This window comes from Sinocyclocheilus anshuiensis, unplaced genomic scaffold, assembly GCF_001515605.1.
Source record: "Sinocyclocheilus anshuiensis isolate Anshui unplaced genomic scaffold, SAMN03320099.WGS_v1.1 scaffold641, whole genome shotgun sequence".
NCBI lineage: Eukaryota > Metazoa > Chordata > Actinopteri > Cypriniformes > Cyprinidae > Sinocyclocheilus > Sinocyclocheilus anshuiensis.
This window is the reverse complement of record NW_015536503.1, coordinates 141,136-199,821: the sequence shown is the minus strand read 5'-3', so window position 1 is coordinate 199,821 and position 58,686 is coordinate 141,136. Positions and strand designations below refer to the sequence as shown.

Sequence of the window (58,686 nt, the reverse complement as noted above, 5' to 3'; positions counted from 1 at the left end):
TCAGAAGCATATAGAAAGTTTGATGGGTAATGTTCTTGGTGAATTCTTTAATTCTATGTTTTAGTTTTCTGTTTTTAGGTGCTTTATTGGCATGGAAAATATTTTGTACATTCGTATTGCCAGAGCATTCCAGTATTGTTGCAAACAATCAAAACAGTGATGTCTTAGCTATCAACATTTAGCCTATAGATCAAGCAGAACTGAACCGTTTAGGGGTTTGAGATGGACACGTGTCTAGATATCTTTCAACCCGCAAACAAAGCACATCCCCATTAACAAACATAGTAAAACATTATATCGGACACTGACTACATCACGGTAGGAAACAGATACCTGACAGGGGGTCATAAATCAGGTCATAAATCACCAATCTGACACATAGTGTAGGATACTACTACTCACTTCTCTTGTCATCACTCTGGCTTTAATGATGAGACTTTCACTTTCAAACACACAGACAGGGCCTAACTACCAACATCGTCAGCCGGCGACTGCTACTTTAGTGGCCAAGGGTTCTATGTTCAGATGGGAAGTTAGCACTGTCGCACACACTCATTTGAGCTGTGTTATCCCCTCAGAGACAAACTTCCAGCCCTGGAACCAATTAGAGCAGGAGGAGCCCATCTACCAGTCCACCAGAGGCGCTTTCGGTGTGGAGACTGAGGCAGGTGCTACTGTCGCTCCTCTGGAGAAGTAATCAACAGTACCTCTGTTCTAAGGTGAGATGGGAAACTTTGGAGAGTGCTGGGTCACACTTGTCTGACAGACTGGTGTGTGAAAGAAATGTAAAGGGGTCTCAGAATTCTCCTTTGAGATATTTTCGCACTTGTACTATAAAAACATCCGACAGGTTTCAGAGGACATTTACATATTTGTCTTAAAGGCACAGTAGCAAAAATGGTTTTAAGAGACAGAGAGAAGATGTAAAATGGTCAGTTTTTAATTTACTAGTCTTTACTAATATTATAAATAGACTTATAGTGTTAGTAAATTTAACACTTTACAGTAAGGTTAAATTTTTTGACATTTGTTAATGCATTAGCATTCATGAGCTTACACTGAATATTTTTACAGCATTTATTAATCTAGTTTAATGCTAATTTATAAATATGGTATTGTTTGCATTTTAATTAATTAATTTGTGCCCATTGATAATACATACATGTCCATTTATACTTAACTTGAAATGTTTAAAATGTATTAGTAGTATAAATCAATTAATTAGTAATTAGTAAAATTAATATTAACCTAGATTCATAAATGATTTTGTTCATGGTTAGTTAATGATACATAATGCATTCACTAATGTTAAGAAATTGAACTTACTGTAAAGTTACCAAATTAAAAAATAAGTGATATGGCCAATTTAAAGAAGGATAACTGTATAAATATATAGACAGATATAAAAATATAAAATATGAATAAAATAAGAAATGAAATAGATACACTACCGAAGTTTATGGTCGAGATAACGTTTCTGAAAGAAGTCTCTTATGCTCACCAAGGCTGCATTTATTTCACCAAAAATACAGAAAAAAACACTAATATTGTGAAATATTATTGCAATTTAAAATAACTGTTTTCTATTTTAATATACTTTAAAATATAATTTATTCCTATGATGCAAAGCGGAATTTTCAGCAGCCATTACTCCAGTATTCAGTGTCACATGATCCTTCAGAATCATTCTAATATACTGATTTGGTGTTCATGAAACATTTCTTATTATTATCAGTGTTGAAAACAGTTATGCTACTTTAATATATTTGTGGAAATCATGATACATTTTTTCAGGTTTCTTTTATGAATAGAAATTTCAAAAGAACAGCACTTCAGTATTTGAAATCGAAATCTTTTGTAATATTATAAATGTCGTTACTGACACTTTTGATCAATACGTCCTTGCTGAATGAAAGTATTAATTTGTTTTTTAAGAAAATCTTACTGATGGCAAACTTTTGAACAGTAGTGTATAAATTGCCTTTTGAGAAGGATCAGGAAGAGATAGCGAGAGATCTGATAGACATCCAAAAACACTGCAAAAGATAAATCTTTATTTCTCCCAGATTATAACAGTAAAAAGTTGACCAGTGCAATTACAACTCCGCTGACCCCCACCCACCCACTGACCCTATAATAAAAACAGAGAAGTTTAACAGGTGGACGGCCATATCACACTTCAACTGAGGTACCAACCACTATCACAGAACAAGGTGCTAGGCATGTACTACAGATTTACCGTAAGGCAATTTATAACCATTATAACTTATTACTCCAAAACATAACATATATCTCTTCCCTCCACGAGGGGAAAACTATTAGTTTCACCTTAAATAGATAAACAAGATCACAAGTTCTCCTCTATACACAACGCTGTGTGTTATTGCAGGTGAATACTCACAGCCTAACAGTAGCTACTTTTACCTATGTCTAGTTGGTTTCGACTCAATAGGGATAAAAAAAAAAAAAGTGATGTCGCTGTATTTCTACACTGAAGTGACCCACAGGCACCTGACTATCAAGATCTACATTCTATGCAGTCAAGTTTCAGGTTCTTCATGAACGTTCTTCTTTATTATCTATTGCTTTATGCAGAAATTATTTCCCCGGCCTAAAATTTCAGTAGTAACAAAGTATTCTAAAATGGTGATGTCACTTCTTGGAAACAGAATTAGAAAATTCCAAATCATATTTAATTAAGTCTAAACTTTCTGGTCACTTTAGCGAAATTTCAGCAAAATTTTGTGGACAACAAAGGTCCATTGTCTATTGTACTTTAGCAATAGTCAAGGTGCTTTCAACATGGCGAATCCACATAACTCGATGCAAAATCTGCATTGCAAAATATTTTTTTGCCCTCATGATATTTCGCCCGCAAAAGTTCACAGAACAATGGTAAATGTGACCGTGCCTTAACACACTGTATGAATTTTTTTTTTTAGATTAACTGCAGTTAATGCATGTCTTGTTTGATCCTGCTGAGTCAAATTAAAATCAAAATAATCTTTTTCGCTACTTCAAGAAAAGCCAACCAATAGCTTCAGAGCAGTGCAAACATGACATATACTGTAGATATTTATGGACACAAACTTTTAGCAAAGTCCTATTCCCTGCATCTAAGTCCTAACTTCTGAAATGACAAGGCAAGGTAGTGGGCGTCAAAGACAACAGTCCTTCAACAGCTGTCGAAAATTAGATCCAGCTGAACAAGCCTCCTCTGATTGGGCAGAGAAACTCATTTGCAGCTGTCAGTCTCAGCATCAGCGTCTTCATGTGGAGAAAATGCCATCCAGCAGAGCTGCAGGAGGTAGCCAGCACAGTCCGTGTCTAAATGTAGATGGGACCAGCAAAAGAGTCTCTGAATATAAAATCTCCATTTCCTGGCTGTCCCTCCTTTGTCATACTAAGTATATCCTTGGGATCAAAGCTGGATATCTAGAGAAATGGAGAGAGGGGAGAGCAAGATTACAATTTAAATAATCTTATTATAAAGATCTGTCTGTTGACACCCATATTTTTGTGGCTCATGGAGGCATCAGAGGTTTTATTGAGAGTATTAAATTCATGCAGAATTTTAGAATACAAGTGTGTATTCTCTGTCATTGATGTATGATGATCTTTAAAGGGAAAACAGGATCACCCAGTGGAACAGATGTGTTGATTAGGCCCTTGTGGATGCTTTACTATAATCAGACAGCAGCTCTGTAGCCATGGGCAAGCCCGAGCACGATTGAGCCTTGCATTCACAAACAATCTCAACCTGTTTACACGCTGATCTATGTCACTGTACGGAGAGACAGCATCCTCACACTGAAAGATTTTGGATTGCTAATAATGCCTAACACAGAAGTCAGACTGACACAACACAGATCTTTCCCAAAACTTTCATAAACAAAATGAATATAATGTATTTTGGGAACCTCAGCTCAACATACTTTTCTCTTGCTTAAATACGAACTGATGTGACACACTTGTGTGGGTTCAATACAAGTTCAGAACAAGTAGGTACAATACAAGTTCATCTCAAGTGACAGCACATAATGTTGATTGCAACAAAAATAAATTTTCATCTTGTCTCTTCTTTTTATCTAAATTCTTGGATAGAGTGTAACACTTATGCAAGTGTCCAATCTGTAAATTGTGTCCAAACCATGATTTTAGTGTGAAAACTCACTTTCTAACCTTTCCTGTGTAAAGTCATCTAATTTTACAACTTTGCTGCCATGGCAACATAACCAGTAAAACTCTAAAATTAACCTAAAATGATGAGAACAGCTTTATAGCTCAAAGAATACAAACAATTTAAGAAGAATAATTTATGTAAGTGCTTTTATAAAATACTTCCATTGTAAGTGCATCACTGTAACCTTGATTTTTGCTTTATGAAAAAAAGAAGAAAAGGACAGTACACTGCCACAGTGCTCTCAAAACACGTTTAATGATTGACAAACCATTTTGGTCTTCGTCAGGTTGTCAAAAACATTCAAACTTGAAAGTCTTTAAATACTGTACATTAACCTGAATAGGTGTGGGCAACAAAAAGGTCAGCTGTTAACCAGTATAAACACATCGTAGTTTCCAAATACAAATAAACAAGAAATCAACCAATGATAGGCCAGGAGTGCAGACAGGTTTGTTGGTCTTGGAGAACACGCCTCTGAGGAACACACCACTGTTCATGCAGTTGAAATGTCACACACAGGTCTTCCCCCTAACTTGTCCTGGAAAATACTCAAAATGGAGCACTCCACCAAAAGAAAAAACTGAATAGTAATTGAGAATAGTATTGATTTAAGAAGGGTTCAACAAAAAAGGGTTTTTATGATTTTTTCGTGTTCTGCCAACATTTTCATTAAATGCCTGCTGAAGACATTATTAAATGCTTATTAAACCATTATGATGATATTAAATGTAATTATATATATATATACACACACACACACACACACACACATATAAATTATTTTCTACTTTACAAAAAGAATATTTGCAACAAGCCTCAAATTATACAGCTATAATGCTGCTTGCAGCTCCATTATGGATTGATGTGGTTTTCCACCCATTCTTACTGTTTCTTCTAAGACTATCGCAAGTCATTTTCAAAAGTTGGTCAAAACCTCATCTAGCCAATAATATCAGGAGAAGAGTAAGCTGCAAGGCATAAAAATGGATATCAACTAAATCAATGAATATAAAATATTAATTAGTCTCAAAACTCTCTCGCACTGGCCTCAGGTCAGCGAGCCACCATAATTGTTTAGTCCTGTGATAGTAATAGTAAAAAATAGTTTTTCAAAGTTAATCTGAAAGGCAGACAGAAGCAGCTGATTATGTCTACAGATGTGAAAGAAAGACAGATCTTCTAAACTAAACACAAGGTCTTAATCCAAACCAAACCCTGAGCGTATGAGAGCCGGGACAATGGTGAGTCACTTCATGCTGAGATATTTACACAAGATGAGCACAGCCCTCTGTGTGCAATAGAAATATCAACTTCCCCCACTGGGCCTGCCTCCACTCCACAACCCCTGAGAGATGATTGTTTTGGGAAATGAGGCAGAGGCGTTCTGATGGGAAGTGCTCCAAGTTGGTGACATTCAAATGAAAATATCAGTTTTCTGCAACTATAATCCTTACAGAGAGAAATAGCAAAATTAATATGTTTGAATTTCAGAAGACTATGGCTCTCAGTATCAAAGGTAAATTGACTGGTGATTTTAAAACAATGCTTGCTGCTACACTCCATTACATAATGAAAATTGAGTGTTGGCTTTGCATAGTGTCAAATTCTTAGCCTTTTATGCTTTTTAATTGGCTTAAAGGCTTGTGTTTAAAGTAGAAGTGCAGGCTCTAGTTCCTAACGTAGCTTACCGCCTCATTATTCTTATTAAATGCCTGTTGAAGACGTAATGAAGCATTTGCCATAACCCAACAATTGTCTGTAAGTTCATTATAGCCTTTAGGGTATTCAAAATATTCCCATTTTTTCTTAATTTCTTTCATTTAAAAAAAAAAAAAAAAAACCCTGGGTCTGCCAACGTAATACCAATGCCATCTGGAACCATGATTAGAAAACTCCAAAACGGACAAGCAATACAATCAGGAAAGCTACGGGAAATCACTATCTTCACTCACCACTGGTTGGGAAATTGTTTAATTATTATCAGATGGATTATCTCTTATGCGATTCTGTGAAAAATTAAATTTTATTCAGTGATGCTATTTAGTTTGCTGCCAACGATAGTCCAGAGCCTGCAGGTACTGTTGACTGTAAAGCTTAACATCAGCCCATGTAGGGCAAGTGTTTTTAATTTGGCGTAGCCAGCGGGATATTCGGTTACTGTTGTCTCTTACTATCAGAATTAATCTGACTCCTCAGAATCACATTCTGTCTCAATCTGTGACATTAATGACTAAGTCATAGTATTACACTATTATCAAAGTTGATGACCACTTGTATTAGATTCCTGTAGACTGTTATTACTGCCTATGAACCCCAATGCAATGTTTGTATTTCTGTTTTTGTTCATACAATAAAAGTCAGTGTTGTCCAAAACTACACTGGACCCCACTGACATAATTGTATGGTTAAAACAAAACAAAACAAAAAACTACACTAAAAGAAGATATTTAAAAAAATGTGCTAGTGTTCAACAAAGGAAAGAAACACATAGAGAGAACATCAAAGAAATTAAATCAAATTATTTGCGAGTAAAAAAAACCTGATTTAAAAAAACCAACTTTTAAAAAAAAATTGAATTACACATTGAAAAATGTTCTGCTGCTGATTTGCAAAAGAAGAAAAGGCCTAAGATTACCTGATTTGATGGTGCTAAATTCAAAAATATGAATAAAAATATTCCATAATATACATTTTTTCACAAAATAAGAATGTTTTTTTTAAATATATATATATATGTATCATAATTAATGCACTTACCAAAAATAAAAATAACAAACTTTCAAAGTCAAACGTCAAAAGTTTCGGTTTAAATAACAAAAAGATATGATAAATGACAATGTATAATTTAACTTACAATCTGGAAAGGAGTGGAAAAAGTGGAAATCAGGATTAGGAATAAAATGTTATCATCAGAATCATCTATACATGCGAAAATCGGCAGAGAATTAAAAAAAACAGTTCTAACCGAGTTTAGAGTAAGATAGGAATCTTGTCTTTGTGGCAATTTTGTGATTAAAGAATAATACAAGACTTCTTAAACTTACAAATGGTGGTCAGAAGCAAAAATGCTACTAAATGCATATATTTTGTCAGAAAGTGTGCCGTGCTAGAGAAAAACTGGCACTTTTTTTGAAACCAGAACCCCAAAATTAGTAAGAAACAAGTATTGTATTTCATACAGCAAATATGATGCAGGGCAGTGTTATTTTAATATATTTGCACCCCTAGTTTCATTCAAAATAAAAAAATAGAAGCTTTGTCCTTACATTGTAAGTACCAGAAATATCTTGGGGGACCTTTAAATATGATCTCGTTTCAAAATGGTTGAGAACCCCTGCTTTAATAGTTGTGGTTCAATGGGCTAATTTTCTGCTTCAAAACCAGAGGGATGTAAATTTCAGCTTAGATTTGAAAAAATGAATCTAGACTCCAGCTAAATTCAATATTACACAAATTGGGGTTTGGAGATAATCCTTTAGTGTGCCGGCAAATACAAAGTAATGACATTTGGACCTTTTTGAAACTCCTTTTTGAAAATAATCATTCAAAAAGAGTTGACTAGCTGGAAGAGAATCTTGACACAGTAGACAGTCTAAAGGTGGGCAGAGGGAGGCTTTAACTTCTAAATTATCTCCTGCCAACAGTATGCAGGTGCAGGACTTTAATTAGCAACACCTGCACAACACACACATGAAGATTGACCAGGCGGAAGTGGGCAGAGAAAATCACACTATTTCACTCACATATTAAATTACATTTTGGGCTTTTATGTTAGCGCTGTTGAGATTGCTATCCACTTTTAAAGCGATCATTGTCCTGTCATTTGTAGTACAAGTTCAAGGTGTTGATTAAAGCGCACATTAGCACAGCGATCGTGAAAGCAGCCATGAGAGAAGCTGTGATTCAAATGCTTTGATGTGAATTACATCTCAAGTATGCCAATATTCAATTAACCTTATCCTTCGAAATTCTCTTGGAGTCGAAAAGCCAGACGAACTTATTGCACTCGTGCATCCATCTGTCTTACGTCTGAGCTGCAAGAGCTCTATTTCTTCAGCATCTTCAAAGTGCGGGACGCATCATCATCATATTACACGCTAGATTCCACTCGCCTGCCTCCAGACGTTCTGCTCTCAGATGACAGGACAGGTGTGGAAGGGGAGGGGCGAGAATGAGAGAATGGAAAGCTCATTGGCTCGTTTCAGAGCTCAGTTTGCATTTCAAAATGACTGGCCAAAAAATAAAAAACTCTAGATTTGGACGTGCACTGTAATTTTTTCCGGCTTTTATGTTTCTTGTCTGTCAGATTGTGCAATCTGATCTGGGTAAAATGCTAAGACAGACATCAATGATATTTTTTCTCAGACTGTATGATATACACACTACAGTTCAAAAATTTGGGGTCAGTAATTTTTTTTAAAGCAATTAAATTTATTTTTATTAATCGAGGATGCATTAAATTCATCAAGAGAGGTTAAAAACATAATGTTACAAAATATTTCTATTAAATAAATGCTGTTCTTTTAAACTGTCTAAACAAGACATCCTAAATAATTATTAAAGGGATAGTTCTCTGAAAAATAACAATTCTGCTGAATGAATGAAAATTCAAAAAGTCATTTACTCACCCTCCACTTGTTTCAAACCTGTTTCTTTCTTCTGCTGAACACAAAAGAAGATATTTTGAAGAATGTTGTTAATCAAATGACGGTAGCCATTGATTTCCACAGTATTTTTTTTTACCATACAGTGGAAGTCAATGGTTACTGTCAACTGTTTGGTTGCCAACATTCTTCAAAATATCTTTTTTTTTACTTGAGGGTGAGTAAATGATGACAGAATTTTCATTTTTGGTTGAATTACCCCTGTAGCACAACTGTTTTTAACATTGATAAAATAATAAGAGATGTTATGACTACTGAAAATTCAGCTTTGCCTTCACAGGAATAAATTACATTTTAAAATTTATCAAATTTGGACAAAGGCAATTCGTTTGTCATTGGAGATCATAGTGAGAGTGCTGATAGTGTTATACAGTATGACAAAAAATGTTTTTACAATATTGAATGGGCAAAGGTGCAAAGGCATTGTTTGGCAGGGGTTTGAGTTGGATGCCAAGGGTCGCCGTGTCAAGGTCATGTCAGGCAACAGTGGGCGACAGATGCAACAGATGGCAGAGCAAATGCTACCTCATACTGAGCCAGATTAGCCATCAGAGACTCATGTGGCCAACACCATCGAGAGCATTTTGACGAGCTGCATCACTGTGTGGTATGGCGCCTGCAACGCGTCCTGCTGCAAGACACTTCAACGCATAGTGAGAGCAGCTGAGAAGATCGTTGGTGCCTCTCTCCCCTCCCTCCAGGACATTTACAACACCCGTCTCACCTGCAAAGCCCTCTACACAATTTCAATTCTCTGTATGTATGTGCTGTACATGTGGAAGAATTGACAATAAAGCAGACTTGACTTGACTTGACCTGCAGTTAGTAGAAGTTTCCCCTTCAGTCTCATCTGAAACAATTTCTGTGGTGTCTGAATAGTTCCTCTGCTTGAGCCAAGAATTTGCAGGCTTTTAAAAGGTCAGCTCTACACCATTCTTTTATTATCCATGTATGCTCAGCTGGTGAATTCTGTCTTTTAAGTGTATCCTGTGTCTATCAGACATCAGTCTACTTGAGAATCACCTTTGCTCACTGTGAACTAGGAATATCTACCAGATGTTGAGACATCTGCTACACAGGTTTTACACATTTCCTCCTACGTGAAGTACAGAGATCACATGCGAACAAACAAGATAATGCAGAAATGACATGAATTTAGTCAGACTCATTGTCCATTCACATTCATTAGTTTGGTTGATGTGCCTGAAGACTGGTTCACATATAACTTTGAATGCTTGAGCTCTTTAAAGCAGGATGGATTGGCTGACAATGTTTTTATCATTCAGTGAGGTTCAGTGAATAGTGAGGTTCATGAAATAACAATGGAAAATATTTTGCAGCATTTATTCTAGGTTAATACTAATTTATAAAAAAGTTTTGGTTACACTTATTTAAAGATGTCCTTGTTCAATTGTTATTACACAATTAAGTACTGAGTAATATTAATATCTTATTAAAGTGATCGTATTAGGATTACAGATTGATGTAGGGGTAGTTGCATGTAATTTTTCATAATTTGCTGCTATGACAGTAATAAGTGTGGAACAAGGACACTGTAAGAAAGTTTTGTTAATTGCTAATTCATGTTTTTTCTTAATACAAACAATTAATACAATGTTAATTTTTACAAATTACAAAAATATGTGTAGAATTTTTTTAGATGTATGCTTATATTATTAAAATTTTTAATTCATTGTACATGTGTTTATGCTTTTTGATGTATTTTTGGGGGGCAGTTATTTAAATTGTTTAATTAATACAGGATTAATAATTAAACAGGCTGAAACAAGTTAGAAAAACCTGTATGCTTATATATTATAACTGTAAGGTTTTGGACACGTTCATGCTAGTTATTCTTGCTTTGGTTAACGTTTATGTTTTTGGCAGGAGTACCACACAAATCACGATCAATTAGAAATCAATTAGTGTTATGCTACAGTGACTCTCTGCACATAAAATAAGCATCCTGGGTGTTTAGTTATCTGGGAGCTCTCCTTTATCCCTGTTGGTTGACTCACCAGGCTGTTGAGGTCTGGAAGGTCAAGAGCGTAGGGCTCTGTGCTTCGCCTCTCAAACTGTGCCGTGCATGGTGGTGGTGACTCAGGCCTGATCCCATGTTGTGTTCGCCCTCCTGAGCCGCGCTGTGCCATTGACTCCTGGCCTGTTTGAGCCACCGTCCTCCCAGCCCCCATTTCTCCAGGTAGACCCGGCACAACTCATAGTTTATAGCCGAGTAGTACAGGAAGTCCAAAGCCAGGAGGACCATGACGAAAAAGCCGTAAATCCACACACCGATGAGGGCGGTGTAGTTACTAAAGTGAAAGAAAGGATAATGATGGAAGTTAGTGACGCTGCTTATGCTCTACAAGGAATAAAAAAAAAGAAACGGGAATAATCATATCATTACAAGGAAGAATGGGCCTGATTTTCTCCCCATTTAATTCAACCGATGCAAAGAAAAGAGAGGTCAGTTCTCATGCAGTGGCAGTAAAGTGCTGTAATTGCTTTCCACTGGCCTTTCTGATTGCTTTGGCAGGATAGTGTGCAGGTTGGGCAGACGCTGTACAGCTACCCAGTGGTCTGGGATTCTACAGAGGGATCAATTTGATCTTGAGCAGTGAAATAACATTTTCATGCTTGACCAGAGTCAGTGCATGGTGATAGACTGGCTTTTATGCCACTGCTTCCTTGTTTACATCCCATCGCGGAGCTGAAGATTAATTGATTTGTTTTGGATTAGTACTATGATGCTTCTCACAGAGATGCTTGATTGAAACAACAGGGCTTGGTTTTTCAGACGTACACCTGAGGCTGTGACAGAGTGAGATATTGCAGTATGCGGAGATCTTTTGCGAAGGCTTATGTCAGAGGAATTCTTTCATCATCGGAACAGACAATTTGATCTGGATGCGCGGTTCACTTGGGAATAATGATTAGGAAATTGCACACACAGCAGGAATCAACAGAGATGTTTCGGAAACTGCTGATGCAGGCAGCAACAATACAATCATACATCACTTTTGTTTTTATCAAGATATTGTGCTGATATTTTCAAATCCTTTTTAATGCATTCATGTCACTTCCTACAGTCACAGATGTGCTAAAATATTCAAGATTAGGAGGTCATTGAAAAAATCAATTCATGTCACTTAATATTTACAAAATATTTTACAAAATGTATGTATTAGAACAAAAGTAATGTACATATTATATGAACAACTTATGAACACACACACGCACAAATTATTTTAATGATATAAGTGTTATAGAATTCTAAAAAAATATTTTATTGAAACCATAGTTTTTAACTTAATGAATTAAAAATTGAATTAACAATGAATATGCATTTGTCTTATTTCTAAGTTATCTCACCTTCTATTATATTAATATAATATTATATTTCTATTATATTCATGTTTTATATTCATATGCTATAATAATACAAAGTATTTCACTTTTTATTTTACTTTTACTTTTTTATTTTACTTCAATACAAAGTAAATACTTTTTTATTTACAAGTTTGAAAAATAATTTTTACAGTGCATATATCTCTCTCTATATATGTATATTAGAATTATATAATGGTTAAAGAATAATAAAAATGATTTTACTGAGACCATAGTTTTTAACTCGAATTAAAGATGAATCTGTTTTGTGAAAAATACTTATTTCTAAGTTATCTCTCCTTCTATATGATATTCATATGATTTATATTCATATTCTTAATACTAAAAGTAAATATTTTAATTAATATTTACTTAATAATATACTTAATAATTTCTTTGCGCTTTTTTCTTGTCTTTTTGGTCAATTACAATTATTGAATATTGGAAATGTTTTATAATATCACATATTTTTCTCACTCAGTATAAATGGGTCTTTATATATAAAAATAAATAGCTGCCTTTATATTTTAGGTAGTGGGTCATCATATTTGCAGGTCCTTGACATCAAAAAGTTTGGAAACCCCTGATTTAATGAAAAATGTCTTAAATGAACCTGCATTTAACCTGTTCTGTCAGATATTTCTGTGTCTTTTGCATGCAAGTGGTTTTGTATCTGCTGCATTATGCATTTTGAACCGAGTTTGCATATGTCTGAGGATGGCAGGCAAAATCAGGCCTGCCTCAAATAAGCGAGTCCATCTGATTGTCACATTTTTCTAACCTCCCTCTCAGTCAGCTGGAGGGATAAACAAGCCGTGATGATATTCAGAAGAAAGGCGTCACTCTACTGATCTCTGGTCTGGCTCACTGCACCAGAGACTGGGAGTCAGTTTCAGACTTCGTTATTTTAACAGCCTGTGGGAAAATCTGAACGGCGCTGCTAACCTGTGGTCATTACAGCACAGGAAGGGCTTTCACAGCGTACGGGTCAGAACCCTGTCAGAGGAAGTTTTAGTCGAAAGCAGACTGGCTGTGGTAGGGTTTGGATGGATGGACCAGCTACAAATGAATATGCAGGAAGGATTAATCAAGGCCCATTTTTAGAAGTGTGTGCTGAGGGCAGAGGGCAGATTACACTGTCTAATTGTGAACTCTTACCAATGAATAAAATAAAAAGTACCAGAGAAAGTGTGAATGAGAAATGTTCAGAGAATCTCAGATTATCACTAGCAGCATCAGAGGTTGTTTGTCATATGAGGCAATTAATGTCATTAATATATTAGGTCAAACTTAACATGTACTTAATATTTTAACAATTTCACAACTTTAATATATTAATTAAATATGTTAAATGCAGTATTTTTCTTTCTTTTTTAATTAGAAATCTAGAGATTAAATCATGATTATTTTGTTTTATAGAAGCCATTAAAGATCTGCATTTTTCTTTGTGAATAATATGCTTATTTTGTAAGTTATCTCTCCTGTATGATATTCATATGTTTTACAATCATGTTATACTTAATAGAAAGTAAGTATTTTCCAGAAAATACGTTCATAATTTATTTTAAAATATCCTTTTAATTGCCAATATTTTTTTTCATGTCATATTTATTAATTTTAGTCAGCTTTACTCAAATGGCATCTAATATTAGCTGGTAAATTGAACCAAATAATCATACATTTTATAAATTAATTTAAACAAGTATCAGTATTTAATAAAATATGAACACTCCTGAATTTATTTATTATTTTATTCTATTAAAATAATTCTTTCTCATTATATTTTATGTCAACAGTATATTTGAAATGTATTTATTTATTTGTATTATTTATTTTATAAATTTGATTCATTTTATTTTTGCCTTTTTTATTTTTGGTCAGCCTTAGTTATGATCAAAATAAAAATAATTTAAATAATTTTGTTTACAACACTGTCAGCTCTTCAAGGAAAATTTAGATAGGGGTGCACCATTTAAAAAAAAATCGTGGACCCTCATGCTGGGTGTGGGAAATTGGTTCAGAGCTCAACAAAAGCAAGGTGCATGTTAGCAAAATACTTTTATTTCCGAACAATTACTCACTTGTGAGCAAAACCATCTGAGTTGGTGGTGAGGTTGAGCTGCATCACGCTCTGAAATTCAGTTTCATTGCAGCAATACTTGAAGGCCGTGTTGTTATGGTGACAGCAGAATATGTAGGTCTTGTTGTCCGAGAGGCGAGGGCAGTGGAAACCAAAGTGATAGCGCCCCTTGTGGTCGGAGTAAGGCTCACACACTCTGAAGTGTGCAGAGAGAGCTGCAGAGAGATAAAACATGAGGATGAGGGAATAAAGCAAGTCATTCATGGGTCGATAGAGCTGAGTGATTTCAAACAGCTCATGATCTGATTCAAGGCAGGATGAATGACTTCTGATATGTGCTACATAGAGATTATTGGGGTGGAACAGAGGGAGAGATTTACAGATCAGATCTTTCATGCCTTCAGTAATTAGAGCTCTGGCTGCTAAACGCTGCCAGATTCATTTAATACGTCCTTTCTGACTTTCTGAAGTCTGTCATGTGGCACATTTCAACTCCAGAAACACGAGAGTGAGAGTTTCTAATATCATAAGTGACATAACAAACATGTTCGTCTCGCGCCAACTCAAAACTCATGAACTAACTCACCGTCAAACAATCCTGGCAGCAGTAATTTCTCAGATAATGAAGTTTGCAGAGTCTCGGAAACATTCCAATGGCAATGCAAATGAATGAGCAAGTATCTGGGCCATTCCTCTTTTTTTCTATGACAAATTCTGTGCTCATCAGCAGTGTCCATTGACTTGCTTCTAAAGTGCACCTGCTCATCTCTAAAGCTTCATATTGAGCTTTACGGAAAAGAAGAAAGCACTGTGCTGTCATTTGCATATAGATGAGAGCTGTCTGAGAATGCACTATTGGTAAGTGGAATGGACAGGAACACTGGAGTTGGATCTCAGTGAATTTGATGGACCTCCCTGTCCGTTTTTACAGTATTAATATTTGTGCCAGAGGCGTTGTTGCTCTGATCTGTACACCTGAGTGTCAGTACTGTTGTGGGAGAAATTGCAGAGATTTTATGCACTGTAATATATATATATATATATATATATATATAAAATCTGTGAAAATTATGGTAAAAAAAAACAGCATCTATGGTTGCCAGAACTATTTAGGTTTTATGGATTAAACTTAAATTTACAGTCAAAGTAAATAAATAAACAGCTGATAAAAACATCACAATAATTGACAAGTAATCAACATGTCAGCAGTCCATCAAATAATGTATTGTGAAGTGAAAAGCTACAAGTTCGTAATAAACAAATCCATCAAGGCTTTTTTAAAAACTTTTTTTAAACTTTAAACTGTCACCTATGGACAAACTTCTAGCTTCTAGTGAAAAAGTCCATCTCCTGTCCTCTCACATCAAAATCCACCAAAATATTTGTTTAGAACAATTTTGAAATATTTTCACTTGTAAGTGCATATTTCTCTCCTGATTCAGATGATACTTTTTTGATGGACTTTTTTTCTTACAAATATGCAGCCATAATTACTTGTGGATTATTGTGATGTTTTTATCAGCTGTTTGAACTCTTATTCTGACGGCACCCATTCACTGCAGAGGATCCATTGGCAAGTGATGGCAGGTGATGTAATTCTACATTTCTCCAAATCTGTTCTGATGAAGAAACAAGCTCATCTACATCTTGCTGAGGGTGAATAAATTTTCAGCAATTTTTGCATTTTGGGTGAACTATTTCTTTAAGTTTTCCAGTTATTTCAAGGCAATTATTCTGATTCACATGAGAACAATGAATGAGCAAAGAAGGGGTTCAGGCCTGGAAAAGACTCGCAAGAACTGGAACAGAAACAAGAACTTTTAACGTTAATTGCTGTGAATCGAAGTTGAATAAGAGAGGCAAAAATATTATGACACAGGAAACTATTTAATGTTTGCCACATTTGACCCCTTGCTAATGACCAAAACGTCCAATTACGTGAGTGTGCAAGCATACAGAGAGGCTGGTAATGATCAGAATAAATCAGCGCTGACAGCAGCGTGGGCCAGAGAGCCCTCCAGTGCCACCTTTGACCCCATAAAGAGCCCAGTATTACAGGGGAAGTTATTTGTGAATGTATGTGAATGTATGTGCAATGTGTCCACCTGTCTGACAGATCTGAAACCATAACATCAACCCTTAAAATCATGTATGACCACAGAATCCATTTTCGGTGTGTACACTAAAACATTCAATAAGGAGGATGCATTAAAATGATCAAAAGTGACAGTAATGACATTTATAATGTTACAAAAAAAATCTATTTCAAATAAATGCTGATCTTTTGAACAAAATGTATCACTGTTTTAACAAAAATATTAAGCATAAATGTTTTCAACAGTGATAATAAAAAGATTAGAATGATTTCCGAAGGATCATGTGACACTGCAGACTGGAGTAATGATGCTGAAAATTCAGCTTGGCCTTCACAGGAATAAATTACATTTCAAAATCTATTAAAATAGAAAACAATTAATTTAAATTGTAATAATGTTTCACAATATTACTGTTTTTAATGTATTTTAATTGTGTCTCATGCATATTATGTAGCTTTGTGTTGCAATTTGACTTTATATCTCTTAGTTGTGACTTTATTTATTAATTTTTAACTGTTTTACCTTTTTTTATTTGGTGCTCTAAGGTGGAAACAGGCTTCCATAGCTTAATGATAGTTTGGTGCTAGTTTCATTAGTGAAATATTCAGAAATAAGTGATGTAATTACTGCCCTCAGCAGTCTGATGACAAATGATGAGAATATTTTAGTCTTCAACAAAACAACAAGATGTAGCAAAACATGAATAAATCTAATGCAATTTTTAGCATGTAAAGAGCAACACCATGCTTAATTTTTTAGCATATTTATTATTTTTAATTGCAGTCTAGTTGATGCAATATATTAATTGGTCTATTAATCTATTAATTGGTCCTATATAATAAATAAAAACACTAAACTAAGATGTATTGTTCAATTGTTTAATCGTTCATTGAATTATTCAGTCACTTTTACAGTATAAATACAGTAACTACTTTATGCAACTAATATTGTCATATGAACAACTAGTCAAAAAAAAGCGACACCGATTTAATGACTTGTGCTCAGTAAGTGAGACCGATTATTTCAGTATCCATTCAGACATAAGTGTTTTTGATTCCAGTGTTCCCAGCTTCCATACAAGTGCAAAAGTACAGTGTTTTATCCGTGTTGGTGGAAGAATGCACATTCAGGAACTGTAAACCACAAGTCATAAATCGTTCAGTTCCTGTGTTTTTTTTGTTCCCAGTCCTACTTAACAATGGGCTTGGCAAGTGCTCTTCTTCAGACTTCTGCTCTTTCAGATAGTTCAGTTGAGAGAGATATGTCTGAATGCTGAAAAGTGCTCCATGGCATCTCTCTTTGCATACAAAAGGCGCACGAGACATTTGCTCAGAGAAAACCAAAGATGAATAGAGATATCGTTCATGCTTATTGAAGTGAGCTCAGTCAAGAGAGTCCACTAAATGTTTTAAAGATACTGACGTTACCATAAGTGGATAGGTTTATGACTATTAACCTCAGGGAACGACAGATTTTGGATGGGGTAGAATGCCTCATGAAGCCAAACAAGAGCTGTGTAGACTCATAAAGGTGAAAGTTCACCCTCTTGTGGGAGTTTTGGCAGATGAGGGGAGTCAGCATGTGTTTTCTTCTGGCAGAGAGAGCAGATCTACCTGGTTGTGTTTTATAATGATGGTGGACTGTAGCTCTCGCTCATTATAACTAGTTACATGACTGCAAAGAACATTCCATGAAAGAAATATTAAATATTCACAGATGTTTGAAAAAGGGCCTTGTCCTCAAGTTACTTTTGGGTAATTGTGTCTGTCTATGTTAGAATGAACATGTCTGTACTCACTGGAGAACGGCAGCAAAATGGTTTATGAATGACACTGTGCACCATTTCTCCATGATGTTCAGCCATTAGGTTTGTGAAAAAAAAAAAGAACTCTGTTTCTCTACTTCTTGCCGTGCTCACTTTGGGGACAGGTTTTGGTTCATTTGAGATATTTATCTCTTCTGTCTCGGGTGAGATATGGCTCAGGAGTTACATAGACAATCTCAAAAGTCTGTGTGTGATACTTCTGGCTCCGTTTGTCTGTTGAAATATCCTGGGATGAATTCACTAAACATTGAAATGTGCATTGAAATGTGACATTGAGTAATTTGTTTATTTATATTTTTTTATATATACGATACATATATGTGTATGTATCATATTTAATAAATTGGTGTTTAATGGTAATTTGTTGATCACAAAAACATATTTTTCATTGCATTTACAATTTTTGTTACTATTGTAAACTATTACAGTAGTTTAATTTAATTGTTCACAAAGAAACAATTTTTGCTTTGTGGCAGTCAAACCAGCCACAAAATTACATTAATATATAAATAAAATTATTGATGCAACTATGTATACACACTACCATTTAAATGTTTGGTATCGGCAAGACTTTTAAATTCTTTAAAATTCTTTTAAAATCTTTCATGCTCACCAAGGCTGCTTTTATTTAATGAAAAAAATCAGTAATATTGTGAAATAATATTATAATTAAAATAATCGTTTTCTCTGTTAATATATTAAAACTTAATTTATTACTGTTATGGCAAAGCTGAATTTTCAGTGTTCAGTATCACATGATCCTTCAGAAATCATTCTAATATACTGATTTGGTGCTCAAGATTTCTTATTATTATCAATGTTGAAAAAAAGTTACGCTGCTTAATATTTTTTGTGGAAACTGTATTTTTTTCAGGATTCTTTACAGAAATGTAAAAAGAACAGGATTTATTTGAACAAAAAACTTTGTCACTTTGATCAATTTAATGCATCCTCGCTGAATAAAAGTATTGATATCTTTAAAAAAAATCTTATATATCTTTTTATATATATTTTAAAATAAAAATATATATCATAGTGGATCGATACTGTACAGTCAAGTATGCCAGATTGCAATATACTCCTGGATTATCCACAACCTAGCACTCAAACCTGGTTTACAAGATTGGGAATTGCTCTGTGCAAATTGCATTCAGACGATTTTTTGGCCGTGTTTGGGCCGTTAGCTGATAATTCCTTTGGTGAATCGGATGCTAAAACAACACAAACATAATTTGCAAATAAACGACTATCAACAGGCACAATTCATTCATAGTGAATTCCCCCTGAGTGAGGTACGTCTGGCTCCGCTTGTCTTGAAACATTACACAGCGAGTGAACGGGACTACAAAATGAAAAGGTATTTGTAAAAAATATTCCCCAAGTATTTCTCTAAATATCTCTCTCATTCAATTCCTCTCCCTCTCTTACATCCTGTTACAACAGTATAGTCTTCGGACCTCGATCCAAACATCTGCCCTGGCCTTTAATATAATGGCAGAATCAGGCTTGAGGCTTTTGTACTGGCTGTTTGTCTCACAGGAAATGGTTTTAGGTATGGAATTCATCTGAGGGCCATTTGATGAAATGTTCGGCGAGGATCTGTTGAGCAGATGAACAGTAGTAGCGGCTTATGCTTTGCATAAAGATTTCCATTTAGTGAGTTTTGCTGGGAAGTGAGCTCAAGAGTGAAAAAAGTACATTAGATTCAGATTGAATTAAGTTGAATGTGAGTTGGATGCAAGTTGTTGAACCAGAGGTTTATTAAAAAGTCAGAAAAGACTCAGTACAAATGAGATCATTTGTATGTCAAATTTGCCAGAATGAACCATGTATGAATTCCACAGCTTCGAGTATGTGATCTAATCTTCATCTGGGACCTCATAATTAAGACAATGTTATTTAATCAGCAATATGAATATACAAATCAAAATATAGTGTGCAATAATATATTTCTTTTTTAGGGTCAGGAATGCATCATTTTTTGACTAATAAGTCTTAAGTAAATCGGACTTTTGCAGGTTTTTGTGCAGGATGGTTAGCAGACCACAAATGGCAATTGCTTTATTTGGAATGAATAAAAATAATAATCTGCATATATCTTTATGTATCATATTTTATAAATCAGGGTTTTATGATAATTTATTAATTATAAAAAGTAATTTCATCCTTTTAATTGCTTTGTGGTAGTCAAAAACAAGCACAACATTATTTATATATTTACACGGTGGCCAAGAGAGCTCAACGTGCTGCAACTTAAGAAAAAGCACCAGCAAATTAAGAAAACATCTTAATCAGTTTGACAAAACATGTGCTGCAAATACTCAAAATACAGAAAAGCGTTGCAAGTAGCACAGACCACAATGGAAATTACCCCCACAACCATTATGAAAATTAACCATGGATTATTATAATAAAAGTGTAGTAACCATGTTTTTTGGCGTATTGATTACCATTTGTATAACGACATTTGTACAAATACCATGGTTAAACTATGGTTATAGTGTAGCAAAACCATGGTTAATTTGTGGTTACCATGATTTAACTATAGTAATCATGTTTTTATTTATGTAATTTTTAATTAATTAATTAATTTTATTTATTTATTTTATTTTATTTCATTTTTTTAATTTTTTAGTAAAACCATGGTTCATTCTTGTAAGGGAAGTTGTAAAAGTTCATTAGCCAGCCCAGCTTACATAATGTTTCACAGTTACAGTAAATTCAGTAATTGTGTATTTCGTCAGCTTATTTAGGCTAATAATATACCAAAAAGCTAAGGAATCACATGATCAGGATGTTAAAATAAACAAAGATCTCACCTTTCAGAGTAGACATTGATAAGCATGTCCCAGTCAGGTTCTCTTACATTTCTGATGTGGTCTGTGCATATTTACAGCGCATTTCTTATAAACATGTAATTCATTTATTTTAAATTTTTAAATTTTTATATTTTATTTTTTATTTTTAATATAATAATAAATAGCAGATTTTTTGACTGTTTGCGCTGTTACTTGACCAAAAATGGCAATTGCTTCTTGGAATTGCTACACAAATGATAATCTAACTTTTTAAAGAAGTTTCAGTTTATTTTGTGCATGCTAGATGGCCCATGAATTGCTTTCAGTGACGACATAGACATTATTTTACCCTCTGCACATGTTTGATGCTTGTCTAACAAATCACTGCACACTTTGCCGGGCAGAAAGAACAACTAGGCCATTGTTCAATCTTAAATAACTCATGTTGAGTAATCAGTCCAAATGCAGTTATCAGTAACTGCGAGAAAGTCAAAATTGAATTAGAATTTCTGCCAAGTCAGATCCTTAAAATTGTGACTCAGTCAGCATTAAATCCAAGTCATGACTTCTGAGGGCATGTGCCTGACCGAGTTCTAATGTAAAACGTAAACCTGCATGGAAATAATATTCATATGCAATACTTGTTTGATCTGGGCTTACCTGCAGTGGACAGCAGGATAAAGATGACGGCCAGGGTGTTGAAGGACCAGCGGCTGTTCATGGTCATCTCTCAGCCCTCATGAGGAAAGTCAACACACACTCATTTCTCACCGCCTGGTGGTCATTTTATTCTGCAAGCTCTGGAAGAAAAAACAGACGCAAATATACAGGTGTGTAAACTTTATATTCTCAGAACAAGACAATAACGACTTAGAAATTCAGTCATCATTTACTAACCCTCATGTTGTTCCAACATAAAATGTAATGGAGTGAACAACTCATGCATTATTTGAACAAAGACACCTGTTGGGCTTGAGTTACACGAGCAATATCTGATAAGATGGAGCTACAGCTGGCGTTACACCGATCCTTTCATTATTGTTGTCAAAAGGGAACTGTGAGAGATTAATGATGAAGACTTGAGATTTAAGAATATTGATGAGGGGCATCATGGTTTGAAAAATACCACACAATATGCACTCATGACAAATAGATACAGCATGTTGCAAAGGATTAAATGTGATAATTCCTTATTGATGATTCCATCCATGCTTGTCTCTTCATGTGCTCTATCTGATGAAAAGCACATTTTATAACAGAGCAATATGAATAAAGCTCTCCAGTCCCAAATCAAATCAAATCTCTATGTCTAATTCACTTCACATCCTCGCAAACCCTGGTGCTACTGTCATGAGACACATAAGGAAAAACTATAAGATGCACCAAAGAGGGTGTGTTTGGAATAGAATACTAACACACTTGCTACTGCAGGCCATGCAGTATAACCGCACACTTTTTTTTTTTTGTATTGTATATTGTCAGAGCCATGGCCTTGTGGTTATTAAATTAAGTGCACAATGTGGGCATGAGCTGAAATCCGGCTCGTGTATTTTACCATTACTATTGCAGTTTTCTTTAAATAAAAGTGCCAAAAAAGCCAAAACAATACTTTGTAAAACAAGATAGATAATAGGAAATATATAATTTAATGATCCTACATTAATATTGGTTCATTTAAATACTATAGATTTATATATTTTAGGATATTAATTGAATAATTGTTAATAATTATTTAATTATTACATTAATTTTTTTATAATGTAGATAGTATAAATTCATGAATTAATTTAATGGTCAATTATTTAGATTTTGTAATCAGTCATTATTTTATTATTTTAATTAATTATTATTTAATAAAAAATTTGAAGTTTGCCAGCCCATTCATAAAACTTAAACAAACAAAATCACTATTATTTATGGGTTATTTGTCATTGCCTGGCTGTATTGTAGTTAAATGTAAAGTCAAGTCAAGCATATTGTATTCTGGAACACTATATCCTACACAATGTGATCAGGTTGTATGTGGCACATTTTGTCAAATATTGTAGGTCACCCAGGCTTCCCATGCATACAGAAAGTTCTCATACTATGCACAGTATGTGTTCTTCATGATGCAAAAATAGTGAAAGCACTGTGTTATACCTAGAGACTATAAGGAAGGGGCTGACAGGAGGACCACATGGAATAGATGCAATGTGACCTATCTAAGACAGAGATCTTCAGGCAGGAAGAGGAGAAATATGGCCCTCAAGCACAACCAGCCATTGTTTAAATGGAGCTGCACTGCATAATACATGCGTTGAACTAAAGGGATTTATAGGAATGTGTCCTTAGTGTGTATATGTGTGTGTCTCTCTCAAGATATATATTTATCATCAATCTTTCTTATCTTTCTCTGTGTTTATACAGCAGTCAGCATGTCTGTGTTTGGTTTACAGCTACACTAACAGCCTGGTCGCTCAAAGCTGGCCGTCTGTCATAACACGTCACCATGCCAATCCGCCTCTGTCACCCATGCAGGCTTCTGAATGGCTTGTTGGCAGTGACAAACACTCCCTCTTGCCAAAATGGAGGAAACAAACTGCACACAGTTACACACACACACACACAAAACACACCAGATGCTAATAACGTGTGTCAATATTCGCACAAGCCTATGGCACAGATAAGCACACCTTAAAATATCTGCTTCCAGACATATCTGTAGTATTTTACATAATATTTGATTTCAAATTCTCCTGGTAACAGATTAGAGTTTCCCTCAGAATAAGGTATGTTTGTTTGTATCCAGTGTAGAAATAATCTGTAATCAAGACTGTGTATTATTATATATTGCCTCATGTTCATACAGGAATCATGTATTACTGTGCAGTTACAGAATCATATTGCACAAAAAAAAAACACACCCTTGAGTATCAACAAGCAACAATCAGATTTCCCGCTTTTTTTGAATTCCAAATGAGGTACTGACTGTTTACTCAGCCATTATGCCTTAAGTCAAAGCTGATATCTTCATATCTTAATCGTATTAAAAAAGCAGTTCTGTTTGTGTGAAAGTGAAAGTGACGTGACATGTGGCCAAGTATGATGACCCATACTCGGAATTAGTGCTCTGCATTTATCCCATCCAAAGTGCACACACACAGCAGTGAACACACACACACCGTGAACACACACCCGGAGCAGTGGGCAGCCTTTTTTTTGCTGCGGCGCCCAGGGAGCAGTTGGGGGTGCCTTGCTCAAGGGCACCTCAGTCGTGATATTGAAGGTGGGAGAGAGTGCTGTACATTCACTCCCCCCACCTACAATCCCTGCCGGTATGAGACTTGAACCCGCAACCTTTGGGTTACAAGTCCGACTCTCTAACCATTAGGCCACGACTTCCCCGTAGATTATTGTTCCTTTATTACTCCACCAAGGTCTGAGGAGATACCAAACATCTGCTGCACGGCTTGGATGAAACCAAAGTTGCACTTTTATATGCTAAAAGCAGAAAACAAAAAACATACGGTGGAAAAAAACACTGTCCTACGCACATGCAACAGCTTTAGTGTTACCGTGGAAACTCAGAGGCATTCAGAAAGTATGTGCACAATAAATAATGATCATTAATTTACTAATTTAATGATCAAGTATTCATTTATTATAATTGTTTTCAAAAGAAGATATTTTGAAGAATGTTTCAACTGTGTTTGTTCATACAGTGAAAATCAGTGGCGTCCAAAATAACATTGCATATGTTCTATTGCCAAAAAAAAAAAAAACCCTAAGGCATTTTTTCTAAATCTTTTCTTCTTCTTCTTCTTTATAAAACAAGATTTTAAAAATATCTTCTTTGAGTATCTGTTGTAGTACTTTGAATGGCTCTTGTTTTACAGGTGAAAATCTGTGATTTTCCCCATTTAAACCTGAAAGGTTTTAGTAACTAACAACAAAATTGAAAACAAAGAAAGATACAGTGTGTTCCTCAGATGGATCAGTCCCTCAGAAACAGAAGTGTGGTGCATATGGCTATGAATTCTCTGACATTTGTGTCCAAGCAGTGGCTCTCCTGGCAGTACATCACATAACGCTTCAAAGAAGCAGAGAAGAGTGTGAAGGACTTTCTTCTCCCAGAGCTATACTACACTGTGTTTATCTATCTCCTCCGGACCCTAGTGCATGTGTGAGGATGTAGGAGAGAACGGGAGACGCTCCTCCTGCCTTTGAGCGAATTAGAAATCACAACATTCTCCTAGAGCTTCACTGAAGTCATTGTTCTTCTCTGAAGATCAATTAATATTTATATTCATATGCTCATCCACACACCCCTTCCACTGACTACTGAATAATAGAGTAGCTACTTACTAATTGTTTGTGAATGTTCTGTTGCTTGTTAATTTTTTATTACAGAATGCTTTGTAAACTAATGTCAGTTTAGAGGGAAACAATGCCAGATTGTGAGAAGATCATCATCCTTTGAGACAAATTCCTTTCTGTTCTTTTGGTTTCAAGGGGACTTTTTTGACAGAATTGGGTGGGGAGGTCTATAGTACCTGAAGAGAGGTATCTGTTAGCATTCCCATTCATCTTAGTGGAAGTTTTTGGTGCAGGACCCCCAGAAGTAGCAGGGAGGGAAAAATATACAACAAAGGATATGTATATGTTACTCGCAAAGCATACATGTCTACTTTTTAATGGCCGTCTATGGAGAAAGACAGTTAGGGCATCAGCAGTTGCTAACTGGACCATGCTAACTAGCCAAACTTGTTGGGTAAAGTGGCTGATCTGACTGGACAGACGTTCCTTTTAAAGGAAAATGAATGTGAAAGTAATACTGTAATTTTAGTCAGTCACTATATCATGATTTTGGACCGTTTTGCTCATTGATTTGCTCATGTGATAACAGAAATCAAAAATGTCCCTCAATTACTGGTCTTTTGCTTTCTGCCTGGCTAGAACATTTGAAACTGCAAAAAACTTCCACTAAGCACTTTAATGTGAAAAGATAAAGTCATCTGTCCGCTCACAAAAAGCAGTACATTTTTAGTAAATGTAAATCTATGAGGGTAATGGAAAATTATTTTCCAAAAATGTAATACATTTTATACATAGTCTAAAAGAAAAAAAACTAGACTGTGTCCGGGGATTAATGTATTGGGATGAATTGAGAGAGGAACGGGTACATTTAGATAACATGAACTAATGTCATTAGCACTGCAGATGGTACAGTCTGTTCTCTGCTCATCCCCATAATTACCATCAATAATCACAAAGAATGGCACAGGGATACAAACACCTCAGACATCAGAGAACAGGTGTTGTCTTCTGCTTTGAATTGACCCTTTTCTATTCAGAATGAAAAAATATTATTATTACTATTTATTTATAATTTAATCATTTATATTCTAATCACAAAGTGACTGTTGTTGTTATATTAAAAAGTACATTTATCATAATAAAATATGATTATTTTAATATTATTAAAATATATTTTTTCTATAATAATAAAAATGAAACTATACAATAATAAAATCTTAAAACAGTGGTGCATTGATGGAAAAACAACCTAAAAATTAGGAAAGTCTGGGGACAGTATGACCATAAATAATAATAATAAATGTATTATTATTATTATTATTATAAATGACAATAAATATTTGATCATGAGCCTTTTAATTATTTATCTAATAACAGAATACTATTTTTTAATGTTATTAAAATATAATTTGTCTATAATAAGAATAAACCTTACATTAATAAAACAATATTATTATTATTTTTAATATACATTTGATCTTTTTTATTTTATTTATAATGTAATCATTTGTTTTTATTTATTATACTAATAAAATAACTGTTGTTGTTGTTGTTAAATTAAAATGATTTTTATTACAATTAAATATTATTATTTTAATATCATTGAAATATTTTGTATGTAATAATAATAATAAAAAACACTATACATTAAAAAGTTTTATAATAAATGAGCTCATTGGTAGGAAACATCCTAAAAATAAGAGTCTGGGTAGAATATGGTCATAAATTGGATGTTTTACTATGACCTGCGTTTGATCCTACATTTTTCAGTGATAGAGGGTGACTGCACTGATTGTCCATTTAAACGAGAGATCAACAGCTGCAAATAGCTTTTATACTTTCTCTGTCCATTTACCCAGTTATCTGTCCAGTTCAGTCCCTCTATTGCTATTTCATTGCTGTGTTACTAAAGAGCTCTTTTATTGCTTCTCTGTGTCGGTTTTCGGCTGTAATGTGAGTATGATGGAGAGAGGCTTATTCATTAAACACATTAACACACATTGTATTTATGCGACTCAGATGGGCCTGTGTGTACATCGTGAACCCAAGGGAAGACTAACCCGCAGTATGATCGACTGCTCTTAGCTTGAACCTATCAGTACCTCAGGCGTATTGGTGTTTAAAGCAGAGCATCAGGTGTAATACTAGGACAGACGCTGGCTGGATCTCAGAAATGAGAAGATTTGCGCCTTTCAAGTCATGTATTCAAAGCAAACTGGTCAGAGACATCCAGAGCGGGTTGTTTGCAATTGAGAAGATTTTTTCTCTCTGTCTCTGTGAAGGGCAGATAACCAATGCTGCTGGGGCAAAAGGGGGCTGAAATATGGCTCTCATTAATACTAGCTCCTTTGTTCTCCTCCTAAATGTATTTCTCACCTAAGAGAGATGACGTGTCGAGACTAAAATTAGGAACCTAAATTTGGCTTCTGATTCAGAGAGAACATTTTCTAGACAGTGTTTCCTAAAGGTCTGAGACTAAATAACAATGCCACATTTCTGAATATAAACTTTGGGATTTCAAAAGTCTGCCAATCCAGGTTGATTTACAAAAACTGAACCCGCTGTGAGGAGATGCATCAGCTCATCTACCCAGACTGAGGTGTTTCCTTTCGGGGACATGTTTCTGTGCTATTAAAGGTCAACAATTGATATTTAATATTATTACACAGCTTTCTGGAATACTTGATTCTGATTGGTCAGTCACAGCATTCAGCAGATATTTCCTAATATTCGCTGTTGTCCATGGCTATATATATTTATCAGACAGCACATGCAGGTAACTGAACAACATTGACTGTATAGTGCAGTGTTGTTGCTGTTACTAAAAATAATATTAAAGTTACTTTTGGTAATTGAAATAAAGTTTAAATAAAATATAAATATTAGATGGAAAACTAAAATAAAAAACTGAAGCTAAGTAGAAATATAAAAAAAAAGACAAAGGCACATAACAAAATGATTAAAATTGAATTAATGCAAATACAAATATAAAATAATAGTTCATTCAAAATACGAATAAATACTATAATAGTATATAAATAATACTAAAATAATACTGCTGTAGTGAGTTTGACCTCAGAGGTCTTCAGTGTTAATATTACTGAAATATTATTACAGTATTATTATTATTATAATAAGATTATTATTCTTTTTGTTCGTATTCTTTGTTATGAAATGCAACATAGGATAATATACAGGTATGATTATGAAATATAATGAATATAGCATTAAATTATATACAATTATATATATATATATATATATATTATAGTAATATAATTAATATTTCATGTCAAGTATGTCTCACTTTTTTTATATAATGATCAACCGACTGTTCATTATCTCTTAATTTAATTGTTTTAATATTTCGATTTAAAACATTTTAAAATTATTAACAACTATTTAAATACACATAAATAACTTGAAAAAAATTAACTGTTAATATAAATAACAAATTATTATTAGTAGTATTAATGATTAATTAATAAATATATATAATGATAATGTTTTAAAGAAATCACTACAAATCATTTTAATTAATTATTTATTTATTTTAACGATTCAAATGAATAATTCAAACCCAAACCCAGAAGCTTAGGGCAGTAGTATTGTGGTCATGTTGACACTAGCTGTGAGGGTTTCTGACAGCATGCTGTGGCACTCTGTAAAAACCAGCTCGAGGGCTCCGTCCAAAATCACTCATCACTGCTCAGCTGAGGACGCATTCTGATAAACTAATGTATGCTTTAGTTTATCAGTACACCAACTGACATCTCAACCTCTCACAGACAAGAGAGCTGTCAAACACACGCAGACTCGCACACAGTCTGAGAAATAACAGAGGTGAGGAACCCAATTAGTAGTTGTGAAGTGCTGCTGGGATGCTTCTGTCATCCACAAATGCACACAGAGGCTGAATGGATGCCCATCTGCTGTTGACTAAGACAGGTTCATTACATTTCCCCATGATCCCTTGTAAAAACAAAAAGCTTGCTCGATTCCAAGTTACCATCTCTCCTGACGTTCCCTTTCCAGTGATGAGCAAAAGGAAAATGTAGACACTCAGGAAACACAAGCGTCATTAGCAGTTCCTCTTTAACCTGTCTAATTATCTAAAGCTTGAAGCCCTGATGTATTGATATCATGTGAACAAACATATCCGTTCCCACAATATTCCACATTAGCTCAAAACAGTCAATTCTACCCATTCACCCAATCAATGCTCAAATATCAATAACATACCGCAACTTACCTGCGAGATCAAAAAAGCAAAAGGTCTATTCCAAGTTCAGCACATGTGAGTTAAACATTTGGCTGTGCTTTTGAAAACAGAAAGAAACGAGCGTGTTTCTTGTTAATGAGAAGCACAGAGTCAGTCTTACCTCTTTCTGTGTCTCTTTCTCTCTTGTAGAGCCAGTTTGCCTGATGTTACAGCATGTTGAATGAGACTCTCCGATGGAGTACGCCACACACGCACAGGTACACACTCTTCCTGCTGTTTCCACTGAGCGTTCAGCCTGTCATCTGAAAGAGAAGATGAACGGAGGTAAAGGGGAGGAGAGGAAACACGCACTTCTGCCCTCTACCTTCCATGCGCTGGGTCCCTGCACTTAAACTGAGCGCAGACAGAGCGAGTGAGAGAGTGAGAGGCAAAGGCAGAGGCAGAGAGAGGGAGGTGTGTATGTGTGTAGATTAGGTTTTGCCTATACTGAGAGGATAGTAAAACCTGAAGTCACTTACATTGTGTGGAGTAGCCAATGGTCCCCATGAGAAAAACATGTTAAATAATATTTTAATAAAAAATGTTTCACTATTTAAATTGCAAATGTTTGAAATGAAAAAAATGTAAAATGAAAATATTTCATTTAAAATGAAAATATTTTAAATTATAAATTATTTACCCCCCTGAGATTTTAAATAGTGTGAAAATGTGAATAATAATAGAATGAATAAATAAATAAACAAACAAATTAATGAATTTTAGAAAATATTTACATTTTTTTTAACTTCATGCAGCAAACATTCAAAATCTATTTAATAATTTTTTATTTAATCAATCAGGTTGTTGCCTGATATTATAGTTTTTAATATACCAAAATGATCCCATGTTGGGGCATAATTAGATATTTAATTGTGCACGCTCATTTCAGTTTGTTTTTATTTTTGTCATCAACTAACGCTCACTTCAAGTTAATTTTTAAAAACACTAATAATTTAATAACTCCAAAATGAATATCCATTTTCATACTGCAAACTATAAATTTACTTGTATATTCACTTGTAGCATTTAAAATTATTTTTTAATGTTTGTTTTTTGTAAATTTATGACAATTATTATTATTACTATTATCATTATTATTATTATTTAAATTATTAATATTCAGCCATAACATGGAAAATAAGTAGTTTATTGGTACCAGCTAGAATTGTAATATTGGTGCATCGCTCCTCATAGATAGATAGATAGATAGATAGATAGATACATAGATAGATAGATAGATAGATAGATAGACAGACACACACCTATGTGTGTGTTGTGTGTGTTTGTGAGTGGGTGAATGCTGCTGAATCTGTGTTTGTGTGTGTGTGTGTGTGTGTGTGTGTGTGAGAGAGGATGAGTGGGTGAGTTCTTCAACATGTAGCAGGATCTGGATATAGTCCAACAGTTGAAGGCAGAAGGTCAGTATTGGCTCACTAATGAGGGATGGTCTGGGTGTGATTCTGACAGCTCACTAGAGCTCAATCAACCAGTCTTTCTCTAACACACACATACACAATCGTCCTTCTCTGTGTAGCTCAAAATCACCCGTTCCAAGATCTTCCCTTCCTGATAGTAAAAGGAGAAAGAGAGAGAGAGAGATGAATAGCATGTGTGTGTGAGGTCAAAAACTTTCTGTCCTCATATGACCCAAGTGAGAACATTTAAAACCCAACAGTAATACAGTTCAGTTCTCTCAGTTGTAAATCATCAGTATCGCATTTATTCTGCTTGATCTCTGTGTGAAGCTGGAATATAAAACAGAAGCTTAAGAGCTAGAAAGGTCATATAAATGACTGGCTACTCAATGAAAATGATGGGAGGTGAACATTGGTCATTGCAGGATGATGGAAGGTCTCCGGTACATGTTGTGTGGTTAGATTTTTACATTCAGGTAACATATATTAAATGTTTAGAAAAGATGTGAAAAAGTGTGCACATCACTGCCCACACTTCCAAATCCAGAATGAAATTCCTCTTTTTAGATGCCATTTAAGGACTTGTCTTTGCATTAAAGGCCCGCTAAACTGCGGCGAAACAAGAAACGTATATTTCTCTTAAAACCAATAAACTAAAAGAACATAATGAATAAACCTTTATTGACATAGATGCTAAAATAATCATTCGGACTTTATGGGAACACAATGGCTCAATCCAGGTTTGGAGATTCCAAATGAATTTTTGGAGTCAGTCTGAAAAAAAAGAAAAGAAAAAAAATGCATCTTTTCACAACTTCGTCTGAGAGCAGGAGAGTTTAAACTGTTACCGTTTCTAATTTTCCATCTGTTTGTGTTTGAAAAACAAGAAAGGCACTCTTAGATTAAACTTAATAGCACAATACTGTTTTTTTAACCAAGGCTCATTGGAAAACATGCCTTAACCTACATTTCTCCTAAAACTTAACTGAACTAAACACTAGTGGTAGTAAAACACCAACAACTTTTATTCCCTTTCACACAAATTATGATTAGTGCAGATTATCGATTAATAAAGAATTATTTTTATGTGCTTCCTCGAACAAAAGTATGTAATGACCTCAACATACTTTTATCACAGTGCATGATTTGTAAACTAATACATTTTGATGTTTGCATCACATAACCAGATCCATATGTATGGCTCTTTTGACATAATAAACTTGCTCTGTAGCTCACCTGGTAGAGCACTGCATCCATTGAAACGTGAGCTACAATAAAAGCAAGCTAAAATGCTGGTTCTGTTTGCATGTTTTTATCTCATGTTTGCTTTTGTTACCACCATCTGACAAGTTTAGGGTAGGGTTTAATGTAGGTCACTCACTGGACATTTCACTTTGAAAGTGTCACAAAAAGTAATATTCAAAGTAATATTATTTAGCAGAAATGTCTCCACAGGCATGTTTTTCCATTCAGTCTTTTATTGAAACTGTCCCACGTTCATTCACTAAAACAGCCTCACACACCTTTGCAGCAGAATGCTTCGCTACTGCAATACGCAGTACTGCATCAAGCACCTGAAGCAGGACAGCTGCATTATGACACAGCTCTGCAGTCTGCATGACACACACCGACACACTTGCACACCCCATGAATAAATACCCACACAAACTTTTATACAAGTGCGTTTCTCTCTCCTCCCCCTACACACACGCCAGAAGATACAGTTTGATATCATGTTCCCATCTAATGGCTTACATTTGCTCACAGTTATTAAAAATTTCTAAAATGTCACACCCACAGCAACAAACACATATTCACCATTCACTCTGGGACCCTACCACAAATGAGCATGATTTGTTTTGATGAGCTGCACATGTGAAATTGTGAAGACGCAGCAGTATCTGATCGCACATGAGAAAATGTGTCTGTCAGCACAGTCTGAGAAAGTCCTGATGAGGTAAAGCTTCAAATAAGTGTCGGCTGAAAAAGGAAAAAACATAGAAAATGCTCAGCAATTCAGTATTTTTTTTCTTCATACAACTATTGATGATATTGCATGTATAGACAGGATCCAAAATTAGGTTTTGAACTGAGATGGTTTACCAGAAATGGTTTATTAAATAATTAACCCAAAACAGAATTATATATATATATATATATTCTGTAGCCTCTGAAGGGCAGTACTAAATGAAAAAAAAAAAAGAAGATATTTAGGCAAAATAAGAAAAACGTACACATCTTCATTCTGTTCAAAAGTTTACACCCTGGCTCTTAATGCATCGATATTCCTTCTGGAGCATCAGTGACAGTTTGAACCTTTTGTAATAGTTGCGTATGAGTCCCTCAGTTGTCCTCAGTGTGAAAAGATGGATCTCAAAATCAAATACACAAAAGATGTTGGAAAACCAAGAATTTGTGGGACCTGAAGGATTTTCTGAATAACAGCGGGCAGTTTAACTGTTCAGGACAATCATACAAAATGCATGTTTGTTTTTTTTTGTCTTCTGGGAAACATGTAACTATGTTCTGTAGCCTCTGAAGGGCAGTACTAAATGAAAAAAAAAAAAGAAGATATTTAGGCAAAATAAGAAAAACGTACACATCTTCATTCTGTTCAAAAGTTTACACCCTGGCTCTTAATGCATCGATATTCCTTCTGGAGCATCAGTGACAGTTTGAACCTTTTGTAATAGTTGCGTATGAGTCCCTCAGTTGTCCTCAGTGTGAAAAGATGGATCTCAAAATCAAATACACAAAAGATGTTGGAAAACCAAGAATTTGTGGGACCTGAAGGGAATAACGAATAACAGCGGGCAGTTTAACTGTTCAGGACAAACAAGGGACTCATGAACAACTATTAAAAAAAACAAAAAAAAAACATCTGTGGATCATCTAGGTAACAACATAGTATTAAGAATCAAGCGTATGTCAAGCGTATAAACTTTTGAACAAGGTCATTTTTATAAATTCAACTATTATTTTCTCTTGTGGACTATATGTAAACGTCTTTTATGTGAAGTATCTTATTCAGGTCAGTACAAAATAAAAAATAACATGCATTTTGTATGATCCCTCTTATTTTGGTAAAATAATTAACATTTTGCAGATACAAACTTTCGACTACAACTGTGTGTTTATATATATTGTGTATATATATATAATGTAATATATTAGTATAATTAAATAAAAATATATGAATATATTCTATCTATCTATCTATCTGTCTGTCTGTCTGTCTGTCTTTCTGTCTGTCTGTCTGTCTGTCTGTCTGTCTATCTATCTATCTATCGCTATGCCGCTGTCAAATTATATGGAAAGAATTGTAGTGAATTTTGTTAGTTTTCTGTAGTAGATGGTTGGTTTGTATGTCTCATTTCACTTACATCAAACTGTTGCTCTCTTAATTCATTTTACTTTTTTTATTATTATTATTATTATTTTGCAGATAAGTTATCTGCCAACTGGAAACATTTTTACTTTCATTTGACGAGTATGAATTTTAGACCCTGTTGACCGGCATAAGCATGAACACACATCCTGCATGTGCTCTGCACCACATCATTATTTCATGTAGATGTTGGTGGCATCTCATGTTCCACAGCAGGCATGTGTGACAGGCTTGTGATTTGTAGGTCTTCTTTTGGAGAGCAGAGTGGCACACCTCTTGAAGAAACAGCAGGTCTGAGGAAATAATGAATAGGTGAGGAGGATACATTACAGACAATACACAAAGATATAAAAGAAAGTGAATGAAAAAGAGCGAATAAAAAACAAGCCAAAACTGGTGTCAAACATCCAAGAGGAAAACTATTTTGATGTCTTGTTATGTCTTGTCATGCCTATCCTCATTAGTTTTATATACATGTTAGAAATGGTTGTTTTTTTTCTCATCGCCCCCAAAGCTGCCCATATGTTGTAATGTTTTACTGTGGCCAACCATTTGGACACCACGTGTAAAGAGCGACAGAAAGAAACTGAGGTAATTAGAAGGAGAACGACAGATAAAGATGGCAAGGAAGAGAAATGGAAAGAGTAGAGATGGAACCTGAGGGAGGGCCAAAGTTTGTCAGGTGAAATACAGTTTAGCAAAGACCTCCTCCTCACCTTCCTGTTAGTGGAGCTGGCTTTTATCAAGATCACCGGCTGCCTGGAAGAACATACTGAGATAGAGACTGAAAAAAGAAAGCAAACAGGAAAAAAACAACAACTTTAAAAGCCAGATTGGTGAGTGATGTTATGGGATAGTGTGAATTTCTGCTACAAATGCAAAGCTGAGGACCAACTGACAGAAAATGAATAAGCAACTTTTTTTTTTCCTATTGGTTGATCTTTTGTCCTTGATTTGGCAAAAGAAAAAAAAGACAGAATAATAAGATCCTAATCATACTGAGGGACAGCTTTCTTATTTACAGCAGGAATCAAGTTTTTTTCTTATTCTTTTTGGTTAAAAAACTTGACAGCTATACTAGATTGAGGTTTTTTGGTTCTTGTGAGACAGATGGGTTAAAATCAGTGATCTGAACACAGCGTCTCGCTCTCTTTCTAATCACAAAGAATACAGTTAGCATCACGCTTTCACTGATCTCCAAAGAACTGCTAATTAAAGGTAAATCAATCCGCACTGTGTAAACCTCTGTGCTAATAGAGCATCGATTTAATCTACATCATTTAGCTCATTTGAGGCTGTGTATGGTTTACAGTCTTGTAAATGTGCCAGTATTTTATTGTAGCATATGGTGTGCTTCTTTGAGGAACAACAATGGGAAAAAATACATATTAGTCAGTTCTGTGATAGTATTCTGGTCGTCTGTGATGAATAATTTTATAATAACCAATTTAATCATGATTATCGTGGAAAATCTGCCAGTGCTGATGCATATTGTGCTTTCAGACTGATCTGAATTATTTTGCACAGCTTTGAGGCAGACAGTCATTGTTATTTTAAAGTTGGCCTCATCAGGAGAAGTGAGAGCAAACACTCTTCTTCCATTAGGTTTTCTGAAAGCAATGTGTTAGATGTCCTATAATAAGGACAGAGTGATGTAAGAATGGATGTGAGACATGAGCAGCAGAACACAACCAATAAGTAATAAAGGCTGAAGGCTTTGGGCGAGGTAAAGGAGTCTCGGGAGAGAACAGCTATAGTTTCACAACTGTACCATTTTAAGTCTTAAAATGTAGTTAAAAAGAAAAAGACGCCTGTCAGTGCAATGTGATTCAAATGTATATAGTTATAATATAGAAAATAAATAATTATTAAAATAATTTATAATGATCTAAATTATATTAATATATTAAATATTAAGCCTAATAATTATTATACTGAAATTAATATATTACTAAAATGAGAATATTACAATATAAGAAATAATAATAATAAATTAATAATGAAATTACAGTAAAACAATTAAATGTATATTACATGTGTGTAATATTACATATATTATGTAATATAATATTACAATTATGATTGATTGTGTACAATTATTTAATATATATAAATAATTGTATATGTTATATATAGTTTGCACATTAAATATGGTTTGTATACAAAAAATTTATACAAATCCTCCATATTTTCATAGTTTTACTTCAATCATAAGCTTTGCACTTTATTTGCTAAATTAATGTTTTTTTGTTTTGTCCAGACCTTAATTGACCTGTACCAATAGGCAGCGCTCAGTGAATTCAGTAGATTATAGTGATTTCGAGCTTGCAGATCACTGACGCACAAGGTCAAGGTTTATAATATGTTTAATTTAAAAGAACTCCTCCCTCTGATATTATTTGGATATGTTTAGAGATGACAAGCACTGTCCTCACCACCTCTTTGTTGCCATGGCAAGACAAACACAGCTGTTTACAAGACTTGAGTTAAAAGACTGAATGAGTGTTAGTGTCAGTCTACAGTTTATTATCCAGTGGTAGAAACAGAGCATCTTCTGTCTTCACATGACATACCCCAAAAATGGCATTGGCACTGCCAAATTATCTACTATAGTATCATGAAATATTTTCGATTTTTTATATGTAATGATATCTATATGCTTACAAAAATGATTTAATCAGAATGTACAATTAACTGATCAAGCCATCATCAATGAAGGTGGCATAAATTTGTCCAGATGGCTTTCCAGATGTTCACTTCCCTAATGATGAGTTTCATTCAAGTCATTCAGCACCTGACAAATGCACTTATTGTGATGTAATGTTAAATCTAAGTGGGAGGAGAAAAGGAGAAAAGTAAATGAATGGACCTATGTGAGGAGTGTGTGGGTGGAGGAAAAGATCTATTTTTGTTCTTTTTTTTTTTACACAGGAGTTGGAACATATGACTATAAAGCATTACAGCTGGACTCTGAGGAGAACATGTCTGAAGATACAGAAATATAGTGCTTTTCCAGGCTCAAACACAGTACAACATCATGTGTCTGTCTCTAGTAACTATGGAAACACTTGGACTTTTCTTCTTCTTTTTTTCTACTAAACAGCAGAACTGGATAAGCATGCTCAAACATCAAACTCAAAACCACTACTGCCTCTCCTATAGGTCTCCCTGTCTTCATGTTTGCTGCATAGTGCCTTCACAAGGTCATCTAGGCATGGATCCATAGAAAACGCATGCTAACATGTCCTCCGAGGACAATTGGTATAAATAGAAACATCACCCCAGGCTCCAAAGGAACGCTGGCCGATGTCCAGACCTGCATAACAACTGAAGGTGACAGTCACCTCTCTAACACCAGACCTGAGAAAGTGACATTGCTGATGCTTTTGTGGTGATTGTGACTGTCATACGGCTAATGATTTATTATTGGTACCTGCAGAAAGCTGGCTGATGGATATGTGCAGGTCATGGGATATTACCAACCACTCATGTGGGACGAAAAAAGATTAGAGGTGGATGGAAATGGATGCTAAAGGGGCTTTTCTGGCCAAAAAGAATCTAAAAAGAGTTTCTAATACATGGAAATCCAAAATTCCGCACATGATTATAAGAGTATCCTCGTTTTGATGCGATTAAGCCTGTTAATCCAACCCAAGAGTGCTGGAAGAGGACAGAGTTTAAAGGCGCACGCAAACATAAAGCAGCTGTTTTGGCCCCATTCTGCTGTTCATGAAAACTGTTATTCATTTTATTTATTTATTTATAAAAAAAACCCCACATTTCTTTTATAGATGCAGCCTAAGTCATTGAGCTGTTTGAGGCTTACTGCTACGCTCCAGATTTTCGTAGAAAAGTGCATGGCGCAAAGAAAGTATTTATGAGATTAATTTACGGCAAAAAAGAAACAATCGCTCACACATCCACTTTTCTCTGAAAGTTTAAGTATGGCATTATTTTTTTGCCGTGTTGTGGAATCACCTGATTTGCATAATTGCTTCAGTGAACTGGTGCTAAAACAACAAATGAACAAAGCAGTCAGTGGACGCAAGTGAGCATTTTTGAACATTAATTAGATGGATAATACAGTAAATATCGGTATTCACGGTCAGCTTTTCTGTTTCTTACAATGCAGGGTTGACAGGATGTTGCGGTTACCATGGTGATGCATCTGCTCTAGTAAAGTGGGCCTTAGGATTCGAGAGGAATTCCATAAAATTATTTTCTCTTACTTTTCATTAGAAGCTGATTGCATTGGGATAGACTCAGTTAGTGTTGCTTATTTGAGTGAAGCTTGAGGAGAATCAAGAAATGTAACAACATTATGTTCTGTCAGTCATATCTTTTCTTCACCTCTGTCTTCACTTATAGAAATACACACTTAGATTGGCTTGGCTGGTCAAAATGAACTGTTATCAGAATATTACATACTGTAGTTAGGCTCTCACACACCTGCCAACTTTTCCTTCAGAGTATTTGGTTGTGGGCAGCTGATGTGACACTATCCTGTCTGGAAAAGCAGTAATTAACTAAATTTGCATTTCCTAAAGGAAATGCCATTCCTGGAACACGGCAAATGAATAATATTACATTTGTAGGTAACTTTAGAGTTTAAGCCTTGGTGTGTAAATTAAGTAGTCTTTTAGAGCCAATTTTCTGTTTTCCTGACAATCAGCATGGTTCTTCAACAATCAAATAAAATATTTATATATATTAAATATTTGTTAAAATAAATAAAATTTTATTTTTATGCTATTTTATTTTATATAAATATTTTAATGTTATTAATTTATTAATTGGGTATGTTTGTATTAGACTAAAATAAAAATAGAATAAAATTAAAATAAGTCTAAATACATTTTAAAAATAAATATATTAAATAGAAATATAAAGATAGATATTAATAGATATAGTTGCATTTAAAAAAATGCAACCAGGATAGTTAAGGAATATTAGTATATTGCTGTCATGCAAGCTCTGCACGATGATGTTTATCTTTCTTTCATATCAGGGCTAGATATAATGAATGCAGAATCCAGTTTATCCTAAGCTGAACCTTCTGAATATGTGAAAAACCTATATTTATAAAACTGAACATTGGTTTATTTTTATTTCAGCTTCTTCCATCCCACCCTTAACCTCTTAATCTCCCCTCAACTCGAGACACAGGGCAACAGGTGATGCTTCGAGATACTTCACACGGCCTCATTTGCACTGATGGCAGATTGCAATCAACAGGTCAGACGGATAATTAAAGAGGAATAAGGATGGAGGGGATAAAATGATTATAAGCATTGTACTGAATGCAGGTTTGAGCTTTGAAGGAATATCCTCATCAACACCACCATCATCATCACCTTCGTCCATCTTAATGATTGGTGTTTGTATGAATGACGCTTCCTCTCAGCTAATCAGGAGTATGCATGAGTACCCTCGCTTTCCCGAGTGTTTAATCAGGCCTAATCAGCATTAAAAATCTGCTCACCTTCTACTAGTACACGTGTTCACATCGTATAAAAAAACACACAGGTCTCACCAAGCAGCTCAGAAAAATGCATTTGATATTTTGAAGGCTGAATAAAGCCATATGACATTTCTCAAGCTATTTTTCTCTCAAAAAGAAGCTTGAATTCCTTCGAAAACAAGTCAGACATTTCCATCCTTTTTAGCTTGCTGAGTGATTTGCCGCTGTTCAAGCGCGAGCAGCAGGAGTGTCCTTTATGCCAATGGCTGGTATTTCATTGACCCGTGAATTGTATTTGCTGATAGGTCACCATCTGTCACCCTGGACCAGATTAGCAGGCTTCAGGATGGAAAATGTTATCACTGAAATTGCAACATGTAGATTGAGGGAAGTTTTGGGAGCTACAGGACAATTGGTACCCTAGAGACAAAAAGGGCCCCATTAAACAGATCGTTTTTTCCTTTGCTGAATTCTACCGAAAACTATTCTCACCAAGCTCTGACTGGCATCGCTGTTAATGAGAAAACAAGATCCACAAAGTCAAAAATTTTAATCAGGAGGAGCTATTTTGAGAATGATAAGGCTGAGAAGCAGGGGAATGTTAAAACCATTGACGATTAATACAGTTTAAAAGGATTCGTAGAGCCTTAGTAGCTAGGAATGTGTCGCAATCACCCTGTTTACGAAATTAAATAGATGTCATTGATGGACGAACATGCAATCAGGGGGTTTCTGTACCTTTGAGTACTCAAACAAAATAAGAAAACCAAGCCTGGCTCATTGGAAAAACATTCCGTTTGCAATTTGTTTTTGCAAAATGATATTCAGATTATTATTATTTCTTTTTGTGCATTTCGTCACACTTTCATCGCAAAATGTCCAGTGAGTGTCACTAACTGTCGGGTGAGTGGCGCTAAAAGGCTAATGCTCTATCACGTTTGAAAATAAAGTTCCAACTACACTAAATTCTACCCTAAACCTAACCGAGTATTAGCAAAAACAAACATGAGATAAAAACATATTTGCTGAAGCAACCATGGCATTTTAGCTTGTCTTTGAGCTCTTTGATCTTACTCTCGTACCTAATTGCTCTGCATTGCAAGTACATTGCTATACCAGGTGAGCTACCGAGCAAGTTTACCAAGTCAGAAAAGCCATATATGTAGCTGGTTGTGTGATGCAAACATCAAAATGTACTAGTTTAGAAATGATCCCAGGTGAAAAGGAAATATATTTAAATTGTGCTTTTTTTTTACATACTTAATATATTTAAATTATACTGTACTAATTGCATATTAAATTTATTCTTTTGAAACAACTTTAAGTATATTAATCATATTTCAAAATATTCTGCAGTTTTAAGCTATTTGTAATATATTTTAATGTATGAAATTGTGTTAAATTGGAACCACTTCAAGTACATTTAGTGTGATTAAAGTTTATTTCTTTACAATTCAGTTAAAAATATACTTCTAATACTTCATTTTAATGTGCTTCAAGAACATTTCAATAGCATTTCAGTTCATTAGAAATGCATTAGCATTACTAGTTTACTATGAAGCATTTTTTTCAGTATTCAAAATTGTATAAAAGATGTAAAAATCATTCAATATAAATGTGAAGACACACACACACACTTTGAAATCTAGAAAACTTTAATATATTGTTGTGTACATTACAAAATAATTTCCTAGAGTACATTAAAAAAGTAGAGCAGCATATATAATATCTTGACCAAAATACATTATAATAAAATAAAGATCAGTGAACAACTATGTCAGAGCTATTTTTACCCATTGGTAGAACATTTCAGTTAAACCTGTCTTGCTGAAAAGTTAATTCGAGAATTGAGCCAAAGCAATTGAGAAAAACTGTAATATTCTACAATGTTAAAAAACATGGCTCATAACATGGTTCTCAAACTTTTTGTCCCGTATAAGTATATATTCTAGGGCCCCCACACAAGACTTTTTGACCTCAGAAAAGCATAAAAGTGATTCAAAACAGCTTTTGCCATTGTAGTAAATTCCCATTCAAAGCAAACATATGAGAGTGGAGTGACAAATCTAAAATCTTAGGAGGAGAATGGGGTTCCTCTTATGGTTGTACATAGCACCATTTGACAAAGGAGCTGTATAGCACTTAAAGTGGTTCCCCTATGATTACAAGCCATTGAACCACTTTTAGTGCTATTTAGCACCATTTTTGTTTAGCGTGTATTGTTCAAGGAATTGTGCGTCTTTATTAATCGATAATCTGGCCCTGTTATCAGAATTTCTTTGAAAAGAAATGTTACTCCCACTATAGTGTTCATTTCAGTGAATTGTATAGGTATGTTTTTGGAATTTTTTTTTCGTAGGTAGAGGCTCATTTTTCCATTCAGCCTATGTTGAAGAAAACAATAAACAGAAGGCTGTGATTACAATGAGCTTTTCTGAAAATCAGTTTTGTTGCGTTCAACCCAGACAAGTCGCTGATTTGGTCGTTCATTTCGAGAACAAACCCGAGGTGGTTCTTTGCACAGGCTTTTAATTTCAGCAAGAAATTCAATTATGATGCCATGTTGACACAATTAAGATGATTTGTACACAGGCACTCGTTTACCCCTCGTTCTTGGCCGAAAGGTTTCCATGGTGACAACTGGCTAATGTTGCCCCTGTAGAAAAGCTTCAGTTGTTCTTGAATATTCAATCATTATATTAAGCAGCAAGACCAAAGGCCTGACCTTCTGTCAGAGAGGAAGTGGCTGTTTTTACTGAAAGATTCATGATTTTGACAAGGCTTTCATATCGCCTCATTGTTCCAAGTTCTCTTCGATGATGTCCTCTGAGATGGCAGATGGCATCTGGATTTCTACCATTTTCAGAGAGCCTGATCACTAGTGCCAGAGATTCCATGGCGGCTGTTCCACGAACACAGAGACTGCAAAAGAGGTCAAGTGCTCTGAGAGAAGTGAACAGCTTCTCAGAACGAGCCGGCTGTTAAGGGTCGGAGTAAACATGACAGGGTGGCAGGTCACTCAAGCTCAGCGCAGTAAATCTCTGTGCTCTGAATGAGGATATTTAAGGCTCGATGAAGGTTAAAAGGGAGCGATAGCACATTCGAAGTGATAAAACTGCCTCAGCAATCATTAATCTGCTCTTAATTTGTCTTAATCTTCTTTGCTGCTGTTACAACACAGGCTTCTACAACCATTTCACCAAGTGGAAAGCAAATAGATGTCTGTTATTTTACACAGTGAAGGAAAACAGGACATTTCGAGGCCAATTGGTCAAACTCTCAAAGGCGTTTGTGATGATAGACACATTTGTTTTGGTTCTGTTTGCTATCTCCGAATCCTCCAAACTTCCAAAAAAGTGTGATAACCTCGGGCTCGAGTTTCAGGTGTCCTCCAGCATTGAAATGAACAGAAACTCTAACTTGGGCTCACGGAAGGAATTTATGTATCTGGCTTCAATACAAAGAGACTGCCTGATAAGACCTGCAACGATCAGGAAGATCTGTGGAGTGAGAGAAAGAAAGAGAGAGAGACATTCAGCCTGTGCAAAGCATCCTATGATAAAACACTGGTGTCTGGCATCTGTGTAAAATATATTCGCTTATAATAGTAGATCTAAAATCAATATCAGTATTCTTTTTGCCATAAATTCTTCCTATGTACTTGAATTCACTATTTATTTTTTTGCTGTTTGGCTCACCAAATCACAGCAGTAGATTACAAACAGCTTGCTATAAATACAATATAGACAGAAACCAGAAACTCAAAAATAAGAAACAAAATATTCAGAGAGTGCTGGCAAATTGGGCCCACTGATATTTTTATGTTCTATCTGCAATGTTTTGGGAATCATACACATTAGGAAATGGTGCGAATGTACATAAAAAATACTGTATGTAATGTTCCTGTAGCTCAAAAAGCAGTGCTCACAAATGTCAAAGGTTCGATTCCCAGAAAAATCTATGCTGCCATTTAAAAGTTTGGAGTTGGTAAGATTTTTTTTAATGTTATTAATTTGAATGAAATAAGTCTTTTATGCTCACCGAGGCTGCAATTATTTGATCAAAAGCACAGCAAAACAGTATTATTGCGTAATATTATTACAATTTAAAATATCTGTTTTCTATTTTGATATATTTTAAAAATAATTTATTCCTGTGAAGGCAAAGCTGAGTTTTCAGCATCAATTACTCCAGTCTTCAGTGTCACATAATATGCTGATTTGGTGCTCAGGAAACATTTATTATCGTTGCTTCAGGCAACCGGAGTTCAATTCCTGGCTTGTGGACCTTTCCCAAACCTTTTCCTCTCTCTCCTCTCCATTGCTTCCTGTCTCTCCTTGAACTGTCTTGTCAAAATGAAGGCAAAAACCCACAAATATATATCTTTAAAAAAATGTTCTTCTATAATTCACTTTTGTGAATGATGCACAATTTATAAAAAGCCAGATTTACATAGAGGAGTGTTTACACTGAGAATGTCAACAACTTAATATAAATACTAATAGTGCACATCTATTAGAGCATTTTGCATCTGGTTTAACCTTGACTGAGGTAGTTACTGAATAAGAATTTGTTTATTTATTATTGTTACATCTCACATAAAAAGTAGTGCAACTCTTTAGTAAAATTAATTCAACAGTCTCATGGGGGCAAATCAGCACGTTTTCCCTCTAAATTTCAGTCACAATCTTTGTACCAAACAACAATAATAAATCTTTGGACAGAGATGCTTCATTTACCCTACAATCTTAGAGACTGTTATGCTGATGTAGCTCATGCTGTTTGTGGGTAGTTGGCATTTTCTACCTGGTCCTTCACTATGAATTTGATGCATCGCTGTGGGGGCCAGATAATGGGAACTTTAAAAAGGCATCCATTATGTTGACTCAAGTGGTGAGATGAAGGAAAGGTGGATAAAGGATGAAATGTCAGTCAGATGAAGGGGGGATGCTTTCGTTTCATCCACAGCTTGTCAAATAATATACCAATTCATTACAGTCAGATTACTGTCCTGGATAACCAATGATTGGCCGGAGTTTTGAAGCTGTCAGAGCCGAATACGAAGATGCTAGACAAGGAATCCGCATGGATGAAGGTATGAAATGATAGAAAGTGTCATGAATGGCTTGATTTCAGTCTCCTGGATGACTATAAAAAGACCATTCATGCATGTGGGCAGCTTACTGGTCATAGCCGCTTATATGGGGCCTCAATTTCAGAGACATAACCTCTCGGTCGAGTTCTATTTACACCGGCATTAATGGAGCTGTCGTGTCCTCTCATCTCTTTGACATACACACAATACCTGTTGTCATACTGCTCCAAAATTGTGGCCCACCAGGCTTTGAGAATAAGCTTGTCATAGAGTGGTGTGCTGGGAGAGATAACACCACGGAAACTGTCGTTGGGCAGGCTGTCACGGCGGAGCCCGCATACATTTGCAACTGCACCCACAGAACAAAAAGTCCGGCAAACACAATGGCCTTCCAGTCTGTGGTCTGTGACAAAGAGGTGAAGCATAATTAGATCAGCCAGCTGGATGTTTTCCTCTGAATGCTGAATGGAAGTTCTGCGACTAAAACAGAGAATATTAGGAGAAGTTGATGCAATTTGGTTTTCTTGCTGCCCTTGTTTTTATGCTTTGTGGAAAGCGGCATTGCTCTTCATTTTTCAGTATTAGCAGCTGACATTTTACAGCTGCATTTAATCTTTGGAATTGCACACAATGCCTGAAGTCTGCTTTTGCACCAACAGTACATGTGTGAAATGAACCGAGAACCATTCCTGCCTCAGCTTAAAGGGATAGTTCACTTAAAAATGAAAATGCAGTCATTATTTCCTAATGCTCGTCAGATTCTTTCAGTGGAATACCAAAGTAATATTGTTTATCAACTTGAAATGTAGCAATCAATTCATTTGGACTATTGGTATTTTTTTCCCTTTTCATAGTTTGACAGTTGTGGTCTACTATATATGGTCTACTAAAAACTACAATTGTGACTGTATTTCTTGTAATTGCAATTTTATTTCTCACAATGTGGTTTTCCATCCATCAATCGTCCAAGCCACTTGTCCTGTTGGGGGACAATGTGGTTTTATGTGACTTTATATCTTTCCGTTGTAACTTTTTATCTCAAAATGTGACCTTATGTCTCAAAATTTGACTCTATATCTTCTAGTTGTGACTTTATTCTAGTTGTGTATACATCGCCGTTGTGACTTTATCAAAATGTGAATATTTATCTCCAAATTGTGACTTTATAACTCTAAATGTGACTTAATATCTCATTATGTGACTATATATCAAAACGTGACTGTATCTAATAGTTGTGATTTTATATCTACCAATGTGGCTTTATATCTTAGAACATGGCTTTACATCTCAAAATATGACTTTATATCCCCCAATTGTAACTTTATATCTCACAACTTGGCTTTATATCTTGAAATATGAATTTATAATGAGGAATACATATTTTCTTGTTCCAAAGAATACTGCTGTTTCACATTACCATATATTACCATATCAGCCTCTGACCTGTGTGCTAAAAAGAAGGAGCATTTGATGCGGAAATAGGCCAAGTGAAGCATTATCATGAAATTATCAGACATTACATGACCCCTGCATGCAGACTGTCAGCAAACTAAAAGCAACAGTTTACCATGGTCTGAGTTTTTCTGTAGGAGTGCTCAGAAACATTGGGCCTTTAATGAAGAAATAGTGACTTGTAGGGTCAGTCTCATGTAGAAGCCCATGGTGGCTGGCAGAAGTCAGCTTCATTGTATGAAAACAAACATTAACCTTTAATAGCCTTAGAGTGAGAAAGAGAGAGGCTAAGAGACAAGAATAATTTTGTCAGGTCTTGCGCACATCTTAAAAAAGTGTTCTCAATTATTGACTAATAACCAAAAAAGTAATATTTAGCTGTGCCACAAATTTTGCGCACAGCCATTTTTGAATGATTGAAAGTAAATGCTTTTCTTCTATTTTATCGATTTTTACACAAATGTTAGTGTTGACTGCATTGGTCAAGCTTAACAAACACTGTTACCCATGTAACTGTAAGAAAAAAAAAACTAAACCAATTATTTAATTTTATTAATTAAGAGTGTCAGGCCCTATTTGAGAATTTGAAAATTTTGAAGTTCACTGACAGAAATCCAAGGCATGACTCAATAGTCTGATGAGCGCTTGGCAAATACAGAAAATGTAAATCTCCTACGCACTCCAACAACATTCAAAAAGACTCAAAACATGACTTGCATCCAGCCATCAGGCCATCATCCAATAAAAAAGATTTATTTAGAGAATGTTAAAAAATGATAGAAGTTTGATTAAAAGGATTTTCAAATGGTATCACAAGTTGTATCCAGTAATACGCTTACTGCCAGAGCTCAGAACGATTCTCTTAAAAACAGGAGGGAGTAAATCCTTTGTTTATCAAACATTTGAGTTTGGCTGGAGACTCTGTGAACATCTTTGACAACATCCGTTCCACCCCTCTATTAGTTTGATTACAGAAAGTTAATTCAGTTGGAACCAAATGAAGCACACTTTGCAGGATGTTTTAATTTAGAGTTTCACTAGGAAGCACTTAAGAGAATTTGGAATCTGTTTTACAAACAAGTGCTCCTGGTGTTCCTGAACTAATCTCTGGAGAACAAACGAGTGCATGGACATTTAGCTTAACATGTTTTAATTATATCTACCGTAAACCTGCCTAATGATGGATTGCATACTAGAGTGCAAAAAAAGAAAAAAGTTGAGAAATGATTTAATAATCTGCGTCAGTAACGGAGCATGGAAAATTGCAAGAGATAATATTTCAATTTAAACACAGTACCCTTGGGCCATCTTCTTCTCTGAACATTGAACATGCAACAATTTAGCAAATTTGTGCATTTTCAGTAGCAGCAATAACTTTCAGACTGCCATCAGCTGTCAGAAACATTGTTTAAAAAAACCCAGTAGCAAGCAAACTATGCGAAGTTGATTAAATTGTCTAATTATGAAGAAAAAGTAATGAGTGGGTGACATACAAACCCAGGCCAGAACAATCTAAAGAAACATGCTGAGTTTGAGGCATCCTGAATTGGCTGAATAGAATATATAGATTAAATAAAAGAAGAAGAGCAGACTGCAAATCAAAGAGAACTCCTATATGTGGAGCAGAGGGTCCATGGGGAAAAGATGGGTAGGTAATTGCTGTGTTCATGAAAACAAGATCACAGAGCACCCATCCAGTGCTAGGCAGTCCTTGACATGCTTACTACAAAAGAGTGAATGAGAGCATCGCTCTCAAGTGAAAATAATACACAATTTCACTCTTTCCCAATCACCCTTTCTTGCAGAGCACAATAACGCAATGAAAAGAGGCTTGAAAATAGACACATAGAACACTGCGGCTTTGTTCCAAAATCTAGAGAGCTGACTACCTAGAAAGCATTTTAAGATGTCATAGGTGTACTCTAGACTCGAAGGGTATGGTAAGATACCGCATTTTACCCAAAAACTGAAGCCACATTGCATTGCTGAATGACAGGAATCCTAAAACGCATTGCAATAAGCTCAGTGATCATATAACTTAAATATATTCAGTTCAATCAATTCTGTAAACAGGAGTAGGACTTTTTGTATGGTGTGCGTGCTGTACAAAGTTGGTCTAACAAAATTGCATTTCAATTCAGTCCATTTCAGTTAGGAGGCTGCCTTCAAGTGCATTGACTCTGACAGTGATTGGCAGTGACAAAGCAACCTCAAGTCATTCATTTTCAATGGGAATAGCTGACTTCTGAAGCCATGCAAAATCGCCCCATACCCTGTTGTCCACAGCTGAATCATACAGATGTAAGTTACCTTTTAATAGATTTTATAATCAAGATTTATACAAGCTAGGTTTCATGACAGATTTGATAATAGATCTTGATTAGATAGATCTAGTCTTGATAGATCTAGATTACTGGAGCTCACAAGCACAAACAACGCAAAAGTGGCAGCTACTGTTTAGACCAGTCCTGGTCTCAAGACCGGTCTTAAGGCCATTTTTGAAGGACTTGGTCTTGTCTCGGTCTCGACCGCAATTGTATTCAGTCTTGTCTTGGTCGCAGACTAAAAGGACTTTAATTCAAGACCGTTGAAGTCTTACCACAACTGTAAGAATTTCACCAAATTTGTCATTTCTTTGTTAACATCATTACTGTGATTGGATGTAAAACTTCTTGCTTCAGATGCAATCAATTGTATCAAAAATTCCACCAAAATTAATGCAAATGCCCCAAAAATTTTCAGATAGGACTGCAAAAGTACTTATAGTATGAGATCTTTTTTCATATAATAATATTAACATATCAAATTAATTAGGCAATATCACAAGAGCAAGAGAGCCGTTTCATATTAATTTGATAGTTTGAAAGTTATTTTTATATTCAAAATTGTATTTTTAAAATATTAATTTCAACAATATTTATGCAGTTGTAATTGTATCAATTCAGATGCCGCTTCTATACCACTTCTGTAGTGCAAAGATGAATTTTTTGTTAGTGATTTAATTTGATTGGTAGCAGTACTAGTGGACTAATGTAGGGAATAGTGCATGAGGGTGGGCCGGTCTTCCTCAGCACTGAACGCTGGAATGAGAGGGTCAGGTAAGTCCACATGGCTATGTTAACTTTCAAACCAAGCAGCTATCTGTTGGGTAACGAGGTGAATCCGCATGCTTGAACTTGTTGTGATATCTGCGTGTGGAAATTTTTTGTCTTCATGTGAAATTCCCGATTGTTTGGATTCCTTTTGAAATGATGAAAATTAGTCGAACAATGGTAAATGTGACTGCACCTTATCGTTTATTTGCAGCAACTTACAGGCTGTGTGCAGCTGCAAATTATGTTCACATGGCTACATCATAAAAGTTTCTGCCCACATGGTCATAGCACAAAATACTTATAATATATATAAATATATATTAAAGTCTTTATATTATATATTATATTAACTGACTTTCTAATATTTCTGTGTGCCACCCAGTGTTTTTCATTACGTACATTTGAGCATTTTGAGATACTTTTGTTTTGATTAATTTTCAACAAAACAAAAGAATCCCTTTTTTTTTGGCTTGTAGTACATAATGTAATTAGATGAGTTCAGTGCTGATTAATTTTCTATGAATTCTTTTTTTGTGAACTGGAATTTGTGCAGAGGATTGTGGGTGATTGGACAACACGGAGGATGCACTTAATGCATACTTCAAAACACAAAACATGCTGAACGAAGGATGTGAATAAAGACTGCCCTTCAAGAACCCTTCAAATTGAGATGGTCTTCAGTGTTTGAAGGCGCTCAGTTGAGATGCATTCTCATTTTTTTTATGGGTTGTCTATTTGATGCCTGACTAAAAATAACTGAAATAATCCAAATGTATTTGGATTCATTAGCAGTAGGGATGCACCGATATGAAAATTTTGCCCGATACCGATAACCGATAATTCTTTATTTTTGAAAGCCAATAACCGATATGTTGGCCGATAAATCTATATCCAAATTTTTATATACTTTTTGAGAGCCTGATTACAAAAAAGGTCTCATCATTAAAAGCCACATCCCAAACACTTCAACATAAGCAGCCTAGTTTGAACGGTGTACGTTTTAAAAATAATTTTACTTTCCCATTACCAAATTTAGTCATAAAAAAGTCTTACAAATAAATAAAATAATGCATAAATAATGCAAACAAGTCACTGGACATCATTACACGTGTAAAGAATCAAAATTAATGCGCCATAGATCAATAAAACGGAATAGCCTCTGCACGGACAATAATTAAATGATTTTAATTACTAAACCATATTGTTGATGAAAATAAGAGAAAAATACAAGTGGTTGTTATTATTAATAATGTATCAATGATTTTGAAAAAGTAACAAATTAATACCACTGTTTTAAATAGCAGCCGTTTGAGCTGCGCGTGCTGAAGCTGAAGAGCTGAATGAACACGGTAAACTGAAGCGTTTTGCTGGCAGCTTATTTAACTCAAGGAAATGCATCCTGAGATTAATATTAATACAACATAAACATAATATTACAACTTATATATGTACAAAATGACGCAGTTATTGCGTGCTATAGTCAGAATGTGTGATCCTGTTGTGGATGCGCTCTGCCCATAACAACGCGCTGAAACACAGCAACTAAACCCAAAGAATTCACAACGTTTTATTATAATAATGTTCTCATTAGAATGTTATATACACGACATTTCCAATCATAGTTATTAATGTTGTGCACTGCTGTTTGAGCTGCGTGCGCTGAGCTAAAGATTATCACCGGTAAACTGAAGCGCTCTTTAACTTAATCAAACGCATTCTATATGAGATAAATCAGATATACATCAAATAAACACAATATTACAACGTACAATTGCACAAAAGGCTGCAAACGAACAGCGCGCATCTGAAGTGTCTCTGAAGGAAATAATGCATTATTTATCGGCTTTAAGATATCGGCCAAATTTTCTTATCAGGCCGATACCGATAACAGAAAAAATGAGCATTTATCGGCCGATACCGATATGGTGGCCGATATATCGTGCATCCCTAATTAGCAGTCTTTGGTGCTGTTGAATAAGCATTGCAGCAAACTCTGTAACTGCTTTATGTTGCATTTGTCTTCATTTGAAAACAATTAGGTAAATAAAGACATAATAAACTAAATGCTTAAATAATAAAGACAAATAAATAATTATGCCTTTTAAATTACACATCACAATATATTACAGAGGCTAAAAATGGTGAAATTAAACATTTTTCTTTTATGTTTACAGAAAGCCTTCAGTTAGCAAGCCAAAAGCTTTGACTACTATCTAGCGCTAACTTGATAAAAAAAGAAAAAGAAAAAAAAAGCTCTTGATTGGCTAGAAAAAATATCAGTTACATGCTACATTTTTGATCAGGTACTAAGGAAGGAGACATGATCGGAGCTCAACTTAATGCAAATGAGCAGCGATCTACAGCCCAATTTAGCCTACTAGCTAGCAACCAACAGCACAACGACTTGTGACATTCAGTGATTTAATTGCTGTCAGTGTGAACATCAATATTTAGAAAGGTGCCCATGTAAGCCATACACAGCTCACCAGATTTTAGGAGAGAGCTTCAATCTAGAGATGAGGAAAAATGGAAGGTTTTCACCTATACACACTGCTTTCTATGCCCTCGTCACTCTTGTAGATACAATACAAACACAAGTCCTGTTTCACCTGACAGTAAGTCTGTACCCATACCGCCACACATTTGAAGTACATTAGCACTAAGTGAAAAACAGAGTGAGAAAAAATAACCCTGGCCTGGGATCTTTTCATGGCACATACGGCTACTGCCAGGTTTGTTTTAGTTACGGTGCTAAACAGAGAGACGGGCATGATGTTCCAGTCGGCCTCGTTTATACAAGCTGAGAGATAAGAGCCAAACACGGGTCTGGACTCTCTCACCTATTCCTCCTCCACACACAGTCTGTGGATGCTTTGGGATCCTTCGCTGAGGCGATTTGCAGTTCTGACTACTTATGTCACTGTTTATGCAAATTGCAGACATCTCAAACTATCTGTGTGAGTGCTAATGGGGAAAAGACTAAACTGAGGCTTCAATATGCTTACATTTACAGCACAGGTGATTACAGTAGACAGAAAGTTCTTCGCGCTGCAATCACAAATTAATTTTTTACCACATTTCCACCTCAAGGACTTCAATAGCTGGAAAAATGTCAACTGAACAGGAGCTTTAGTATATATATATATATATATATATATATATACTTATGTAGGACTGTGTGCATGCTTTTAAACACTGATGTGTTTAATTTTTTAGCCATGGTATATGGCAGCAGTATGTTTTCCAGACATACTCTCCCACTTTTGAGACTGAGAGCCACGGAGACAGGATAGAACAAGACAGGGCACTTGCCGGGTTGGTTAGCTGTGTGCAGAAGTCGTAAAACTTTAACATCATCACAATCTCTGGGGAATGTATGACCGCACTTCACACTATGTCTACAGCTGGGAACACGGATAGCACTCAGCAGTCAACTCAGAGGTCACCGGAAAACCTGGCTGGCTGGAAAGCCATCGGGAGAGGACAGCATACTTCAGACGCCATGAAAGTTGCTGTGTTAATAAATGTTAATAAAACCTAGAAAAGTTATATTATAACGGTGCATGTATTTAAAGTATAATTGTGGGGTCACATTATTGCAATTTTGCAGGCAAAAAAAGGTCACATAGAAGTCATTTTCTAACCAAACAGATTTGTGTTGGTCAGCGTGGTGACTCTATGTGACTAAGGTGAACCCGTTGTGAAATCTGCATGGGGAAATCTTTTGCCCTCATATGAAAATCCCGAGCATGTGGATTCCTATTGAAATTATTAGATTTTGTCCACAAAAATTCACAGAACAGTGGTAAATGTGACAGCACATTAACAAATGTTCTAAACTGTTTGGGATTGCTTATAGGAAATGAAGACTTAAAGACCTCCTGGGAATTTTCCTCTTGTCATTAATATGATGAAAAACAATTATTCAAAAAAGCACAATTTCATATTTCTCATATTTCTAGGAGCCGAGGATGGGTTAAGTGTGTAATTGAAGCTTTTAGTATTTTATCATTGTTGTGCTGCTGCTAATGATGGGAAATGTATAGTTTTTTTTTCATACAAGCCTGTTGCTTAATTAAAAAACTAAATGAGAAGTGTTTTCTTCCAAGCTTTATCGCTATTCTTTTCAAAAGTACACAAAATGTGTACTACAGACTAATTGTGTGGCAAATAGTAAAAATGAAAGCTAAAAAAGTTATTATTACCAATTTCCTTTTGCTATGATTTTTTTTTTTTTAAATTGATGCCCCCAAAGACAAGGGCTCTAAAAATAATTTGTGACATTGTGGGTCATTTAATGTGTACACATCTTTTACAGTTATTCTGAGTTGATGGCAGCATAAATTGCAGCACAATTTGTAGAGCAGCAAAATCCGAAATTCTTGTAGGCTTAATTTGCAGAGGCAAATGTGTAATTGTCATTGGCATCTTGAGGCATGAGAGTGGTGTATGCATAATTATTGTATATTTGGTTGCTTTGGATACGTAGATTCTCTTTAATATGTTATATTAAGTTCTAATAGGACACAGACCGATAGAGAATGGAACATAAGGCTTCCATTTGAATAAAAATGATTTATTGCTCTTACAAAGACCATCAGTATCAGAGAAAACTCAGATAGTGGTTTAAATTTGGATGTGGCTGAGCAACTTCCTTATTCTAGAAACCAAAGCATCATTTATGAATTCTTCATGGGGGCGATGTCCTCAGAGAAAAATACCATGTATTCATATTAACTGAAGAACATGGATCCGATCTTCACGAAAACAGTTGCAGTTGTTCACTGCATCACATTACAGAAATAAAGTCTGATTGCCTCCTACGCTGAGTTAAGAAGTGATTCTCTCTCACTGAAGTTGCCTGTGTGATAATGAGTCTGATCTTTCATGCCAAATCATTTAACTTAATGAGCTAAATTATATATTTTAGATAAAAATTAAGCTTTTTTTTTTTTGTAATGGGCCAGAGGCCAAAATTTCAAAACATATTTTTCAAATCCACAGCTCTGAGTATAAGACTGTTATTGAAAAGGTTACATGTCTTATTTTCTTTCTCGTGTCCAATGTTGAGGCTATGTGTGGGTGTGTCCTGTGGGTAATAAAGGAACTGACCAATCAACACGCACCCCTCCTCAAACACCAATGAGAACATCTTTGAAATTACTGCCAATTATAGGCAGCTGCATTGGGTTAGACACAAGTTTTTAAAAAGCCTCTTGAACACTTGCTTTCAGGGGAGGGAATGACACATGAATGCTGGTGGATTGAGTAGCTGGCATTAATTGGAGTTTTTCCCTCTACATTTGTTTTGTTGGTTTTTACCCAACAATATATCGTCTATTTTGTTGTCCTTTGTTTTGTTTTTTTTAAAACCTGCTTTGTGTAACTAAAAAAAGAGACATTTATGTTGTGACTCAATTAGACATTCATTTAGAAAATAAACATTTGGGGTGGGGCTTTTTATTCTATTTTATCATGAAAAAGTGGTTAAAATGATGTCAGTCAGATATTTTTGAAAATTTGATTTTTATTTGCATTTTGTGAAGCAAGTTATTTTGAAAGATTTTGCAAGTTTTTAAAAGATTATGAAGCCATTTCTTTAGAATAATATGCACCATCACACATAAAATCACACATTTCAGCATTAGTAGTCTGCACTATATTCTGTTGCCAAAGATAAGGTTTATTTTTGTAAAGTAATACATGAAACCTTCTGGCTGGCCAAATCAACCTCATCATAGACTCAGACTATCTGGCTGCCTGGCATTGCAGCAGACCTTTTTTTTTTTAAACAAATCTCTGTCTCTCTTGATCCCTCTGCAGCTCTTATCAGCTAAATGGCTTATCTTTTGAGAATGTAGCAATCAATCCATCAACAAGTGAATGAATGAATGACCTCCTTCAGAGTTCGTTGCTAACAAAAGAAAAACATATTAGTATAAGGATTGCTGTTATCACAGGTTTGGTACAAAATGGAAGCTGTAGAGATAAAATCGAACAGGATGTAAATGGTTAAAGGGTGCTGTTAAAAAACAATATATTCTTTCCAACCTCATCTCATGAGGAAAGTGTAACTTTTACGGGTTTTCGTAAATGAGTTCATTTCATATTAATTTGTATGATTATGATTTGATTTGTACGAAAACCTATGATTTTGAGAAAACAAAAGCATAAAAGTCCACCCCTGAATCTCAGTGGGAACATCGTACAATCTCTGTTGTCTTTTTGTATGAATTCATCACAGATTCACCAAAACGTAAAATAGAATTTCTCTGAGAGCGTGTTGAATCTTTCTGTGATCAAGGACTTGCTTCACACTGCTCTTGCTCTCCCTGAGGCGATTTATAATTCAAGATCACAACTTGACGTTCAGTGTTTCTGATTAATGTGAGAGGCTTAGCAGCATAATGCACCTTATCATCAACATTAAAAATACATTATAGGACACAATGTATTGTGTTGTGTATCTTAAACTTTGCTTGATCTTATGCTTAAGGATAACCCGCAGGTCACATCCTATGGAAAAGCATTCATGATAAGCTGTTCTGATGTCTAAATGGAAGTTTTTTTTGGAAATGGAGGTTTTGAGATTTGCACCAGTATCACAGCTAGGCTAACAGACCACAGAAATTGTGTTGTACCATTGTAGGAGGCCAGTATTTGCGTTGGGTCAGGGGTTCGCACATCACTGGGGAGTGACAGAGAACATGGTGTGAATTTAAATGAGTTTGTGGGCTGAGAGAGTTGAAACAATGTGGGAATCTGTGAAAAATTATTGTCGTAATGTCAAAGTTAGTGCTTCTCAGCTAGATATGGTTCAAGTGTTGATTTTAGAGTGCTTTCGTGCAAAGGAAGTTCTGTGTGAAAAGCACTGTTGCTTTTTTCTCATCTTTCTTCATGAAGAAACACTCAGGGCCGGATTTTCAACAGCACTGCATGGCATGTCGAAGAATAACAACCTTTTTGCAAAGGTCGTGTGGAAAGGCTAAACTAGTTAGCGCCTGTTCTGTTAGCATTATCTGTTAGCATTCCCATTCATCTCAGTGGCAGGTTCAGAAGAAATGGTATGACCTTTCATAGGTGAGAATGTGTTGGTTTGTGTTTTCATATGTATTTACTCAATATTAAAGGTTTTTCCAACTAATGACGTGTTGGTTAGTGTCTTTGTCTTGTTGTATTGTGTTTGTTTAGAAAAAGCATCTGCTGAAGTCTTAGTGCCCTCCAAAAAAGGCATGTTCGATGTTGTTGATGCTAACTAGCATGCTAACCCTTTTAGTCAGCACGTTTGCGGGCAATTACTGGATGCTATCAGAATATCTAGTGAAGTGGTTTTGCACAGGGTTAAGTGTTTTTTGCCCAATCAATACCCTTTTAAAACTCGATTAATGGGGCACGGAGGGATGTATGTGTGTGTATACTCTTTGTCACATGTGAAACCTTCAATTTATCAGTTTTCTGTTAGCGAACAAACTGACACTGTACAAAAAATAGCTTAGAATTAGCTTTGAATATCTCACCCAGCTATCATTATATACATGAACGTATCTCTGTATATTGATGCATGAAAACACAAAAGAACAAAGAACGAAATTAGAATTAAAACAATAAACCGCTTGAACCAAATCCTTTTCCCTGCTGGGCAGGTGGACGCCTGCTCTTCTGAAGATCTGAAGAGATCAGAGGGAGAGAATGAGACACCTGCTTGCCTCAGTAACCACAGTGAAAACCAGTCACGTACACAGGCTTTCATGAGCCAAAGAGACCGCAGCTTTATCGGATAGATCTACTCACAAATTAAGTCTATTAATATATGCAGACTGGTGACACAATGAGGGATGACACAATGATGTCATTTCAATTTAAGATTAAGTCTGGGACAAGAAAGAAAATTAATTAATATCCTAAATGAATTAATTTTAATTAATAATAAATAAATACATTTTAATTAATGGTAAAAAGTTTCCAAAACCATTTTAATGTTACTGACTAAAAAATAAATAAATAAATACAACCTGGGCAGATATGAGTTAAAGCTAATGTGGGGTGTCTGACCTGTTGACTGAACTAGCCAGAGTATAGTTTATTGGTACTAAAATAAAAGAATACAACTTTAACATCTGGTTGACTGGATGCGTTCAAACATGCAGAATGAGGTTGCTAAATAAACACAGTAAAAGCATTTCTTTATGAGCTGTGAGAATGTTTCAGACTGGCCTCCTGCTTCCCATTACACTGAACTGAATAGGAAGCAGACAAACCTCTCCTACTACTGAGTAAGAAAGAGAAACCCACACTCGTGATAATCCAGACGGCTGACAGAAAGCCCTGTGCTCCTGTCTACGTTTCTCCTGATTGAGCTACATGACTGTGATGTGGTGGGCAGGATCATACTGACATTTTTCCCAATAATGCATCATGATGAAATATTCAGGCTTAAATGTCAGGGCGAGCGAAGAAGAAAAATCTCTTGTCTGACAAATATGGCGAAAAACAAATGATGAAACTGTTCTGAGTGGAATAAAAAACTAATTGATGATGAGCATAAAATATTTCAGGCCAAAGCAATAGCTAGATGTTATTTGAAAATATAAGGTAATAAATAGCGCTCCTAAACAGGCTCACTCAATCTCAAATCAAAAGTATTTAGTATCAAAGTTTTACTGTGCATTTTCCCGAGGGAATTTGTCAGCAAATACAGATTCTGTAAGTTCAGGACAACCACATTGTGACCTTGGGTCAGAGAAACTGAAGTTGCTCAAGCAGAGAAATTTTGATTACAGAAGAAAAATACAACCTTTAACGATCTGTGTAACGTTTGAGTGCTCACTCACTTTCTCTCTCTCTCCCCTGATTTGTTTACACATTGTTGTTTTTGTTATTCCATTAATTTTCTAGGCTGCTAATGAGCTGACTGTTTGCAAACTAAAGAGTTGAACTGAATATTTTATATAATATTTAATATTTTTATATAATATTTTTAATATTTTCTTTAGTTAGTCATTTCAATTAAGTATTTTTTTAAATGTATTAATTAAAAAGTTATTTTATTAAACATATTTTATTAAAAGTATTTGCTTGTTTGTTTGTTTAAAGTGTTTATTTGTAATACATTTTTTATTTAAAAGTTTTAATAAAGTTAATTTGGTAAAATAATTTATTTACTTAATTATTATTTTATTTACTTATT

General features: G+C 35.1%; 1 protein-coding gene across 3 annotated transcripts; it reads right to left on the bottom strand.

Moving 5' to 3' along the window:
• Window positions 1–2,696: 2,696 nt before the first annotated feature.
• shisal1a (shisa like 1a) lies at window positions 2,697–29,939 on the bottom strand. Of its 3 annotated transcripts, XM_016488829.1 has the most exons (5): window positions 29,715–29,939; window positions 21,694–21,833; window positions 14,316–14,529; window positions 10,866–11,159; window positions 2,697–3,435 (listed from the first exon to the last, which is right to left on the bottom strand). In XM_016488829.1, coding segments are annotated over exons 2-5 (576 nt in total). In that variant the 5' UTR covers window positions 21,761–21,833; window positions 29,715–29,939; the 3' UTR covers window positions 2,697–3,434. The 3 variants fall into 3 exon arrangements, with proteins under 3 accessions (XP_016344315.1, XP_016344304.1, XP_016344309.1); XM_016488818.1 differs by lacking the exon at window positions 2,697–3,435 and having other exon boundaries at window positions 10,862–11,159; XM_016488823.1 differs by lacking the exons at window positions 2,697–3,435; window positions 29,715–29,939 and having other exon boundaries at window positions 10,862–11,159; window positions 21,694–21,854.
• Window positions 29,940–58,686: the final 28,747 nt, after the last annotated feature.

Excerpts from the sequence above, each read along its gene's own strand:
- shisal1a (XM_016488818.1), bottom strand. The coding sequence starts at position 21,760 with ATGACCATGAACAGCCGCTGGTCCTTCAACACCCTGGCCGTCATCTTT. Across the intron at positions 14,530-21,693 it reads TATCCTGCTGTCCACTGCAG|CTCTCTCTGCACACTTCAGA; the intron begins GTAAGCCCAGAT and ends ATCTCTCTGCAG. Across the intron at positions 11,160-14,315 it reads TCAGATGGTTTTGCTCACAA|TAACTACACCGCCCTCATCG; the intron begins GTGAGTAATTGT and ends CTTTCACTTTAG.